This window comes from Stegastes partitus, unplaced genomic scaffold, assembly GCF_000690725.1.
Source record: "Stegastes partitus isolate 25-593 unplaced genomic scaffold, Stegastes_partitus-1.0.2 Scaffold1337, whole genome shotgun sequence".
Classification (NCBI taxonomy): Eukaryota; Metazoa; Chordata; class Actinopteri; family Pomacentridae; genus Stegastes; species Stegastes partitus.
In genome coordinates, this window is record NW_007579068.1 from 3,240 (window position 1) to 74,374 (window position 71,135).

Consider the following 71,135-nt stretch of genomic DNA (forward strand, 5'->3'; position numbering starts at 1 on the left):
TTTTTCATGCGGCCTCAGTTGAAACCAGCCAGGTTATTCTGCTTAAATCTAACGTGCACTGGTGTGTAAATAAAAATAAAACAAATGAAGAATGGTATCCTGATCAAAACTCATAAACAAACGCACTGATTGCCAGTTATTATTCTGGATATGTTTAATATGCGTAAAGGCCCGTGTGTGTGTGTGTGAGTGTGTGAGTGTGTGTGTTTCTCAGGCCAGCTGCTGCTCATAAATAAAGAGACTAAATTAGAGAGAATTACATTTTTGCTATGAACAATTTCTCTCATCATCCAGATTTAAAGGGTAAATAATGCAGCTGCAGCATATGTGAGCAAATACATTTTTATATATATTTTAAAGAAGGAGGGAAATTTCTTTTATTTCCTTCTCGTTCATCTGGTGGCACGCCAGAGTCAGCACGATGCGATTTATAGTCGGGCTATGGCTCTGGTTTCCTGTCTTATAGCTGCGTGTGAGTGTGTGTGTGAGTGAGAGTAACACAAGAGCTCAGGATTTGTTGCATTACACAACTATGACATTACTGTAACTCAATATTCCAATGCGGTCTGTACTGGAGGGAGAAGGGAGGGCAAAAAAAAAAGAAAAAAAAAATAGATTAACATCGCTTTCCGCGGTGCAAAGATACAGTTTGTCTTCTCCTTTTACATTCATACTGCTACCGCCTTTATTTGAGGTTACTGAGAGTCGCCATGTTGCGCAGGAACAATGATGTTACCTCCAGAGTGTCACACTGTGGGCAGAACTAACAGCACCTGCATAGGAGGGTTACGCATCCAATCAGGCCTTTCAAATAAAAAAATAAAATAAAACACAAGCACCAAACTAAATCAAACAAATCCTCCCTAATAAAATAAACTCCAAACTGCGCATCTGTTTAGATTAAAATCCCTTAAAAAACAGAAATCCAGAGAGGCGTGCAGCCCCTGGATGGGTGGGGGTGTGAGTGTTTGGTGCATGGGTGCGATTTAATTGCAGACAGAATAGCGGTGGCAGACTACAGCTGCACCACTGTCAGACACCTACAAGACCAATAAAGTTGTGGCAAACACCAGAGCAGCTCTGCTCGGAGGGGCAGGTCTCTGTGTTTGCACCGTAATCCCTCAAATCCAGCGAGCTTCTCCTCCTCTCTCTCCAACTGGAGACTAGAAGGTGAAATTAGCTTCCTTTCACAACAACAACAAAAAGCAGTCAGATAAAAATCGGCCATCACCCTGTAAAATTAGCTTTTCTACGTGCAGTTAAACGCTGATATCCTGAGGCTTGTTTAGGCTTAAACTGCTGAATTGGAAAATAATAATTATGAAGTGAAACTATACGAGAGCGAATTTTTAACTATCCAAGAAATCTGACGTGCGTAAAAAGAGAGAAACCATATGATACTGTGACTGAATCAATTTAGCCTTTAATACGTGGTTTGTTTTCATCACAGAGCTCATTTGTGCTTCTTCAGTCTCCGGCAATAAACACAAACATACAGAGACAGATATCAAAGAAAAATATAATTCAGTGTGAGTTTTGATCCACATTATGTAGAACGCATTGATAATTCCAGAGCTGCATGTTTGTTGTTTTCCCCCAAACATGTGGATTTAGATGCAGAGGCCAAAATAAAGAAAAGATTAGAATAAATAAATAAAATAGACCCAAGCTTGATATTCGTGCCAACAACACTGATTCTGCGCAAAAACAAATCCTCCCAACACCACCTCTGATCCGCTGGAGGCACCTACGCCAGCGTGATCCAACCGACTCGATCTATATTGTTTCATTCACGTTTGACGCAGTGCCATTCCGTGTTCCTCCGCATCGTCGCCCCGTATTCCTCCGCAGCCTGGTTCTCTCAGTCACAGTTCACCCTGCAATGTAGAAGCCCTGCTGCAAACTGCGTCACACACACACCAAATAGTTGGATAAGAATCTAAATGAAAAGCACACTGCTAGAGACGCATTAAAATATCTGCTGGTTGGATTCATAATCAGTTAAGTGAAGCTTTCTTACAAAGCTGGAGGATGGATTTTCTGATTTACAGCATGCAGCAATTATTTAATATGAAGCTGATGAAATTAAATTAAAAATAAACGTATTGATATTTGGTTTATTGTCTTTGCAAGTTGACAAATAAAAAATATAAACATGCCAAGCAATTAAATGTTGCTGGGAGAGAAAAAAATTGAACTACAGTTTAATAAAATAAATACACTGTGCATATTAATAGCTGTAATTACGCACCATAATGTGGAAATTGATTTTTCAGGGTTTGGGTTTTTTTCCCCCATCCATTTTGTAATTTTTTTAACAGTGCTCTGGAAAGGCCCGAGGATCATTAGCCAGAGTGTGTTTCCAATTTGTGACACTTTTTCACAGCCAGCATCTTGGCCTGCGTGCAGCCTGGACAGAAGAAAAAAAAAAAAACAGCAACACAAAGTGTGAGGAAATGGAGCAACAGCGCATCTACGTGTGTAACGTGACTGCAGCTAATGACGAGAGACTGAAAATAGCTGACCCTGCTTTGGGTTTGCAAGTAAAAGAGGCGCATGACTGTAACGGCGGCAGCGAGGATGACTGCATGGAAATTGGGACATGGAGAGAAATTCCTGATGGCACCTCATCATAAAGAGTCGTGAAAAAATAAATGTCACAGAAGCGCCTGTTTGCTCTTCAGCTACAATAACAACAAGGCTGCTAAACTGCTGCTCTGAGCAAAAAAAAATAAAAAATAAAAATCCCCAATTGTTCCCCACGGTCTTATCACCAGCTTATCTTTCTTTCCTGTGTGCGCGCAAACGGTTTGGAGACGTTTCTCACAAATGAAGAAGCTGAACATTATCCCGGGGATTATGCTTTCAGTCCACTTGTTTATGGGCCGTGAACTCATCACAAATGCAGCATTAATACTTCAGATCAGGAAACAAAAAAATCAATTCAGCAGCATCTCTAATTGTTGAAATAGTTTGGATCCATCTTGTGCGTCGCCGCTGGCTGCCAGTGTTTGGATACTTTGAACAACTGGGGCCCTCATGACAATCATCACTTTTAATAGTGATGACTAAAGTAATGTTCACTTGATCTCCTCAGGACATAAAGCAGCTCACTGCTTCCCACTGCTCACCGTCCCTTCTCTGCAGACTGCAACGGAAACACAAGCAGCGAGAAAAGCACATGCGCCCCAGTCCTGTTCAAAGCTTGTGCAACATCTTTGCAACTAGTTAGCAACGATGGATGTAAAATAAATGCTGCTGGTGTTTTATTTCTGCTCGTGGGAATCAGTTTTGGGGTCACAAAAACCTTAAATGTGGCCTTTTATTTTATTCTATTTGACGGCTTCTTTACCATGTTAGGACTGGTTCTGTGCTGTCTTCTCAGCATCTTTTACAGAAAATCAATGGCATATTTAGCACCACTTCTTTCAATCATTTGGTTACATTTCAGCATCATGGAGCTTGAAATAAAACAAACAAGGCTGCGGAGTGGTTTAAGTTGGTTAACTGCACTTTTGAAAAACTAGTCAGCCGTTTATGCGCAATTAAGAAACCAAAACACAACCGTGCTGGTGAGTACAGAATGCTGATGAAGTCCAGACCAGGGTGCAACCTTTCTAGAATTGTTTCTGTTCTTTTATTGTTTTTTATTTTTTCCTCCTCATACAGTAAATTTACGATGGACCGAAGCTGCTCCTGACTTCACCAAACACTTTTTCCCCCCCCTCTGATGATTAGAAGTGGCTGCTCTGTTTGTGCAAATGTGTGACATATTGCTGAGATTATGGGGCCCTGGAAATCTGTCACAGGAGTTCAAAAACTGCAACAGGCGATTAAAAGACATAAACTCTCAACTCTGCAACTGCTAAATAAAAAAAAGGACTCTTAAACAGACGCGTTTACCAAGACACAATGCCTTTATCAAATAAATCAACGTGGAGAACGGTATGGTCCATGTGTTGTCTGCATGTTCCAAGCTGCTGGAAAGCGGAGACTTAAAGGACAACATCGCCCTCTAGCGCTGCCGAGAAGCTTCCAGGGAAGGTAAACAGAATGTATATAGAATTACTTTTTCCCTCAGTTTCGAATTAACAAGCGCCAGAAGCAAAACATACATGTATAAATTACGCACGACATGCTTCGTGGCAACCTTTAGATTCAGCCCGTGAGGTTTAAAAAACTGGAAGGTTTCAAATAAACTCATCAGAAATACTCCAACAGCTCCACCAGTCAAAGTGAAGTTTTGTTTCCCATCGGTGGGAAGTGCAGTTGATGAATAAACGTGACCATTAAGGTGGGGGGTGATTTCCTCTGAAACAATTCATCGACCAGACACCCTGTGGAAAAGTGTCTACGTTGTGTTTGTCAGCAACAGACGCAAACGCCCCAAAAGAAAAAGGAATTTTCAAAGGAGAGCGTAATTACTGGCCAGGTCCCATAAACTCATTTAGGCCAGACGTCTAGCCATTTCTATAGCTTTATTGGACCGCGCTTCTTCCTGCTTTAAAGCAATTGTTGGTACATGTTGGACAATAAATTGGAAATCCGCCGCAACACCTCTCCCAATCGTAAACACTTTATTACTTGTAATTCTACGTTTTTAAATCCCACCGTTACAAAATAATAAAGGAAAGACAACAGAAAAGCGAAATGTAACAGTGCTAATGAGAAAATGAAACAGGGTTAAATATTTATGTCATACACGGCTCCTAAAGCTGGAGCAGCCTTTGCGTAAAAAGGGGCCTCGGTGGATATTTTTTTGGAATTAAAAAAAAGAAAATTTAAATGAAGCAACCCGCCAATAATCCAGAAACATCTGAATTTTTCCCCACCTGTATTTTCTGTGTTTAGTGGTGCTTAAAATTAAATTTACCATCTTACTTTGGTTTGTTAAACACACGCGTAGTTTCCCAATACACCTCATCGTTAAACGCTTCTTTAAAGTCAGTGAACGAGTGTGTTTGTGATAAGAAAATCCCGTGTGTGTGTCTCTGTGTGTGTGTTTGTGTACTGACACAGACAGCAGTCAATGCAGTTGCTGTGAAAATGTTTTATATACAACTCCAAATCCTTAATAACTAGAAAAGCAAGAGGCACGTTTCTGCTGCGTCAACATCCCAGTTTGCGTAAAATTGTAAAAAATAAAATAAAATTCAGGACACTACTGGACAGAGCTTGTCTTGTGTCACATCAAGGCAAATTCCTCCATGCGTGAGGCATATTTGCCCAATGGCACTGACACTTTATGTTATAGGATATCTAAAAAAAAAAAAAAAAAAAACAATAAAAGTCAAATGGCTACGGAGGCTCCTACCAAAAGAAATTGAATTGTTCACATGGCTTCCTTGGTGCAAACGTCAGAATGCGTAAAATGGCACCAGCAGCGAGCTTATAGCTGCTCCTTGCTGCTCCTCTCTCTGTTCATCTTCTTCATTTTCATCCTCCTGTTCTGGAACCAGATCTTCACTTGTCTCTCCGTTAAACTGAGTATGCGGGCCACTTCATAGCGCCGGTCTCTTGTCAGATACATGTTGTAGAGGAACTCCTTCTCCAGCTCTAAAGTCTGATATTTTGTGTAGGGACACCGCTTCTTTCTCGTTGAGCGTGCATGAATCCAGTTTGCTGCAGGGTTGTCTGTAAATCAGGGGAAGATGTTAACACACATGTGATGGGGATTATTCTAAATTCTATTTTTCATTATGAACATGAATGATGTCAGTAAATGAATCCCAAATGGAGGTTTGCTGAACTGTGAATGTTTACTCTCCACTATTCTCTGTATTGATAAGATTCCCACCAAACAGATGAAAACAAATCAGACTAATATCAGGGATAAAGTCTCCTCAGGTAGAATCTGATCGAAAAAGGAGCAAATGTGTATCTACTTTGGGTGTCCTGTGACATGAAAAACATTAGGATCCCTGCAATAACCCTTGTAGGGCGGGTTTTTCCCCCTTTCAGAGCCACGGTATAGTACGAGACACTTTTATAGGTTAGTAAAACCTCCAGTTTTACACACCCAGCTCATACAGTTCTTCGGGTTGTAAATCAGCACCGGCTATTTCGTTTACTTACTTGGGTCAAGTTGTTGTTGTTTCTCCTCTTTGGGCTCACTGTGGCTCGAAAGCTCGCTTCCACTGTGCTCCTTCGTCGCCTTTTCTGGACACTCCGATACTCCACAAGCGAATTCACCGGCGAGCGGCCGAGCTTCTGCTTCCAGCGAGTCGCACTCTGTTGCCTGTTTCGCCGGCAGGACCTCCGGCTTTGTCCCGTACGGCCGACTGCCGGGGTGGAATCCGGCGAAGGAAACGTGGTTGGAGATGGGGTCCATCCAGGAGCGCACGCCAACATATCTGCCGTCCGACGCGGGCAGATGGGACTGGTGGTGGTGGTGATGGTGCACGTACGGGTGGTAGATCCCCTGAGGGTGAACCGAGGACCAGGACGAGGAGAAAACGGCGGACTTTGGTGCAAAATTACACGAGGAGAAGTCTGCGTTGTCCCCAGCACCTGACGGCCTCGGGGTCATCGTGTGTGGAGCCTGGATAAAGCGCGCACCGTACACATCCTCCGGCTCCTGCCCCATGATAGCGTCCACATAGCAGTTACTGAGAGTGCCACTGGAAGACATTTTTGATCTCTTCCTACTCATATAATATGGGTTGCACTGTTACGGGAAGCTTCCCTCTATGAACAATCATAGTATTTTTGCTGGCCTGCATCTACAGGGATTGGTTACATGGATCACGTGGTCATATTTACCAATACAGCGAGTAAATCAATCCTGCCCTTGCTCTCCTTCTTTTCTTTTTTTTTTCGTCAGGTTTAATTTAGCTTTTCATTTCACAAATAATAAAAAGCTCCCATCTGATGTGACTGGAGGGGGAAAAAAAAACAACCGCTCAAATAATAAAATGCGTTTTTTTTTCTCGCTCTCTCTCTCAGTATGCAGCTGCAACTAAACATCACAAAAGGAATAAGACACTTTCTCTCTCCTCACACACACACACACACACACACACTGAGAAAGTCCACCAACACGGATTCCTTGTATCTTAAAGCTCGAGAAAACTCTTCTAATATCGTCCTGATACCCTCAATGCTAGTAAAATGGTTTATAGACTTACAGAGTCCTCGTAAAATAGATGTAATAACACGCTGTAAAATAACAGACGCCATCGCCGCTCAACAATGCGGTGTGTCCATTGTTAATATTTGGCAAGGAAACATATTTTCTGGGTAGGTTTCTTCTTTTCTTTTTTTTTTAAGTCGGAAAAGGCAGTTGTGAAATTATTGTGTCCATTCAAAGGAGAGCAATAATGTATCAATAAATGTTTTATGAGGTGCGTGTGATTATACATGCCGTCAATAAAATAAAATAAAAATACTTAGAGAGCTCCGTGTGAGTGTGTGTTGCTATCTGATGGGTGTAAATTAAAAGGAATGGCTTCTATATTTTTGGCTTATTTTGGAAAGATATATGTACATTTTTGGGGAGAATTGTGCTTTTTGACGGGATAGCTCCAAACCTCCAGTAAACAACAAAATGAACTTTTTAAAGGAAACCGTCAGGATTGAGGTCAAATCCGCAGCCTCACTTCACATTTATATCATTTTCATCGCAATTCTAACTATGTTTTGTGAGCAAATGTGAAGGTATTCTGCCCAAAAACAGAGGCCGATGTCGCTCGGTAGGATCACAGAGTTGATTATTGGCTGCAAATTTGAGCTTGAACATAACCTCCTCTGTCTTAGAGTCCTAATAGACTATTAGTTTCGTTATAAACAGGCCCGAACATAAAAAAGCAAGACTAGATTTCATGACCTCCGCCTTCTTTGCGTCTCTCTGCTGCACTTTTATTTTCCCACACAAACAAGTTTTGGAAACGATCGACAAAGAAGGTTGACATTTTCTCTCCTTTTTTTTTTCTAATTTCACAGATTTCAGTTTGTAGTTTTGTTTTCAGTGAGCTGGACTGTGTTTAAAAGCAGGAGAATTATTTGAGCAAAACTCCTGGTTGCACATAAACAAAATATTTCAAAGTGTTTTTCTTGCAGCTCGTCGTTGGATGAAAGTTGCAGCACAATTCCAACTATTTAGTGAAATTAGAAACACATTTTTAGGACGGAATACTGAAGCTTTTCTTGTACTCAAATGTAACAAAATGTTCTTTCCCAGCTTTTTTTCTCCTCTCCTCATTTATAACCATTTTACGCAAAAACACCGCGCGCGTCATTGCGCATTAAACACCAAAGGTTTCACCAGTGCGCAAAGCAAATTACTAACAATTGAGAATGATCAACCGCAGCACGAACACATACAAAAACAAAATTCTTTGACAATATATTTATTGCAAGATACATGCCACAAACATGCAATTAATTCACAGATTAAACATCGTTGTGTTTTTTTTTTCCCACCACAGAAACATTTCACTACTGAGCAACATGGGCACTCACTGTAAAAACAAATGTTGCACTATACGACAATAAATGTGCTTTGAAGGCTGAAATGGAGGAACTCTTTTTTTCTTCTTTTTTTTTTTGCACAGCTCGCCAGCTCCACACAATAGAATGTCTCTTGGAGGAGAGAGAGAGAAAAAAAAGTAAGAACTTCTCCAATAATTTAAGACCAAAACAAACAAAAAAATAAAAATAAAAAATAAAAGTGTTACCCTGTGATAAAATAAAACAAATACACGACGCCACACAACGTACTAAAATTGGCACAGGCCTTGGATATAGCTATATATAGTCACAGTTTCGTTGAAGTTTAAGATAAACGTCCAATGCCACTAAAGCATCCAACTGAACATGAGGGAAGAGGAGGAGGAGGAAGGAGGAGGAGGAGGGAGGAGGAGAATTAAAGGCAGCTATGAACCACTGACTGATACATGCGAGCTCACGAAAAGGTGAGATTTGAGGTCAGTTCACGGATGCGGTTTTCCCTGTTCATTTTCTTCAGCTTCATCCTGCGGTTCTGAAACCAGATCTTGACCTGCCTGTCGGTCAGGTTGACGCTCCTGCTGATCTCTAGGCGGCGCTCTCGGGTCAGGTACATATTGAACAGAAACTCCTTCTCCAACTCCAAGGTCTGGTGCTTTGTGTAGGGGCACCTTTTCTTTCTGCCACTTTTCGCTGTTAACCAGTTGTTCGTCAACGAGTCACTCTTGCAGTCTGTGAGGATTCCAAAAGAAATCAGAAATAAAATAAAATATATATATTTAAAAAATAATCAGAGATACACAACAGTATTTCAGCGACGCACTCGACCTTTCCTTCTTGAACACAATCTCATCTGCTGCTTTTGGATTTCACCGCTGGGAAATAACACTCAATATAAATGCCTTCCCCTGCATAAATAAAAATGCAGGAGGGATGCTGTTATGACATGCCACCGCTAATAAAACAAAAATTAAATGTAATCCCAGCTGATCCGAGCGCACGCCAGGAACACATCTTTTACACAAGTTAAAAAATTACCACACTTCTATTAATTTTATAGGCGCTAAAAATGAATCAACGTGTAATTAAATAGTTAAAATCATCATGGAGTAAAGTAGTTTTTTTTGCAGGGACCCAAAACATGCACAAATATTTGAGTGACTTCATTTTAAAGTTTGCAAAAAAATAATTAGGAGAAAGAACTGATTAAATCGTGAGAGCAGCTTGGGGGTAACTTTTCAGTTCCTGGAAACTCTTCAAGCTGCACAAATAAAGCGAGATAATGCTCTAAAAAATGCATATAAATGTAAATATCTTCCAGGAAGGGGACGCAGGCTGCATGCTGCATGGTAAAGCCATTCTCTCTGCTGCCTATTACTGCAACCTGAGAAAGACTCTCATTAAACATTACGACTTTAGGGTTGTTTGTGTTTTATACTTGGTTTTATGATGCTGGAGCCTTCTCAGCGCAGCGCCACAAGATAAAAGCTTTCATTGTAGCCAACCCACCTTTCCCTTCCTTGTGGAGCAGCTCAGGGCTGGACACAGGAGCCTCCACTGAGCAGCTTTTCTCCTCCGAGCCCGACTTGGGATCCGGGCTTTCTTCTGCGGGCACCGGCGTTCTTGTGGTCTCTGGCTTTTGCGGGACGTCCTCGATTTTCTTTTCCACTTCTGCAAAATTAGAAGGCGCCGACGAGGGCTGCGCCTTCGGGGTGACCCGGCTGAGCTGCATCAGTGTCGGGTTTGGACTCGGCGGCTCATGGCAGTAGTTTTCCTGATGCTTCCCGTTCGCATAAGTTTGGCTCAGTCTGAAATAGCCCGGAACCGGGATCTCTGGACCATCGACTGGACAGGATTCGGGGATAACGTTAGAATATGCGGGGACTTCTGTCGAGCTGACTTTTTGTACTCTCTTATCGGAGTACATGCAGCAGTTACTCTCTTCCTTTATGCTCTGTGAAAATGTACAGTTTGACATCTGACTGGGCGGCTCTATTCTGCAGGGTCTACTCGGATCAGTCCAGTTATCTATTTGAGGTATGTACGAGTGGACATTCATGCCCATAGTTTGGTGGTTGACCTCCCCTCTTTTGCCGAAAGACGGCAGGAGTCCACAGGTTTGCATTCCGTAAGTTCCCATTTCTGAGCCAGACGGCATGTACATGTTGCTGTTGGAGTAAAAGCTGTCCGTCCTGCAAGCACCAATTAGAGAGTCCACTAAAAATGTGTTTGCCGCAGGAGAGCTACTGGGAAAGGACATTTTTTGGGGTTAAGCTCTTTAGAGGAGAGAGATGTCCTTTGTAAGCTGACATATCTAAGGAAAAACAATCTGTAAGTCAGGATGCCTCCCGACCACATGACAAGCCCACCAATGAGATTTGAAAATGGCCTTGAGACGCAGCCTCCTCTGCGCACACGCTCGCTCTGCGGATGACGTGGTCAACAGCGACACCTACAACACGGACTTGAAATTGGTTTTGCGGACTCACGCAGAACAGCGGGGGCATCGCGGGACTTCAATAAAGCTGAAGCAATCGCGTTTAAAAGACTGTTTGTAACGCCGTTTGTGTCATTTCGGATCAACAAGCGACGCTCCGTGAAGCGTTTTAATGCGCAAAATCCCAACAGGATAGAAACGCGTCTTTGTGCTGCCAAACCGTGTGTGTGTGTGCGTGTGTGTATGTGTGTGTGTGTGTGTGTGTGGTGCAGCCTTCACGGCGCATTGGCACAACTGCAGACTATTTGGAAAGAAGAAAAAAAACAAAACAACTGACTATAATGTTATTTTTACCCACATGAACCCTTCACATGAATCCAAACCCACCAACGGGAGCGCGCACGTTCACTGTATTTGCATATATTTCACTCTGTCTAATACATTCCATTCAAAACAAAAAAGAATAAAGTTGGGGAAGAAATCTAAATACACAGCTTGCTCTCTTCATTTTTCTTTAATTTAAGGCATGCTAATTGCTTTAATTACGTGGCCTATTTGCACTGGATTTTTGTTGTTTTGGGTTGCGTTTTTATAATTACGCAGCTAAAACATTCGATAAAGAGACAGAGCTCGTTTAAATCTAATGTGAGATACAAGTATTGACAAACCAAAAGGTAAAAAAAAGTGGATCCACCCTTGACTGACTTCATGCATGAAGGTCAACGATTATGGTTCTGCAAAGCTTCCACAGTTAGCAAATAACCCCCCCAAGGTAGAAAAATGCAAAGTATTATTTGCTAAGATCACAAAGAAACAAGCTTTACTTTCATTTGTAGTCACGAGCATATTTTCGACCAAGTTGGAAATAACCTGCTGGAGGCGGAGGCGGTGTGCACACAGTCTGCATGGGGCTTTATTTTTTTTGCTTCATTGTTTTTACTCTGCAAGGAAGGCAAATGTGTGTACGATAGAGAACCCTGTCTGCTAAACTGCAGGAGGAAAAAAAAAAAACATTCCCCCTGGAAAAAAAAAAAAAAAGGCCGCAATGCCTGCAAAAAAAAAGACTCCACAGGTCTTAATAACAAAGAAACAAACAGAATAAATGCAGCTGGGAGTGAGAATATATTCGAGATCAGTGCGAAAAACTCTAAATAATCAATTTTGGAGAGGATGAGGCTCATCTCAAGCATCCTAGAGAATAATCATTGGTTGTAGGTAAACATGATTGCAAATCATCTGAGCATCACAGGATTAAATTAAAGCAAAAATACAGTTTTGCTATTTAAAAGGAAGAAACGCAAAAATCAAACGAGACAACTTGGACATCACTTTGTTTTTAATGATCATGTTTCTATGATAATAATAATGACAACTGCGCAAAGATAACACTGCTATTATTCCATATACCGGGAAAACAAACCTATTAATGTGGGAGTATATCCATCAGGGTGAAATCAACAATTCAGACACGCATACAAAATATACACAAGACTCGACTCAAGGAATATTTTTAACTAAAAATAAAAATAAAGAGAGAACTAAAACGATGCGCGGACTACGCAGTATTATTGCTGATCGTTATTATTACCACCTGTAATGATATTAATAACAATGTCAAAGCAAATTCCAGCAGATTCGATGATATTTAAAGCATAACAATAGAGCATATACAAATAAAGCATACAAGGGTTAAATTAAAAAACAGAGAGAGAGAGCGACAAATGGTTTCAAACAAAACCCGAAAACTTGGAATTGTAGCATCTATGTGTTTTTTGGGCGGAATATCTGTGAGTTTTCTGTCAGTTATATGCGGGTTATACAGCAGCGAATTAAAATGAAATGAATTCGAAGCATATGTATTTGAATATTAACAACGCAATAATATTTGGAGCCTGCAGAGAGAGATATCAGAGGCCTGCAGGTGAACATCTGAGGCTTTACGACGAGGATGACACGAAGCAGAATTATATTTCTTTTGTTTCCAAACGCACGAACATGATATGTAAATGTGATTGCTGCTTGGAAGAAAGAGGAATTACATCCCCTTGGAGTGGATGTGGAGAGGGGGGAAAAAAGGTGTGTTAAGATTAGATATGTTCTTATTTCTTTGTCTCCAGAGGAACTATGAGCTGTACGAGTGAATGTATAGATTTGGAAAAAACACACACACACAAGTGCCTTTGGGGTTTTCTCCTTAATTAAAAAAAAAAGAAAGAAATTCTGCTGAAAAGGCAACAATAATTCAGTCGACTGGAAGAAGTAATGATTAAAATAAAAAATTGAAGCAACCCCGTGTGCTGGACTGATTATTCTCTCCACTGACTGATTATCATGCAGGGTGCATGTTAAATTGCTTGAACTGTGCATTTCCACTGGTGGCCCAAAAGCTGAAAGTCTGCCCTCATGTGGATACACCGAGAATCAGAGCGAAATACCCCACACAGTTGGTAACGCAATTTCACTGTAGGACAACATGACAACCAGCTGAACGCTTAATGAAATTTGCTTTCTAACAGCCTTTGTGGGAAATAACTGCAGCTAAATATGATACATCACGAATGACATTAACGTTAATCTCTCTCCAAACGCCAAACTTTAGTTTTTCCGAACAAAGGGCGCAGAAACGGGAGGGTTTTAACTGTTGCTAAAGTGAAAATAACGACCTCCTGCATCACATAAAACACCAATAAAGCGCTTGTTAGTGAGGAATCGATGCATTTATTTAGTCTGATCCTCTACTAGTTGCACAAAAAATAACAATAATTTACACTATTTATGGCATCCAGGTGCTTTTCTCTGCTTTGCGGAGCCGCTGCGTAATGATGGAACCGTTTCACCTGCATCACACAGAAACGCGCAATCTCCTCTTGAGCAAACACCTATTTCCAATACGACACACAAAAAAACAAAACAAAAAGGAGATAAACTTGAAAAGCTACTTATCCTTCCAGATGGCGGTCCTGCCCAAAGTATTTTCCACTGTTTTCCAGTAAACTCTGGTGGGATTACAAGTGCGCCAAGAGGCCAAAACGAGCTAAATATGGGACGTGGTGTGCAGCAATCTCTTGTATTCTCCGAGCTTTTTTTTTTCTAGCCTGGAGTTAAAGTACTTAAAAGTCAGGAAGGAGAATCAGTCCTCATGTGGTCTGGGGGTTGGGACACCAAAGTCCAATAGCCCCCTATTTAGACATTTACAGCTACTTTTTATTATACTGTCTAGACGGTTCAAGGTTTAGTAAACAATCCAGTGTTTCAAAGCAAAGGAAATAACGGGACCATACAAGCCTGCAAGCGCCAAACTTCCAAACCATTGATGAATCTGTAGGAAATTTCCCCAACGTCTTGTGTTATTTTGTTTTTTTATTTTTTTCTTTGTAAAACTTTGCTCATGTGACCGGTTTCGTGAATAGGATGCATTTGTCTTTGCCTACTTTATTTCACACCACAAGGTACATTACATGCGTCTTACAAACGTACATACACAAGGAAGGAAGCCTACATAGATTTTTTTATATAAATAATTTCAAAGCACAGCTCGCAATTTGCTGAAATATTCGTTGCCAATACCGCGGAAGAAAGAGAGATGTGAATACAAATAAATAAATGCAGGAATTGTCGCAAAAAAAGGAGGAAAAAAAATACCAGCAGCTTGGTTTTGCAAATGCAAGATATTTGTAAAATCAGCTGTTTAAATGTGATAGTTCAGATATGGGACCAGTCTTTAAAGCATGTGTGTGTGTGTAGCTGCTATTTACTCCGTGTGTGTGTGTGTGTGTGTGTGGCTCTGGCTATGTGATGTATCAGAATAAAGGATTCCCAGTGAAATACTGTAGGCGGTCGCGGTTCAGCTTTTTCTCTTTCATTCTTCTATTCTGAAACCAGATCTTCACCTGCCGATCTGTCAGGTTTAACATCCTGGACAGCTGGAGCCGCTTCTCTTTGTTAATGTACACGTTGAAGAAAAACTCTCGTTCAAGTTCTCGGATTTGGTATTTGGTGTAAGGACACCTCTTCTTCCTGGACTTGGTTGATGAACCTGTACAAGACAAAAAAAAAATAAGAATAATAATAAAAGGCGCTGCTTTGAAAATCAGGAAAACTGGAGATCAGGTCAGAAAAAAAAGAGTTAACAGGTTTAACAGATGGATTTATTTATTTATTTATCCATGCACGAAGGCCTACTTCTCCCACACACACACACACACACACACACACACACACACACAGTAAGAGAGACAACAGAGGAATTTGCATGAAAATGAACTTAAACTGCACTGATTTTTACGCATGCGTTAGTGCTTGGAGACACACTGTCCCGCTGCAGTGTGTGTTGTTCTTATATGTGCACAGCTCTGCCTCCAACAGATCAAATATAGATTTATAAAAACGATTTCTAATTCACTTTAATGCTCCATCAATACAAATCAAATCCAGCAATATAGCACTGTTATTGGACACAAGGAAACCTTTTAAGTACGGTAACTTAACAGTTTCCCATTGTAAATACCTTTACAACCGTAAAGTGAATCTTATTGGGATATAAAAGCTTTTGCATGCTTATAAAGACGCACATAACCCTGGACGGTCAAGGCGGTGGACACAGCGCAGCCCAGACACTCTAATCTGGAGATTGCACACTTTACATCCAAGACAAATAGTGGAAAATACTGACTTACTTTGTTGGTTTGTCCTGTCGCCGCAGTTGGAGGATGAGTCCTCGTCGACGCTCCCGGTCGGCTCAGCTTTGTGCTGTTCCAGTTTGGTTAAAGCCTGATTGTTATTCGCAGCATCACCGGGGACGGCAGAGTCTGTCTTTTGTTTAGGGAGCTCCGCGTTGGGCTTGTCCGAGTTAGGCGTGTCAAGAAACTGGTCGAAGCCCTGGGGAAGCACCCCATTTCGGCCGACACCGGTGAAGAAATTGCACGGCGAGCTCGTCCCCCCGTGGTGGCCGTACAAGGACTCGTTTTTGAATATCACATCCGCCCTGCTGCTCGAGGACTGGATCAAGTCCCGGTGCATTATCTCGTCCGTAGAGTAGTAGGACGCGTAATTGCCCCTGTAGTGCCATTTGGGATGGTCCAGTCCATAATCCCTATAAGCGACTTCTCGAACAGGTTGGACTTGGGCTATGTTGGGAGAATAGGGGAAATTAATCTGACACGAAGTGGTCTGCGGTAAAAAGGAGGAGACTGAAGTAAAATCGGGCGTCGAAACGTAATAAGTGCAGCTCGGTAAAAACATATTTGACGCACAGCTGCGATCATCGTATTCCGTCATATCTCTTCTTCCCTTTTCCTCTTTGCAACAGAGGAAAGGAATTGGCAGCTTCACTGTGTTAAACTTTGTCCATCTATAGCACCACAGGCGTGTGGAAAGACCCCGCCAGGGAGAAAAAATCGGAAACGTAGGCAGACCTGCAATACATCTTGATCGATTCTTGAGGTAATTGTGTCATGTGATCCAGCTAAGAAATTACCATACATCAATATCAGTCATTAAAAACTGTCCGGAGAAACTCATGTGAGCGCATGCAAGAGACTCCATTGGCTCCCTGGCTGCAGAGGAAACTCCTCTCCAGCCTTCTTGCCCTATAGCTCACGGAAAAAGAAATTTGTGAACCATCGCTGGAATATTTAATTGAAAGCTTTACAGCAACATCATCCTCATCGTGTAATGATATGTAATGGCAGGCCACACACGCTGACTGCGTCGGTAAATTTGCGCAATTTGGAGCAGCGTGTTTGTAGCAACAGTTAGTTAAACAGAAATATGGAAGTTGACCCCCGCACATGATGCAGGAGAGGAAAAAAAGAAAAAGAAAAAGAAAAGCTCAAGAGAATAGCAATGCGCCTGAACACGCTGCACAAATTAAAACCTGCGGAATTATGAGTCATCAAGTCCGTTTTTATGCAAATAAATGCTAAGGTTCATTGCGCGTAATCACTGTGCACCATGATGGTTGGAGCACAGTAAATACGCAAAAGCACGCCAGAAGGAAATAATTGGAATTCATTGTCACATGCAAGCCTCTGGGCCTGCAGTATGGTGCAAGAAAAAAAAAAAAAAACAGCTCAGGCGCCACAAAAGCTCACAAAACTACTGCGCTGATGCACATTCTTTTATATATTCTGCTGCAAAATACACACGTGTTTCTACTTTAAAGGCGCTTTGCATTAAAAAAAAAGAAGTGAAAACACATATTTTTCTGCAGCTTTTTAAGAAACAAAAACAGAGCCTAATATTTAGTGCAGATGACTACGTTTGAAAACAGCCAAAGAAAACAGGCCACGGCATGCTTACTGCAAAGGCAGAAAAGTGGATTTCCACTAACACAGAAGTCATTTGCAAGTATGAATCACTAAGCACCATTCAGCATTGCCAAGTCCAAAACAACTGGCTTTGACCGTCTGTGGTCTAGGTGATGTCCACCAAGCATTCACCAACAAGCCTCTGCAGCCAAATCATTTTATTGCACGAAGGCGGCCATGCCAGCAGTGCTCGACTCCTTGTCGGTGGAGAAAACCAAGTTAAAACGCCAGTGAACGGATACCTGCTAAAATCAAGCCTCCATCAAAATTTTCTGTGCATGTGAGTATATTTTTTATTTATTTTTTTTAAATTCACAGACAATAGAAAAACAGGAGTTCCTTAGAAGAACCCAGTAGTTTATAGTTTGTGCTGCAGCATAAAGAATAAGCATGAAGTTAATATAAAAACTGAAATTACTGTGCAAAAAAAATGTGCAATTGTGAAGTGCAGCTCTGATATCAACGCCAGCTCGTTGTGGTTAAAGATTAGTAGCTCCTTCACTGCTTCCCACGCAATGTGGACTCACAGCTTACAGGCGACTCGGTTTATTGTTATTGGGGGTAAAATCAAGCTCACTGCTCGGCCTCTCTGTCCTAAACTTCAGCATACTTCACACTGAAAGCCCCTCAGGCGGCTAACGGTGTGGGATAAAGTTTGCATTTATTTACAGAAATTAGACTAAAAAAGAAAAAAAAAAAGTGTGGATTTCAAAACAAACCACTTTTAATTCACGCTGGCGAGCAAATAAAAACAACGTCATTCATCAGCAACCATCACGAATTGTGCAATAAAATGTTGTAGAATGTTTTGGAGGCTGAATTAGTTTCAGTTGTTAGATGGACAAAGTTAAGGCGACTTGTTGCTCGTCTTTTGTTGTGATTGTTGTAGGTTGTGGATTTGGTTTTATTGTCTTAAATTATCTGTTTGTTGTGGAGCATTTTAAAATGTAGAATTTAAACATTATTTAATTCTTCTCCTCATCATTATTATTACTTTACTGTTATTGTTGTGATTTTTAATACAACCTATTATTATTTTTTAATCATAATTAATGCATTTATTCAGTTTTGCACTTGAAATATTTCGTCATATCCACTGTTGGAGGCTTTTATTGTAGAATTTGTGTTGCGCTTTTTCGTTGCGCGCGTCATATTAACTCAGGCCTGTTTGCTAAAAACCCACCAAATCCTCATAAAATCCTATTTTGAAACTGTTCATAGATTACTGGTTCGAACCTACAGGGAAGCACATTTCCATATCCTCACAAACGAGTAGCTTTGTACGCATATTGTGAGAGCAATGCACAGCCTACTAACTTGACCTTAACTTTGTTTTGGCACCCCCACTATCTTAAGGAGCCTGTGCAACGCTGTCTGGCAGTAAACCAATAAAGCAACAAATACTATGGGAAAAGCGCTGCGAATCGGACGCAGAGAGAACCTATTGTAGGTTTCCAAAATAGCCTCCAGAGCAGTTAAAGTTAATAGCAGTGAAACATGTTGCCTGTAAGGATTTTACGCTTTACAAAAAAAATAAAAATAAAATAAAAAAAATAATCCAGACCAACTCGAGGTGGAACACAGGAGGCCCTCAGTGTGTGAGACAACAAAATGAAATAATGTTTTAAATATAGAAAGAAATCACCAAAGTAAAGGACACATTTAGGCCCTACAAAATAAAAGACCAAAAGTGAAGGAGAAAACTTCTGTAACAGCGGCTAATGGAGAAACCATCCCTTCACGTTTCATTACAGATTACTAGCTTTAAAATGTTGCTCAGACGTTCATATCCGTGCATTGTGGCTGCACTGGTACAGAAACCTGTGCACTGCGGGGATGCAGTGATGATGACGTGATAATGATGTAATGAGAGGGATCATTAATAGATCCACTCTGTTGTAACGTTTCATGCGTCCTGGCTTGCTGCTGCTAGCTGCTCATACCTTCATAGTTTGACTTCTCTTATTTAAAAAAAAAAAACTACACAGAGCAACTGGTGACCAAGCAGGCATAAACTTGGTCAGATTCTCAGCCACAATGAGGAAACTAAGATTAAATGTTCTGAGGAAACACAAACAACGACCAATTTAGTTTTTGCCCACAACGCATACATTACCAAAATAGGCGCAGAGCAACCTGTTTTTTTGGCCTGGAAAGTGCGCACAGTATCGCTGAGATATGCAAGGCAGTGTATCACTTTTGAAATGACACCAGATCCATTTGGTCACAGCCACAGTGACCTCCAACATGTGGAGATTCTCCTGTGGGTGAGAGCTAATGCTGCTGCTGCTGCTGCTGTGTTAAGTACTGTGAGGAGGAATTACGCAGATAAAGGATAGAGGGATAACTGAAAGCAGACTGAGGCGTTTGATTCCAAAGAGAGTCACAAAGAGGGGAGGCATTAACAGTCTGAGTACAAAAGTATCAAATACTCTGCTTCCATGCGCAAAAGGCATTTGAAAGTGAAGAGTAGTTGATTTTTACGCACACGCTGATCCATCCATCCATGGTTCTTTCACCTCAGCAGGTAGAACTATGGAGGTTCCCCACAAAAAAACATCTTTTTATTTTTCAATATTATAAAATAATATGTTGCAAAGAGTATTTAGAGTATTGTCCCCTTTCAATATTTCATCAGATTCATATTGTGATCCAATAGCGAGACACTATTTCACTGCGTAAGCGCGAAACCTTGAGATTATTTTTCCTCTTCAATATGATTTCTAAATATACAAAATATCTCAAATGATACACAACAAGTTGTTTGCAGGTGGTTTTAAAAGAATCTTTATTTACAAATGCATTCATCTTCATGTTACGTCCACTTTACAAAACCTTCGTCCGTGGATAAAAACGACGGCTGGTGTACTTTTCATTCTTATGCTTACCAATAACATGCTCTCTGGAATTAGTTTCAAACGAGTCAAAACTGAAATATACATTAATTATGTATTTATAGAAACTGAATCCGTAAATGAAGAGTGATTCTGATGCAACCACTGGATGTGCGTCATATCCACGGGCTTGTGTGGCAATGCAGAGGTACAGCAATAACAATTCACGCTTGGTTTACAACAAATATAATGTAGTTTAAAATAAACACCATCAGAATGTGTCACATCCACAAACTCACTTGTTTGGCAGGCTTTACAAGTAAAATACCTCTCAGCACTAAATGAGGCGCAAATCTCTTCCTCCACAGACAAAAACCTCCAACAGGACGCGACCACACAGAATATGAGCAATGTGACTTTTTTTTTTTCTTCCTTTTTTAAAAACAGAATTACAATAATATTGGCAAAATCAGACATTTAATTAAATAACAGCAATTAGGAAAAGGGCATGCATTTAGAATATACTTTGCAATACTGACTTTTAATAACGTTCGCATCCGTAAACATGAACTTGACTGCTTGCTTCCATATCAAGCCTACACAACACTTGCGGGCTGTAAGACAAAATGCACACAAAAAATAAACTTATCGATCCGCATTCCAGTTTAAATACGTGTCACATTTGTGGTGGATGAGGAAGAAATTAAAGATTAATTAATATCCGCAGCTACAGGCCAGACGGGGGCGGGGGGGAGTTTGGCCTACTGCGCATTTGGCACATCTGAAAGCCAGAAAAAAAAATGCGCTGCATCTTGAGCTGTAACGCAATTATCTGTTCCTATCACTGTAAATTGTCAAATATTTTTGGACTGGTTGAAACTGTGGCCTACAATGTGACACGAGGCGATTATTTACATCCAACCCAAACCTCTGTCTTTCCCAAATCTTAACCAAAGTGCTTCCATTACCAATTGTGCGCTTTATTTTTTCTTACGCCAGCTATCCAGTCCAGCCACCTTCCTGCGCCTCTGGTGCAGTTCATAAAAGCAGAGCTTCATTCACTGAAAGATTTAAAAAAATGCATCTGAACACAATCCAGTCAGTGATTGTAATTTGAACGTAATTGAGGAAACAATTTAGAAACATGAGAAGTAATTTTCTATCAGACAGAGCTAACAGCAGATTCAGTTGTGGTATTGATGCGCTGCTGCTGCTGCTGCTGCTGGTCATGATCAAGTCCAAAGGTCATCAGTATGCGGAGAAAGCCTGTTCGCGCATCATCAGTCGTTTCTTCTTCATCCTCCGGTTCTGAAACCAGATTTTCACTTGTTGGTCGCTCAGGTCGAGTCTGTCTGACAGCTCCTTACGTTTCTGTCTGTTGATGAATTCATTCATCATAAATTCATTCTCAAGTTCAGCGAGCTGTGGCTTCGAGTAAGGCTTCCTCTTCTTTCTTGTTTTCACTTGTGACGAGCACCACGGGGCACCTGGAGGCAGCAGATGTAGAAACAAGTTTAATACCTTCACACCAACTTTCTGCTACAGTGATATAAAGTGAAAGGAAAGATCTGGTCCCAAATGCGCAGCTTATACCTACACTGAGATCTTATATCTTAGGAAAAATATATGGGCTAATAATGAGAGAAGTCACACTTACTGTACATATAGTGAAATACAGGACTGGGATTACTATGGCTCCCACACACAGCGGCCTTTATAAGGATATTATGGCAAATTTAAATAATACTGGAGCCGCAAGAGATATGAAAGGACCATAAAAACCATCTTAGTCACATGAAGCCATTATATAACACCAAAGACAACCTATAGGTCTCCATATAACTCTCAGATAAGAACATTAGTCAGTGGAAATGCACTAGTCTTCTATAATGCTGCAGATCAATTAGAACAAGACACACTGACTGTTCCCAGATCCAGTCCCTGTTGTGGCATCATTCTAGATTTATCATTAAACAGCAATAAAGTGTAGAAATAGAATGAAATAAGTGCAGAAACTTAACCTTGAGCAAAACTCGTCCTGGAGCATGTGTTACTTGATGATGTGTGAATGGGATTCTGCTCCTGTTTGGGACCGTCCACACTGACTGGACCTGCTGAATCCGGATCAAGCTGCGCCGCAGAACCGTGAGAGCGGCTGTCCAGGTCTGAATAAGCGCGGACCCCGTGCTCCCCGGCGTAAACTTCATCTTGCCTGGCAGCCTCCTCCGTCTTGTGGTTGGCGTCCTGGAAGCACCGAGCGGACTCCTCCAAATGCGCCTTGACGTGGCCGCTGGAGGAGTTCGTATTTATAGACACCGAATTGGACAGAAACGGCGGACAGTAGCCACCGAAGGCGCGGCTCTGTGGTGGCGGTGCCGCCGGCCCAGACGCGCACGAACTTGAGGAAGTCCACGGGAGCGTGCACACCTCTCTCCTATTGTAAGGGAGCTGATGCAGCCCGGGTATGTGGGCTCCATTACCGCGCAAGTTGGAGAAATACAGCGAGTCAGGGGGAGCGAAATTCAACAGAGAACCAACATAGCCGGGATTTAAAGGATTCCGCTCACACATTTCCATGGAGCTTTCCTCAAACGCTTCTTGCAAGCCTTTTAGCAACTCCTGAAGAATAAAGGGAAGGTAATTGTTGATTTGTTAATACGGAGTCACGTGATATGCAAAATATGTTGTTCCGCCCCACCCTTGCTCCCAATACTGCAAAGCAAAAATACTCCATGAGGTAATATTTGGGTACTGGGGTGGGTGGGAGAGTGAAATTATTCCAACCAACCGTTCTTTTTTTTTTAGTCTCTGGAATTATATAAATATAAAATTTTAAAAATGTCAGAAAATAGCTTGAGAATATCTGACATGTTGGTTTCAGTGTTGTGCGCTCTTTAATAAGGCGCATGCAGGGTTTGTGACATAAGAAGGTGACCCATGCGGTGCAAACGCAGGGCCTGAAAACGCAACACAGGGGCAGTGCATATCCACGTCCACTGGATTCATGACAGACAAATACACAAATGGATCCATATAAGTTTAAAAAAAAATCCCCTTTTCTCACATGCAGCCTCAACAATGCAACACAAGCCTCGTGCAGATGACACCGAGCAGCAGCAGCAGCAGCAGCAGCATTGTGTTGGTTAACATTAGTACACTGCAGCCCTGGAGGTGCTGCTGCTTTCCTTGTGGTCATCCCCTTTTTTCTGTACAATGTCGCCTTTATTTCTCGGCCCCTTGAAGTCATGGACATGTGAGTAAGGAAGCTGTAATGACATACATCTGCCTGTCGAGAAGCCACATCAACTTTGTTTTTTTTTTTTTTAGAGGATCATCTTGTTCCACTTGGGTTCTGTTCCAATCTCCTTCTGGAGAGCTTTGAAAACGGTGTTTCAAGCCCCTGCATGCCACCTGCAAACCTGATCTCCTCTGTAAATCTCAAGCTAAACTTTAACACAGATGATAGTGTCTGTATATAAAAGAAAAGAGAGAGGTTTACTGTTTTCCGCAGGGAAGAAAAGGGGGAACATTACAGCCGTCATCTGTCTATAAATGCTTGTGCATGGCTTCCCTACTGTACTGTAATAACGACCGGGAGTCTCTTGTCAAATGTTAGTACTTTCAAATAAACCACAAAATAACCTCCTGCCTTCTAATCCCCATTCAGCAAACGCATTACCATCGTTAAAGCCCAAATAGTAATTAGAAATAAATGTAGAAAAAGCGCACATGTAGTAATCCAGGTGTTTATTTTTTCTAAAATACTGTCATGCGCACATTTTTATTTTTTGTGCCTGTATTGTCATTAACTTGCTGCTACAGACACCGAACAACGCACATCTGGTCAACTATATAATCGTCGCAGCTATAATACTCATATAATGTCACTATTACAGCCTATAATATTATATGAGAGGAGACTGAAGGAGATTAGAAGGCCTACTTTATCCATTAGAGTATTTTTATGTTTTTTTTTCCCTCTGTCGGCCCAATTAAATCTTAAATTGTTGGATATATGTGTGTAGATGGAGTTCAAAATTACGCAAAGTCTCAAGACTGGGATCAGCTGGTGTTTCGGGACAAATGAAGTGATGGTTGATCCCAGTATTTTGAAAAATCCTCCTCAGTCAGTAAATGAATAAACAAAATCATCTCCCATGAACACAAACAATAAAATAACTCTGATTTCTTTTCTCACAGTTTAAACAAGCTTGTTCCGTTTGTTTCCTGTGAGGAGAGATGTCTGTCCACAGAACCCATCAGCTGAACGAGATCACACCGAGGTTTGAATCAGAAAACGGAGGAAATCTTTACTAACACTGTAATGTTTTATCAGCTCAGTTATTGCGACTGTAACCCAATAGGTGGCAGTGCGAGTTTAAGCCAAATGTGGCTTTTCGATTGTGCCATATTTCCTTTAATCTTCCCATTCTAATAGTTCATTTATAATTTGAGCAGCTTAATTTATCTCTTAATTGTCATTTCACTCTTGTTTGAGCTCGTTAACAAAAGTGACATAAAGACCAAAAGTGATGAATTCAAACTATGACATCATGGACATAACGCAAAGCGAATATGGAGCTCACAATAGAAACATGTGCGTTTTATATAAAGCAGGATTAAATACGTAAACAAACACATGCAACAGCTTCCAAAACAAACAATAAACAAAACTAAGAATGATTTGTTCTCGGCAGGGAACATTACAGTCACAGAAATGATCCAAAAAGCACTTTTAAAAAGCTTATTTTAAGAAATCAGTAATATTTCTGGTTTGAAATGGAACTGATTTGTTTAAAACGTTTCTTATATTTGAACCTGTTTGAAAGTTTCTGTCGCTCCGATGTGTTTCCAGCTTTCACTTCAACTACCGAGAAAAAAAAATACAAATTTGCCAACGAAAAAAATGCAACAACAACTAGAAAATGTGTGAATTTCTGTTTCCAGCATTTTAAAATAATAACAGATATAATAAAACTAAAAGAAGGGACGATAAATAAGCGTTCTATTATTGTGAAAATTAAAAATTAATGGTTCCTGGTTGGCAGCTAAAGGGTTTAATCGTGTGTTTCCAATAACCTACTTGTTTTATCACGAACTCATCCAGGAGACAAATGGACATTAATTCACAGGCATGCGTCCCAAACAGAGACTAATTATTATTTTTTCTCTTTTCATTGATGGTGTACACATCCAATGCGCACATTCGTGTTATATTTAGGACAGACGTGTTTCGGTTTGTCCACCTCCAGACTGCTGCCTTCCCCACAATTAGAAAATCAGGAGAAGTTTTAGTGTTCACTTTTAGTGTCATTTACTGCTCTTCGTCCTTCATGTTTAGGGTGTCAGGAGCCAAATTGAGGAGCTTCAGTCTGGTTGTTTTCCAGCCCTTTGAAGGAAGCTATCCGCCGTCTATTGTCCTTGGTAATAAACTTGCTGCTTCCCTCGTTCAAGTTCTCTGGGCTGAGAAAAGCTGCCCTGAATCTGCAAGTGTTGGGATCTCAGCTGCGTTTTCACACAGTGGAATATATCTATATCTATCTATTATTATTATTATTGCTTAATTCCTTTTAATATAATCCATAGAGACTGTACAACAAAGTTCATTTAAAATATAAAAAACTTTAGGTCACAACATGATAAATCCCGTTCAGTGGGAGGTGGAGGATAAAATATCTGTTATTTCTGGTGCTGTCCATTTGGGAACAGTTTCAAGTCCAGCCTGAATTATCCAAAGCAACAGTCCAGAACCAAGAGTCCCTCAGAGGGTCTGACTGACTACAGGTAGGCTGACACTGCTGCCGTGGGTGGATTATTCACCGGATATGTTCCTCAGTGGGATTTCATTATTGTGACGCTCCAAACTTAGTTTGTCTGCAGGACGCGATGAATCTCACAAGAGCAACGAAACAGAATCAGTTTCAATGGAAATCTGATGTACACACAACTTGATTATGATTTTCCGTAAATGGCCTACATTTTTCCCAATTAGAGATTCAAACTGGAGCCACAGAGATAAGTGCAGCGACTGGTTTGATCTGCGCAGTGGAAAATTAAACATCTGAAAGATTATAAACACTGGTTATATTCCTAGAATACAGACTGTTGCCCTGCATGTGTTTATTAACTTTACCGAGGCTGCGCAATCGGATAATCCGTTACTTTGTGATTAAAACTGCGCTGAAAACGTTATCACCAAGCTAAAAAACATTTTAAAAAATAATCACAATGCAATGTTAATATTTTAAAAGAAAAGTCGACAGTGGATTTTAATGAATGTTGATTAAAAACACCCCGAATAAGTCTGAATCTATCAGCCTGGTTTATAAAACATGTTCAGAAGTTATTTGTTAAACCTTCAAAAAGCTTCTAAGTGGCACAAAATTATAAAAACTATTACTTCTGTGCCTCCTTTAAAAAAAGCTGCACATAAGCAGCTCCTATCGTGTGAACGAACATTTACCTGTTACTTTCTGTACATTCACACTTTTTGTTTTATTTTTTTCTCAATGTATTTATTTTTATTCAGAAGATCTCCAACTATCTCAGCAACTAAAAACAACCATTCTTAAAGACTTTAGTAACTTGAGAACATCTATTTTGGCACTACTTTTTTTTGCCTTGAAAAAAGAACAGCATTTTATTTCTAACATTAATGTACATCCTGTGCATTGTTTCTGATTTGTATTAGTGAAGCAATGAGGCTGGAACACTTCAGTTTTTATCACTCTGCCATGTCGGACAGGAAAATTCATTTTATTCCTTCCTGACAGCCTCCAACAATCACTTCCTCTTAAACGTACAAAAAGAAAAATCCAACCAGCTGCATCAGGGATATCTGACATGTCTGGGAGTCTTACTTATCCATGCAGGGATAACTGCTTGGTCCTCCTCTGGCCTAGGAGAGGCTCTGCTTGTCACACATGGTTGGTCAAGGCAACAATTAGGTTTGACTCCCTGTTCTGTTGTTGGGGACGTCTGCATTCACAGGAATGTGCCACTAGATGGCCCTCTCACTTAAGGAAAGAAACCCACAAAACACAAAGGCCCAGCTGCTTTGACAACACATGAAGGTTGAATAAAACAACAGCTTCATTCACTGGTTCGACTCTAAGAAAAAGTATCTGAAACCTTCTGTTCTACACAAACAGGAGAAGGATCATTCATCAGCATCACATTACTGAACTAGTCTCAGTCCCAGCTTTGTGTTAATGTGCTTTAGCCCGACCAGTCCTCTGGTGCTCTTGATGAAAACTCACATGTACATGATAGTCTGGCCTCACACAGAACCCCACCGGTTCAGTGATCTGACAGCAGTGAAGCGTTACTGTTTACCTCATTATGTGCATTAGTGAACACGAAGCAGAGCCGAGCTGAACAACTACATCTATAATGTCTCAGATAAAAGTTTAATCATGCAAGACCACAACACACAGACGGCTTTTGAACTTTGTGTCCTCTGTGCATTTTATTTTAAAATGTATAAATGTGAGAGGCCTGAGATGTCATTCTACTTCACAAGTTGAATATATAGAAAATGCAAACCCTCTCAACATGTGCAATTTAACTCTGACTTAAGTCCATTTCCATGTTTATTCTTCAAATGTTTAGTTAATATTTAATCGCTGGTTTCCTGAATACAAGTGGTCCATATCAAAAGCCTCTAAACCCTCTGATCTCTACCCATCACTTAAACCATTTCATCCTATTAAATATTAAAACATTTAACAATATAAACCTGTAACGCACATAAACAGACACACACAATAATAGAGACTGCATGACACAGCTGCTTTTTCTCCATTTTCAGCTACTACAACATATTTCTAACAGCGTCCATCAGTTGCAGACGTCTACTTTGTCAAAACAACAACGTCCTGTTGGAGTTTTGAGGGTGGAGCCGTCGTTAGTCGGCTCCAATTATGAAGTCAAGTTCAAGGAGTCTAGGATTCAGTCTGCACTTTAACTGAATGAGCACAGAGCAGAGAAAAAACAAAAGCAGCTGAACAAACCAGACGTTCACTGTGATGGATTACTGCTCCTATTCAAGTAAGTTTCATATTTCTGCCACTTTATTTGTTGATGGAGTGGTGTTACACTCCGCTCTGGTCTTGCAGTGACAGCAGGAGACTTCGGCTTGTGCACGAGATTGTGCACATTGTGACATTGTCTTAGCTGTCATCACTGTCTCACAGGTTTGCTCTTTATGTTAACTCAAGTTAGTTATTTATTGCAATATAACTCAAGGTGTGCAATTTAACTCTTGCACTGTTTTGCACACTTGTTTAGCCTATTATATGCTTAGATTGTATATTTTTTAGCCTATTGTATGCTTAAATTTTATATTTTGCATCTTATTATATGTTTATCTTAAATATTTTTTAGTATGTTTACTTTTTCAACTGTTTTTTTTAAATGAAGGTTCGAGAGAAACTCAATTTCCATTCTCTGTATGTGTACACGTGTAGCAGAACTGACAATAAAGTAACTCTGACTACTTTTGTAAACTCTGTCTCCACTTTATGTTGATACTAGCTTGTTGTTGTGACATACCACAAACATATAAAGCACTAGACCATGCTTGGAACAGTATTGTCAAGTGAATTAATCAGGATTGAATGTGCACGAATAATATTCTTTGACTCCTTTAAGCACTTCTTTGCTCTCTCTCTCTATATATATATATAAAGCTACTCTCTTTATATAGCTGATAATGTAGATATTTTCAGCTGTAGCCATCACAGCAGCACAGGTGCAACTCAGCCCGGCTCAGGTTTTATTGCCACTCATACCAACTTCACAACTGCTGCTAAATACTTCTGAGAAGACTTCATATGATTTGTCTGGCCTGCACTTACAGCTGTGAACAAGAGATAACATGCAGTTGTAATGACTGTAAATCATGGCAGCCTTTAGTCTCCACTGACTCCTATAACTCTGCATTGTCTGGGATGGAATGATTGAAACACATGTGTCTCTGTCACAAAAAATATTCGTGTATTCTGATTCATTCATGGATTTCTTATAGGTCTTCCAGAAATATGAGAAAATCCAGGAGTTATAGGAGTCATTGGAAACACTTGTGTTCACATGTTGTCGAAGCTGCTATTACACATTACAGTTTGACACTGCTTCCTGTGTTCCACCACTAAAATAATAATACCTGCATTTATATAATATCTCTCATATCAACTTCTCTAAGCGATGCTGTCCTTCATATTTATGAATATTATTACATCCAACAACTGCACAAATGACTGAAAGTAATAAACTGCTTTGTACCAACAAATGAAAAACAATTACTAGAACAAGTGATTGTTCATATTTAGAAGAAACTGAGACGTAATTCACATGTTCTTGCTTCGCATAATAAAACAATTCAGTGTTTTACTACAGATCAGCAGAGTCTAATTATAGTTAGTTGGTTGTTTTAATATTCGACAAGTCACTTTAGATCAGATTAACTCAGTGTGGCTGTTGCACATCTGACTGAACATTCATTATTTTTGATATAACATATATTAATTGATCAACGGTTACTAGTAACCTATTACAATGTAGGCAAGAGTTTTGAGACTTCTTAATCTGGATCATATTTTTGTTTATATCAGTTTTTACTACTTTACTAGCACTTGTGACATTCCTAATCATCTATGTGCCTTCATGAATTCATCTTAAAGTTTTCTTTAAATAAAGTCCTCACATACCAGTAGGCTTTCCATATTAAAAAACATATCAGGGAACAGATCTAGCAGAGTGAAAACAGGCTTTCAGAGAGGCTAAAGTTCCACCTGTCAGGGAGTCACAGTGAAGCCTTCAGGTGCAGTTCCACCAGCGGCCACTAGAGGAAGACTGAGTCCAGCAAAAGTGCTTGAACTGGGAAACATCCCAGACTCCTCACTACCACTACAGTCCTTCAGCTCCTATCATGTGGGAGTTACAGGAGAATTTGAAAGTTATTATTCCACAAAAAAACATTAAAGAGGACAACAACAGCTATGTCCAACCTCGGGTCCATCAGGCTTCCTTCTCTTTGTCATCCATTAGCTGGCTTATTAACACTGAGAAGCCCCCTGAGTTTCTCAATTCTTGCCTCAAATTAAAAGGCAGTGATAATTTTGTTCTTTAAATATAATGTAATCTATGTTGGCCTATATTTGTGAGGTTTTTTAGCTTCTTCAACTCACTGCAGCTCTTTGCCTGGTAAGATTTCTCTACTTGTGGGTTGTTTAGCTCACTTTGAATGTGATGCTGAATTCTCTGAGAGGCCTCATCTGATGGATATTTAATCAAATCTCTCACCAGGACAGATATTTTATTCAGTTTCAGTTTAACTGTTTGGATTTTGGTCAATCTGATCTCACTGTTTACCTCTGTCTCTGTGCTGTGTTGCTCAATTGTGCTTTTTTTACTGCTTTGCATTGGCCTGCAGTATTACTTATACTTCATAATGCATGCTGGGGTTTTTGGGTTTTTTTTTGTTACATCAGTGTTTTCTCTTCTTTCTGGTATTATTGTTGCTACTTTGGAGTCTTACAGTCATGTTTCTTTATTGGTTTTAGAGCATACTGCAACTAAAGATCAGATATCTGAACTGGCACATTTATGTTGAATCATGTATATTGTTTTTATAAAGAAAATAAAATGAAGCTAAATAAAAGGCATGGCTATGTTTCTGTATTTACGCGCTTCTGTGCTTTACACTTAGATTTATAGACATCAATGAAGAATCTTAAGGTACATATGTCGTGTATTGTTTTTGCTTGTTTATTTGTACAGGAACAAAAATAAATGAACTTGAATTGCTTGAGTCTTGTTTCCCCATAGTGTCAACTCCAGAATACACAGGAACAAATGACAACTTCACTACCACAGTGAAATATCCAGAGGGAGCAGTGACAGGTCACTGACAATGACCTCAACACCTCTGACTATGTCTCTTTTCTTCCTATCTTCACCTTTGTATCTTAAATCTGTGGCCTTAATCACCTATGAATGAGGAGAGTAGTCAACTGAGAACACGTCAAGAAGCTGTTCGCCCAACCCCGCTGCACTTCTCCCAAGTGAACATCTCATTTGCAGACACTAGCAGCATTTTGTGAAGGCTTAACAGCAAACTTTGCAGATGGTGGCTTCACATGACAGAGAAGGATAACTGTGGGATACAGAAAAAGAAATTCTTAGTATTAGTGCTGAGAAACCGTGTAATCTTTCATCAGCACGACTGCTCTTCACCTCGGCAGACCCTGCACAAAAAAAAGGCAGCTTTCTATTTATAAATCCCAAATGTTTTGAACACGTGTATAGGTAAAGTCAGCGTGATTGACTTGTGTTCTCGGTGCAGCTGCACGCTTTAACTGAAGAGCATAACATATGCATCTGTGCCTTGAATCTGCCTCTGACGAACAGCTTGAGAGCCACTTCAAGTCATCCATGAAACACTTCTTGTCCAAGTATAAATGTAGCAGAAGAGTGAGGGAGAGACTCCCCCACTAAAATGCTGTGTCACGGTTGGATAATAGTAATAATAACAGAAACATATACTTGTCTCAGGAAAGGAAATCATGAAGTTGACAAGTGGGTATGCTAGCTGGAACTTTAAAGCAGAATTCTGCTTATTTAAAGACCCATTATTCAACCAGTAAAGACAATGATGCCTATATTGTACTCCTATGATAAGATGACATTATATTAAAACCTGAACTTAACAACATGACTGGATACGTTTAATCAAACAAGAACAAGATGAGCAGCAGTGATATGTTTATTTCCTATGGCAGGCCACAAAAAGAGCAATATTTGGCCTGTTTTTCTCAAAAATAATAACACATTATACATTTTCTCACTGTTTGCAGACTATCTTTTAAGATGAAGCTCTATTTTCATCTGATGAAAGATCAAAACAAAATGCAATCAAGCCTACAAACATTTTTACTTTACAAAACATAGTGTCCATGAACAAAATATTGGATGTGCTTCACCTATATTTTATTTAATTCTGTGCACATTTAATTAAATGGTCTTCTCCTGCAAGCTGCAAAACATTTTTTAAAAACAAATTTACACTGATTTACAAAAACCGTCTTCTAAACAAATTATTAAGTGGGTTAAAATATATCTAAATTAGCTGCACATTGCTTTGTTAATAAGGAAAAATCTAACTTTATAATTACTCAATTGCTTAATAATTCTGCATCTCAGGCCTTTTGCAGTGCAGCATGTCACTATTCAGTCTCACATTGTATGTTACCCCACAGGGCACTGCAGCACATCACTGTGTTCTCAGTTAACTCCATTATATCCATCAGGATTGCAAAAGCAGCACAAACACTGCGAGGTTGGAGATGTTGGATTTACAGCTGCCACCAGTTCCTCCAAACTGGCTTTCGAAGTCCACTCATTAACATCATCAATTCCACCACCATGCTACCATGAAATGCTGCTGAAGTGGAGGACAAACACATGTGAGTCCATCAGGTAAACCACAGCTCCAGCCTCCTATTCAACAGCTTAGCATGAAGCTCAGCAATACATAAGAAAAACCTGCAGGAGGCGCCAGAGGACGCACAGAGGAAAAAAAATCTGATGCTGCCCCTCCAAGTCTTCTCACATGGAGAAACTGGGAGTCCATGCATGGCTGTTTTGTCTTTACATATCGAGTTAATGTGTGAGATGCATGTCATTTTTCTTAGAAACAGCAAACACTACCATGCATGTAGTGGAAGGTTTTGTTCAGGGACTGACGCTCAAATGAGACCAAAATGACCAGATTCTATGAAAAAAAGCCAAATATTCATGTACAAAATATTAAATCTGAGTAATTCAGTTAAATGCAGCATAAAAGCAAATTGAAAGAAAACGCAAAAAATAAGCTGCAACGAAATTCCAATGAGTGAAAGTGTGATCATCAAAATCTAAAATAACACAAAGATATTTAAATATGTTAAAAGTGGCCTTCCTTTATATATACATAAGCTTTATTCTGCGTATTAATAAATATATGCATGTCTGTGTGGTGTTATATGATGTCGGCAAATGTGTGATAATGTGCGTAATATGTGCAAATCAAAATAAGCCATTAAAGAATCAAAAAAAGAAGAAAAAACAAAAGAAGGAAAAAAGCTCATCATGGTCTCGATAAGTGAAAAATAATACTGTTAATCTCTTGTCACAGTCGTGTACCTTAATCTCATTGCACTTCATATACTGATTAAGTCGCAGAAATGGCACCAAAAAAAAAGAAGAAAAAAAAAGAGAAAGAGAGGGGAAATAAGAGGGATAAATAAAAGAACAACGATTACAGAGGGGGAGGGCGAAGAGAGAGGAGGCAAACAATAGAGAATCAAAGCATAATAATATTCCTAAATGAAGAGGGAAATGTTGCTCCGCTCATTTTATTAATCAGACTGTCAATTTCACCCAAGAGGCCAAACCCAAGAGCAATCTAAAACAGACTCAGAGATCAACCCAGGGACAAGCACCTCGCTCCTCACTCCTCTCTTCCTCTCCACTTGGATATTATTCGTCTGACCGAAGGCCGCCTCCATCATCAAGTGACAGCCCTCTCCTATTTATTTGCTTATAAACCTGTTACAATAAATGATCATTGGAGCAACGTCAGCCGAGCATTTTAACAACGAACAGCAACCACTTTTTGATGAATGACATTTTCTGCTGCTGCCGGGGAGGATGCACGGCTCGTTCTGAGCAGTCGCTCGTCGATTGCATTCAGATTCTTTTCATTTTTGCGTCTTGCTTATAAAAAGCTTTACAGACAGTTATTTAGACACAGTCGCTGAGTTGCATGCGGATTTAAGCTCCGACACAACTCATTGGTGCTCCAGCCCCCCTGGACAAGCGTGGTGGTGCTGCTGCTGCTGGTGCTGCTGCTGCTTGGTGCTGTGTTTTTATTTTTTTATTTATTTATTTTTTTTATTTTCCACCCCTCTCTTTTTTTTTCGCGCGGCTTAATGATGGAGAGGATAAGAAAAGAGATGATATTGATGGAGAGAGGTCTGCACAGTCCTGTCGCCGGGAAGAGGCTCTCAGACGCGCCTGGAAATTCCGTGCTGGAGGCCCTGGAAAACTCTCAGCACGGCGGACGGCTAAGCCCGAGAATAACTTCGGCTTCTCTCCATGGAAACCTTGGGGACATCCCGACCAAAAGCAAATTTGAAATTGACAGTCTTTTCGGTACGCACCACAACAGCGAGAACACTTCGTCGGCGGAGATTTCCTCGTCGGAGAGCAGGAAGAAAATGAGCATTTACTCCGAAGTTTCGCAAGAATCAGATATTAACAGTGATGTGGAGGTGGGATGCCCTGCGCATCGCTCCCCGAGCCAGCACAAGGAAAACAACAAAGGTAGGATTCGGGTTTTATCCTCCAGATTTCTCTTTGGTGTTGATCTGTGCTTTAGATTTCATGAGGGATTATTTTTATTATTATCACAGCCGACTGCTTTTCCATTGAAAAACAAAATAAAAATCATTTCAATTATTATTATAATTATTATTACAATTATTATTATTAGAATAAATATAATATTGTATTTTTTCCACTCGCATTTTCTCACATTTTACGCAAACCTTTTTACTGATACTATTAATCTCTGAGCTGTCAAATAAAGCGCAGGCCCACATCAGTAAGTACAAACGCATTATTTTAATTTTATCAGCATCAATAACAAATCTGGTTCCGCTCGTTTTTCCAGGTTTTTCAGACAGTTCTGGATCTTCCAACTCGAGCTCCAACTCCCTCCCGAACATGAACGGTAATTCATCGGGAGGATCAAACAATTCCAACTCCGACCAGGTCAGAAGGTATCGGACTGCTTTCACCAGAGAACAAATCGGTCGACTGGAAAAGGAGTTTTACAGGGAAAATTACGTTTCGAGACCGAGACGGTGTGAGCTGGCCGCTGCGCTAAACCTGCCCGAAACTACAATAAAGGTAAGGCTCACATTCCTGTGTGTGTGTGTGTGTGTGTGTGTGTGTGTGTGTGTGTGTGTGTGTGGGGTGCATGTGTTCGTGCAGAGACAGCAGTGATGTGGCTATGCAAAGATAATTATTATAATGCACAAATAGAGGACAGGCTAGGTGATGATAAAACGTTGCAGGATGTTTGGCTATTTTTGTTTTGCGCATGAAATCACGCTGCTGTTTGTGGAGAGCCCTGATGATGCAGCCTGACAACCCACTCACAGACTAATCCGTGGAAATTCACCTGCAAAAACCAAAAACACTTTAAGGAATTTATTTGAGTTAATTTGTGGGTTTTTAATTTCTCCAGTTCAGGAGCATTTTTTTTGTAAAGCAGCATTTCCAACAGTGCAGGTTTCAGTGTCTCTCCTGAACCACACTCTCCAGAGGTCTAAATTTAGAGGCTGAAAACAACATGGCAGCTTCAATATGGGCCTTGTTTTGACTCTGTGTGCAGGTGTGGTTCCAGAACAGGCGGATGAAGGATAAAAGGCAGCGTTTGGCGATGTCCTGGCCCCATCCTGCAGACCCCAGCTTCTACACTTACATGATGACGCATGCGGCAGCTACAGGGAGCCTACCTTACCCTTTCCACTCGCACATGCCTCTGCATTACTACCCGCACGTCGGTGTCACCGCAGCAGCAGCGGCCGCCGCCGCCACCGGTGCCGCCTCGTCACCTTTCGCCACCTCCATCCGGCCCCTCGATACCTTCCGAGCGCTCTCCCACCCCTACTCACGGCCGGAGCTCCTGTGCAGCTTCAGGCACCCGGGACTCTACCAGTCGCCCGCAGGCCTGAACAGCTCGGCGGCGGCGTCAGCGGCGGCGGCGGCTGCGGCCGCGGCGGCGGCGGTGAGCGCGCCGTCGGCCACCGGGCCTTGTTCGTGTCTGAGCTGCCACAGCAGCCAGGCGGCGAGCGCGCTGGGCTCCAGGAGCGCCAGCGCTGACTTTACCTGCACAGCTTCCGGGCAAAGATCCGAGAGTGGATTTTTGCCGTATTCTGCCGCTGTTCTCAGCAAGACCTCAGTCCCGTCACCAGACCAACGAGAAGAAAGTTCACTTAACAGATAACTCGTCACGCAGCCTCCGTTTCCTATTTTGCTCTAGTCCTACTTTAGGGGATGATAGGCCTACTTTAAAGATCACACCTGGGTGAAGAAGCAGCAGCACTGTAAACACACACCAACACACACGGAGATTCATTTCTAAAAGTCTGATCCAATTTAACAAAAAAAACAAAAAGACTCTTTATAACGAAAAACACAACAAACAGAACCATCGGAAATTTTGCAACTTGTAAACAACTTTTGTAAAGGCTCGTGCCCTCGTGTTGGACCCAATTTTATGTGTAATTAACTGACATATTTGGGGGGTTAAAAAAAAAAATTACAAACCATCTATTTAATTCATTCTGTCCTCATGCCTCAGTCAGTGTGCCATTTTAAATTCATTTCTAGAAACAGTCTTGTTCACATTTCTGCGGCTCACATGTCCAGCATCCAACGTGACCAACCAGCCATGCTGTCCTTCTGGTTTTAAAATACAAACGTGGGCTAATTGTGCCATCTAAATTTAGATAGCAGCAGCTCTACTGTATATTTTTTTCTTTTCTTTTCCTTTTTACCCAGCAGCATATCTTTCTTCACTAGGCCTAATAAACTCAGATTTTTTTTTATTTTTTTGTTGGCAGCAATATCTTCTCCAACACCCAGCCTGTGCTCTGTGGGGACAGCCCTAATCAGCTAGAAGGTGCATCTAATTTTGCAGCGCGTCTTTTTGGTGTCAATTTTTATGTTAATAATGAGAGGATCATGACAAAAATTGCCAATCATGTACCTAGATGGAGCTCCTTTGAATACGTGACTGTAAGAAAGTTCCTCGTTTTGAGACCCGCTGTCAAGTGCTAACAACCCGCGGAGGGAAGTCATTAGACATACAAAAGAGCTGGAACAAAGCGACAGTGCTGCTGGTACACAGAATGCACTGTGTGAGGATCCTGTGTGACACATGGAGGCTTGGAAATATCAGCTTTCCAAGAGCCCCTGATTTTATTGTTTTTTTATTTTTTTATATTTTCTTGCTGTGTGTTGATGATGAAGGGAAATACCTCGATATATCCTCTCTTTTATTTACATTGCTGAACCTCATTATAACAAGCCAGTATTTTCATAGGTGTGTAATCCCTATAGGACCTCTTCACTCAGCACACACACACACACACTGACGGGACTGAGCAAAGGCGAAAAGTTCAGGCAAAAATAACCGGCTTCTACAATCTGTCTGCGCCTGTAAAAATGGCTTTTTTTTCTCTTTTCTTTTCCTCCTTTTCTTTAAAGTCGTTCCTATTGGGACATCACCAATATGTTAATTATAAAACATGTGAAGTGTAAATCGTTAAATATTTTTGCAAATATCACGGACAGTCCTACTGATACAAGCTGATTTGGGAGGGGGGGAAAAATGCACCAAGAAAAATGTGGATGGTAGGCTATTTTATTTTTTTCCAAACACATTTTAATTCCTTTCTTTTTATTATTATTATTATTTATTTTTGTGTGACTTGCTGAATGTTTTTTAATGTTAAAAACACTGGATGTACTCTCCAATATGACCATCACATAGCCTACAAAAAGAAATAAATTGGCGTGTAAATTCACCAATAATCCAAAATTCACGATCTGCTCTGTTTTTTTTGAATTGACAACTAATTATGGAGATTTTTTTTTTCTTTCCGGTCCACTCAAAAGAAGAAGAAGAAAAAAAAACAAACAGAGGCTTTGAAAGGGCTGATAAACAGGCACTGAAATTAAATGAAAATGTACTGGCCTTTTGTCCCTAGGGTCTCTGTTATAACTCTATATCTCTGTATTTAAAATATCAATGACTGTATGAATTTAAATATTTTAACTTGAAAAAAAAATGTGCAATATGAAATGTAAATCATGTTATTTATTGATCGTGTTTGTTCTTGGGAAAATAAATAATAAAATAAAAAAAAAAATCATCTTTACACATTTCTGCTTCTTTTACATTAATGACATGACAAAGAAATTTAAAAAAATAAAAAATAATAAAAAATTGGACGCCAAAAGTGAAGTCTGTCACGTGCAACAGCAGGGTAGGAGATCATCAAATTGGATTTTTTTTATTTTAAAGAAGGTAAATATATTTTAAAACAACACTGGAGACATTTTTTTAGAGGCTTGTTTAGGCGCCGTGGCAGCATATCTATAGAAAGCCAGTGTAACATTAATTAAAAAACTACGTGCAAAGCTACAGGGAATATGAGGCCTGCCATCACGGGTCATTCCGGCCCTATAATTTACCATTATTTTTACATTACCTCTAAATGATACAAGCTGATACTGTCGTTAATTGCGCTTGGTTAAAATATAGCCTACACCAGAATGGCCCCGAGGGACTTTAAGATAAGTTGCTTTTTTGAACGTCCCCCATTAAAGAAATAGGATTAGGGGAGCAAATATGGGCGTGATATATCACCAGGTTTCCTTGCTCTTTACTAAAGCGAAGGTGCTGCAACCCCATACAACAAAGGCACCGAGATAGATGGAGGTGTAGAAAGGAAAAGACAAGAGGCCAGAAAAACACTGCCCACAATAACACGATTAGTTTTGTATCCAATGTGCAAGACAAGAGAGAGGAGGGAAGGAAAAAAAAAAAGAAGAATTCATCATAATGCAGAAGACTGTCTGTCACCTTCACTGAATGGTTTTTGACAAGAAAATAAATCTTTGGGCTTGTTTAATATATTTTATATTTTCTTTATTTCGGTGCTAATAGAAAAACCAAATTAAATGTCCAGCAGCGAGATAGAAATGCAAAGATCGATGATCCTGCCCCTACTGTCCAATCACCCCTATTTAATTGACTGTATTTTCAGGGTAATTGAACTGCTTGTTGTAAATTGAGGATTTTATAGAAACGACATGAAAACTACATTTACTGACATTCATCGCATCTTTGACATTGATTATCTGATCAGCGCCGTGTCATGCTAACCTCCAATTCTTCATTACACACTGTTTATGAGCTGTTACAGAACAACTTGCTTGTTCCAGAGTGATTGATTGCCTTATTAACGCGTGTTCTTGTAAGTGTGACCGGACTGATTACGATGCATATGTTTAGAATAATGTTTCATTTAGCTGACTGCGAGTAATGCAGGGTGACAGCTGCTGCGGGAGGACAAAAAACCTAAACTACAGGGAGCAAGCGGGGCCAAAACGCATTTAAGGTGGAACTAGGAGACGAGCGCGGAGCCCTGGTTTGGTCCAAAAACGCAGCCGCTCAGCACCCAGATGAGGGAAAAAACTGGCAGCTCCAGTGTGCGCCACCAAAACAGGACATTATTCCAACTAAATGCAGTCGCTTTTTAATATTTTTTTCCCCTTTTTGCTGCTATAAATGGTTTTTAAAAAGCTGGGTTGCACTTTTTGCGGCTGTTATTCAAAATCAATCAAATCTCATCCAACGCATCATATTGCCAAAATTTTTTTTATAATTTTTTAAAAAGAAATCTGAAGTTTCCACATCCAGCCTCACCAAAACACGAGCCAAAACGCGCCACATGAACTGCGCCCTGATGAGATTTATGCCACCATTATGCTTCTAAAGTAGTCTCTGCTCTGTTTGTCTCAAATCATTGCCTCTGTTCAAATGTTACTTTCATATATTACATGACATTAATTCAACTATAGCTCATTAAGACAGAATGAAATGGTTAAATTAACTTATCAACTCATAATGATGATGAATGAGGTATTAATTCACATACAAGCTGGCCAATTTGCAATTTTGCGCGTTTTGATGGTTCTCAAATAACATTTAATATAGCGGGTCATCCCCTCAATCAATTACATGAGCGTATGAGTCAGTCGCACGGAAAATCCTTTTTTCATGCATATGTATTGAAACGTGTTCTCAATTAGTTTTTTTGGGAAATTGCTTTTATTGGTTTAAGAGCAATTCTTTCTGTGGTCCTGCGATCTGGATGTGGTTAAGGTGGTACTGTAGGTCCACAAAGAGTTTCATTTGTTTTTGTAGATTTTTTATAGCATGTTTGGGGAAATTTAAACTGGCAGCTTCCTGTAGAAATACACTGTAAATGAATTATTATTATTATCATGTATGTCCCATTTCCTGACACTGTAAAATGTATTACATCTGGTCAATCAGTAACAAACTCTTTCTGGAATATTTATTTATTTGGATAAAGAATGGAGTTTTGCTTGTATAAATGCCAACTGAACTGAACATTTAGAGCTAAAAATACAATAATTTAAAATAGTTAAAGAAGCAAAGTCATTAGGTTTCCCAACCAAGACCATGAGCGCTTATACCAGCCTCAAAATTACAAAAATAATAAAACATGCTTCTAAGGGGAAATGTGCAGGTCATTTTTCTTGCATTATTTACATGATTTCCATTCTGTCCTATTGCCTTTGTAGAATTTGGGGTCCTTGGTTGTGGTCTCACTGCTCTCCTCTGTCACTGGAATTAGCATCGCCCTTGGGGAACCCGTCACAGGTTTAAGTATAGGAGGCCAAACAACTGAACCCTGCTGGAAACTGCTGTAATCTTCAAATATCAGTAATGGTCATCTCTTTAAATCACATTATATTGATTTTGGGTACATTTTTTGTTCATTATATGTGGTTAACTGGTTTAAAAGTCACTTCTTTCAGCGACCTTTTGGAGAAAGCATTTACCAGCACAACCCATTTTCAATACGGTGGTTTAGTAAATATGCTATGTACCTCTCCTTGCGGCACTTCCTGAAATAATCTGAGTCTCAAAGGATTTCCTCTTTTACATTTTGGACAAAACACACATAAGTGAAAGCACTAAAATATTTAAAGTCTATGGAACAAACCCACATTATTTCTCCAGCGACAAAAATATCCTTAAGTACATTTACATCAGTGTCTCAAACCAAAAGCACATTCATGGAGGTTGATGGACTCAAAGTTTGCATCTACTGTTTTTAAAATTTCCACAACACATTATGAGAATAGTTTTCTGCTGGGACTTACCTGAAAATGTTAAAGTCAGAGAGAACGCTTAAAAAAAAAGCCATCTACAAGCATGTATGCAGAACAGTTTCTAATCTTTGGACTTGATGGCAGCCTGACCAGCCCCTGAATACTTCCACAACGGTAGAAATACAAAGCAGACAGACAGACAGATAAATGTAATAATAATATGGACTTATAGAAGTGTTTGGACTGGGAGCAAGCAGGCGTTGACCTTTAGATTTGCATATTAAAAACCTAAACTGACTGATGGTGGCAGATTGTCAATTACGCACCACCTTAAAATTCAGTCAGTTAACAAAAGCAATGGTGAAAATGTTTCCCCATAAAAGACAGTATACGCTGTTGGTTTGAACATAAAACAATCTATAGGCTTACACTCAAAGCATAAAGACTTAAGCTTTCATGACATTTAAACAACGCAGTACGGGTAGACAACCAGAGGAAGCCAAAGACTTTACCAAGCATGGTTCTGATGTCTTAGGTGTGAAAAATAAAACTTATGTGCTGTATATCCATATGCTCCGTATGTTCCACACAGTAATCATTTCTGCAGGATATAGTGAAATAAAGTGTCTATCAGGCCTTCAAAGAGAGTGAGAGTACGACATGGAGGCAGTGCAGCCATATTTTGACAAAACAACATATGGTGATTTTTCCACATTTTGGTCCAGAGACCGAGATATCTCAGCAAGTGCTGGTAGATGGGCACAAAATATAGAACAGACATTCAGGGTTGGTATATGGTAATGTCATGGCTTCAACTCATGCTGCCACAAGGCTGAATATATAGTCATCAGCACAGTGTATGTATTGGAAGCATTGCCATGAAGTTTGGACGGATACTTTTCTGTCCTAAAATATAATAATTTACTAGATAGTTAAATTGTACCATCCTCCTATGCTGTATTTTGCGTGCACTTAATTGCTAGTATGTTAACAAGCTAATCTCAGACGGCGAGATCAGAGAAAATTCAGTAAAAGCAGAACCAGTGAAATATCAGCATATTGTCCTCTTAGAGTTCGTACACTGTTTTTGAAACATTCTATGCTGTAAAATAAACTTTAAAAAAAACAACAACCCACATATATAATTATTATGTCGCAGTTGAAAATAACATGTCACCCATCGAATGTCTTTCATATTTGTAAAAGAAAACAGAGCAAATGGAGATGAATATAATAACCAGAACGATACATTTATGGAAGCATTAGTGTAGACTTTTCAGTACTAAAAAGCTTCAGGAGAGATTATGGACACAATGACACCCTATTAGGTGTCTCACATATCTAGATGAAAACCCATATACAACATATATATATATATATGTCTATGATGACCAGGTCACAAATCTGATTACATAAGTCTTCCTTGAGTTACATTGGTAACAGTTCTGCAGTGATCACACGAAAATAAATTACTGGAATCACCAAAGCACACTGAAGTCAGGGGTAGGCGATACGGATGGGTTTTTTTTTAAGATGGTAGCGTAGGTTTATACTGTGGTAGATATGCTGTGATCAAGTAAATTGAAATTGTGCTTTATGAAATTAAGCAGCTGTATGAGAATTAAATATGTCATTTGTTATAAAAAGAACTTCAGTCCTCGTCAAAACGTTTTGATTTTAATAATACATGAACTTACCTTCAAAAGAAAGCCAACCTGATATGATTAGCTTTTTTTTTTTTTTTTTTTTTTTAAGTTTTTAGTCACTAGTCCCTAACTTGGGTATTGCAGCTTTATTGTACAGGTCTTTACCACTTGGCTACCAAATGTCCTGCATCTACAGTTACCATGAGTTGCACAGAATACACCATTTGGGTCATCACAAGTGGGAGAAAGCTTCAAAAAGCGACACTTTTTTTTTTGACCAGTTATGACCCAACTTCAAATACAGAGTTTGAAAGACACAGTACCTGAACAGGGAGGCCGCCGTTCCTTTTTAGAGTACTCACGTGCTGCCATTTGAGAGTCTTGGTGCGTTCGGTTCCATTTCATCACATTGCCCTTCCTTAATGTCTGCTGCTTAGTGAGCCCCAGCGGTGAACTTGATGCAAAAGATGTGAGTCCTTAATGTCGTCAGCATGTAACCCGGGGCAATGGATCAGCTGAAGATGAAATCATCCAGCCTGCACAGCCACTAAATGGAAGAAACCTTCAGATCGAGGAGATGGACGCACGTATTCCTGAAAGTGAACAAAAGAGTGTTTTTAAAAAAGGGACTCACAGTGTTGAGCTTGCAATGAAGCAACAACAAGGTTACACTATGGAGCTACTGTATCCTATGCTGCAGTCATTTACAGTAGAAGTAAGTACACCCCTGTGCAAAGTCATTTAAATGTCAAGTGATTTTCTCAATAATTGCATTATTTCTAAGTTGACAAGTAGAACAGTTCATCTTCTGATCAATCAAAAACAGATACTTTAGACAGACTATGATGGGAATGTAGCCCCAAAGTAGAAAATCAATGCAACAAAGTGAAAACACGTGTGATCACTTATATCTAATTTAGGAAACCTTTGATCACTGAAACAAAACAGAGTACATTTTTGATATCCAATTAGCCTAATTACATTACAACATTCCTACATTCAACCTATGGACTGTGTCTATCTGCATGTCTGCATCCAGGCTCCACATGGAAAACAGTTGTAAGATTAATTTATAAATCTGATTGTAAGATTCCTAAAAATGGAAAATGTTTCAGGAAGATTGGTGAATCACTAAAAATCAATCAAAATACAGTTACAGCAGTAATCAGGAGATACTGAATGAGCCATAGAACCAATAATCAGAGCTGCAGTAGTTGTCCTCCTAAAATGACACTACAGACAGTGAGTGACTATCACAGTCGAGCTCTGAAAAACGACAGGTGCTTCAGACTTGGCACAGTGGTTATCAGTGGAAAACTGAGCTTCTGTGACAGTTCAGACAGCGCAAAGGACATTGCATAACATGAACCCCTGTATAGACGGCATTCAAGAAAGAAAACCTTGCTTGTTCTTTGGCACTCAAGTGCAAGATTAAAGTTTGCTAAAGTAAGTGAAAAGAAGCCCAATGAATACTGGGAGCACATTCTTTGGTCAAATGAGACAGATTTGTTGGACTCAGACGGGGTCCAGCATGTTTGACATGAAAATAAGCAACCAGCACTGTGAATGCATAGTCCTAACAGTAAAGCACAAAGGTGGGAGTGTGATTACATGGGGCTGTTAAAATACATGTTGTCTGTAATTTACCAAAACATGGAAACTAAAGTAACAGTGAAAAAAAATATTAAATCTCTAATATATGTGTCTTTTTCAAATAACAGCAAATATCTGTAAGAAAACGAAAATAGAAAAAAAATAATTATTATGGTAAAAACACAGATATTTTTATCCTAACAGTATTGATAGTTACTAACATGTAAATGATACATTTTTCTTCTGGGATTTGATTAGATATTATCTGTGATTTAATAAAACACAAAGTCCAAAAATCAGCAATTTAAACTGTCAAAAAACATTCAGTTTCTACAGCTGGCAGTACCTTAAATCAGGGGTGTCGAAATCCGGTCCTCGAGGGCCGCAATCCTGCATGTTGTAGATGTTTCCCTCTTCCAACACACCTGATTCAAATGATCAGGATCGTTATCAGGCTTCTGCAGAGCTTGATGATGAGCTGATCATTTGAATCAGGTGTGTTGGAAGAGGGAAACAGGATTGGCCCTCGAGGACCGCAGTTCGACACCCCTGCCTTAAATAGTATCCAACACTGGCCAGGAAGAAACATCCAACCTTACCATTAGAATTAACGCATACCATCTAATTTTGCATCCATTGAAAATGAGTGCAGCAGTTTAGATTTTAATAATATCCACCACACTACAACCACTGGAGACTAAATCCCTGCTGGGCCACTGACAAAGCTACAACAGCAGTAATGCACTTGTGTACTTTCTGTAAAAGCAACAATACACTGAACAGCAAATATCCATAAAAACAAAGTCAAAGTAGTGCCAAACAGACTTGCTAATGAAACTACTACTAAAGTTTTCACTAAATTATCAAGCTAACGATAACGTTTTCAAACAAAACTTTCTTACGTTTTCATGAGCGTGGACAGTTCACACAACTCTGAACTCAGCAAAGTGTCCTCACAGCAAGCGGCTGCACCTGCTACAATATCAAACTGTCTAAAAACAGCCGCGCCAAAATTTCCCCTCCAGTTATGTTTGGATCAAACAGCGAAGTTCTCTTCCGGGATTGAAAAACCCGCCGCCTGTGACGTGCGCAGAGCTCACCGGCATTGAACTTTGACCCGCCAAATCACGATGAACCAATCAGAAGCCATTGTGAGACAGGGGGCGTGGCTAACCTGCACGGTAAAACGCTACACACCAACAGAAATATACACCGATCTGCCACAACATTAAAACCACTGACAGGTTACGTGAGCAACATTGATTATCTCGTTACAATCATGGTTGCTATGGCGCATGTAGAGGAGTGGGGTATCTAGGCCTATGCTGCATTCACAGGTAACTGGGATTATCTATCTTTTCCTGTCATTCCACAAAATTGCAGCCTACAGATTAAAAATATAGTAGGTTCTCTTCTTAGTGAGTTTAATGGCATTCAAAGTCCCATGACTGACATTATTTAAAACCTACTGTATAAACAATCACGCAAAAAAATCTCAGTGTGGATCAGTTTGTTTTCATTCTGATTTAAAATCATCAAAATGGTCAATGGGCACCAAGTCATTTGCCCATTTGGCCAATGCGCTGTAAGCTGAGTATCACTGTCGGTTAAATGCTAGATAATATACCGTTTGCACCTTCATCACTCTTCTGTTTCTTTAGTAAAGTGAATTTTGTGTCTGCTGATGAATGCTTGTTGTAGAAAAGCAGCAAACCAAACGTATTTTTTTCCCACTTGATGCATCAAACAGACAGAATTATGGAAAATTAGGCAATTTAGACATCTGATTTCCGACTTCCATGGCACAGCCAATGCAGCATCTGGAACCAAGTTAACAATCAGTTCTAAAAATGTATGTGTTGGTAGCAGGAAAAATGGGAAGACTAAGGGTTTTCGTTACTTTGACAAAGTCCTAATTGTGATGGCTGGCTGATTGGCTCAGAGCATCTCCAAAACAGCAGGTCTTGTGGGGTTATCCAGGTATGTAGTGGTTAGTACCTACCAATAGTGGGCCAAGGAAGGACAACCAGTGAACCAGCAACAGGTTCATATTGAACCATTGATGGCACCAAGACACACTATGGGAAGAAAGCATGCTAGAGGAGGCAGAGTGATGCTCTAAACAACATTCTGCTTGGAAACCTTGGATCCTGGTCTTCATGTAGACGTTACTCTACCAACTCCCTAAACATTGTCACAGATCAAGCACACTTCTTCATTGCAGCACTGTGTCCTGATGGCAGTGGCCTCCATCAGCAAGATATTGCGCTTGTTCAGGATTGGTTTGAGGAACATGGTGAAGAGCTTAAGGAGTTGTCTTGGCCTCTACATTACCTACATCTCAGTCTGCTGGAGCAACTATGGGATGTGGTAGGAAAATAAGTCCAATCCATGGTGGCCTTACAGTACATTAGCCAAGTGTTCCTATAATGTTTCTAGTGATGTTTGGTGGGTCCACTACACTACAAGAAATGAAAACTCTTGGTTCCATTAAGGTAGGTGTCTCAAGACTGAATTTGTTATCATGTGTAGTGTTTTGATCTTTAAGTACTATTGTTTCCAATTCCCTTTCTCTTTTTTTTTTTATGATTCTGAGAACTATGCTTTACATAACAGCTTCTGTATTTCTTAGATGGTACAAACCAAAGGAAAATCTCTCTCAATAAATGTTTATTTTCTTTCTTTTGGTAGAACCTGTGGTTGGTCAGCACAGTGAACCAAAGCAGAAAACAATACCGCTGCTCATGCTACTGTTAAAGTGCAATACTACTCAGCTGCAACAAACATTTTACAATTACATTTGTATGCCAGCCTCTACTGTCCCTGTGAAAATATATGGCAGGGGAGGTAATATCAAAAGAGTATCAACGCAGTAAGAAAAGTAAGCTTCTCAATAAAACTCAAGAGAAGGCCTTCCCTCCCCATGCTTCTAAATTATACAAACACTCTTAATTCCTAATCACACACTGTAACCTCTTGGGGCTTTCCAAAGGAACTCTTTTTTTCCAGCCTTTCCTCCGAACCTGAGAGTCAGGTCAAGAGATCCTTGTTAGATTCAGCAGTCGCACAAAGTGAAGATGGCAAGGCAAGGATTAGACCAGGAGTGGGAATCTTCAACACTTCAGCTTTTTTATTGGTGGATGACAACCTACGGTAAATTGCATTAGTAGGTAGGTGGTAGCAATATATGTTTAATAACACTCCAAAATGTCTGCAGTCACTCCTTATTATTCACTGATGAGCCACAATACTGACAGATGAAGTGAATAGCATTGATTATTTTTGTTGCAATGCACTGGTCTGCCTGGATTGTTGGGTTCTGGCAATTATGTGCACTTACTCTTACATGATCCCCCCACCCAAACATCACTGCAGACCAAACTCCCCCACTGATGACAACAGTACTCCCTAAACACCAGCAGCCTCGCCTAGCAGGACAATGCCCCCTGAAAATCACCTCAAAAACTGCTCAGTAGCAGCTCGCAAGGAACACAAACAAGACCCCAAAGGTTTGACCCGGACTCCAAACTCTTCAGTTTCCAATCCAATTGGGTATCCATGGGACACAAAGGATCCGCTGCCAGCCTCCCAGTGCCAGAAACCACAGGACATCATCAGGGGTCCTGCCTCCATGATCCCATGGGTCACAGCTGTTTTGGCACCATGACAGGAACCTACACAATATTAGGCAAATGGTTTTAATGTTGTGGGTTGGTACCAAATTAGAACTGGACCAAATCAATAGTGGGGAAGCTCACTATAGACGTACATATGAACAGACAATCTAATCAATACATTTACAGTATATATAGTTCTGCTCAAATATGACAAAGCAAATACAGAGACAAACCTCATTGTAACCACCAATGACTCCTTGGTGGAAACACGGTGGAACTTAGGAACTATAAACACACATTATATCCTAATGTAGATCCTCTGGCCAAAGAAAGTGCAAAAGTAAATAACGAGTGAAGACAAATGCTTAGCTTACCATCAAACAGCACTGTGAGACGGCAAAACAAGGCTTTCTGGAGCAGTGAGGCTTCGCACCCAGTTGTTTTGCCACAGGACTCATTGCACACAGCCTCGTTTAACACAGTGTTCCCTAGTGACACCTACTGGTAAAAATAATTAGGACCATCTAAGTCCTTATCATACATACACTGATATGTTACAGCACCTTGTGCTGAAGGCTGTACAGATTCTTACATCCATGCATTTTCTATACACCGCTTTATGTTCTGTATAGGGGGGCTGGAACCTATCCCAGCTGACTTAGAGCAAAGGCAGGGGACACCCTGGACAGGTCACCTCTCCATCACAGGGCTATACAGAGAGACAAACAACAAAGCACACTCACATTCACACCTGCGGACATTTTGGAATCACCAGCTAACCTCAGCATGTCTTTGGACTGTGGAAGGAAGCCAGAGAACCCAGTGAGAACCCACGCAGCACAGGGAGAACATGCAAACTCCATACAGAAAGACCCCAGGCCAAGATTCAAACCCAGGACCTTCTAGCTGTACCCACTGCTCCACCATACATGTCTTTTATTAACTTTTTATATGTTATCATCATCGCGAGTGTTTCTTTGTATACAGTATAAGCAGCTACTCAGTGCAAACTTCGGAACCTTGCATGATATGCAACAGCATAACATTAAACAATACATTGTCTGCACGCCTGCTTATGATGACTGGCCAAACAACTCTTGTATGTTTTCTTTGTAATCTGACTAACCGGATATTTACACAGCTCTTTCCTTTCCTTAGAACGTCCGTATGTTACCATTTTTAAAGTAGCACGGGAAACAACTACGACAATCTCCATCCAGCAACCTACATGCTGAAAATGATACGTTTTGATGGAGTCTTTGATCATGCAATTGGACGGGTCAGCTTCTTTTGATTGGTTTTTTGTGAATTTGCTTGACTAAAACAATTACCCCATCATACAGGGGCACCATTGCTGCATCCTGGGCTGAGCATGGCCCAAGATGATTGTGACTGGTTTAAAGAAATGCAAACATGCCAGAGCACCATTATCGTACAGCAGAATGATAATATGATGCAGCCAGACAGGCTTCCATCGCTGTCTCAGTGCTGTGGAGATAGGTCTGGCTATGTAAGATTATCTCTGGAGCCATGTTGCTAGATTGATTCTGGTACTGTGAAGTTTTGCATGGATTTAGTTTGCACTACTGTTGGTAACCCATAATTAAAAAGAAAAGAAAAGAAAAGCTGAAGGCAGAAATCACCAAAGCTCACATTAAATTGGAAAAATTATGTATATACTTGGCTGATAAACAAGTCAGAAAACTTAATCTCACAAGCTGCATCTTTGCAAGTCTTCACAAGGACTGAACAGTTCCAACAGGCACGCCACAAAAACACTGGCCATTGGTTGACCACAAAGACCAAACAATGGCCAAATGGTGCTCGAAGGCTGTCAGCTTGGTGTTATGGAGCCCGTAGTCTTTTCTCTGCAGAAGCCTCATTAGTTGGCAGAGTTGTGGTATTCACTCGATGTCCTGTCCTTTTCACCATTCTGATATCTGTGATAAAAAAAAAGTATATGTGCTTTGATGAACATGAGGTAGTTGATAAGTACAAAACTGTTTTTAAATCAGCCTGTCAAACTGTCCTTTCAAAGAGTGTTTGGGACACATAATAATGGTGCTGCATGTAAATGAGCTCCAAAATGACTGAAATTAAATCTAAATGGCTCACGTTTTCCATTAACTGTGCTCTAATTAAAGTTTGATGTGATGCACTGGGTCCCAACAAAATGTGACCTGCCAGCTCTGTATACACTCGTACGCCTACTATCAGATAAAGGGATTACGTGCAGGACTCGGTCGGCTGTGGGCAATCATATTTGTTCTGTCTTGTTCAATAAACAAGAACATTGCCTTGTTTGCATACACAACAGAATTTAAGCATTTAGTTAACTTGCCAGTTTTTAATAAAAGTCATGACACCCAGACATTGACAACTGTCGTTTTCTTTTTAGGCTTTTCAGCCTTTATTGACAGATGACTGTCAAAGACAGACAGGAAACACGGGGGTGAGATGGATGACATGCAACAAAAGTTCCAGTCTGGAATCAAAGCAGACTCAGTGCAATTATAAGGTGTCTCCGTATCCACTAGGATTTTTTATAAGAACTATATTTACCAGTTCACCTCATTAAGGTCAAAATCTGTTTTGCAAAAGAGTAAAGATGTTGTTTATATACTGTATTATTTTCAGCAATCTAAGGTAGTATAAATAAATGGGTATAATCTAAAATTCAAGTTAAAAATCCACATAAAGTTGGTAATACAGTCCTTAAATTGTGATTAAAGATACTAAATTAATGCAGTTGGTGAAAAGATGGGCAGCATCTGCTATATCTTCCAAAAGCGCTGGAACATCTGTAGCTCCTGAAAACAAGCTGCAAAACACTTTTGGTTTTAAGTTTTTTATTCTTATGTTCTTTCCCAGGAGCTGTACAAAGAAACCAAGAGCAAATTAATGAAAATCATAAATATTCTTACCTGCAGATGAAGCATTGCTCTTTTATCACCTCCAGTGAATTAATTACAATTTGATGTCCAAGCGTTTTTTTTGTTCAAGAATTAAACTGTAAATGCAAGATAGGTAACTGAAGCAGTTAAATCAAATTATTTCATTCTCATTGCAGTTATGGCAACATGTTTCCATTGTTTAGTCCATTTTTACATCCATGTTTCCAGTAAATAATGGGCATTTTGTGAGCTTTTATGAGCACCCTCAGGCCAGTGCTGTGCTGTGCTCACATACTCACAAATCTTTAAGAGTTTTATTTCTAATTTTATGTGTTCCACCTGAAAATTAAAACATCTGCATGGGAAATGTAACCACTGAAATGATCAGTGCTAGTTGGATTAGAGGAAGGACTTTTTGTGCAAACTGAATGAAACTAATCTTTACTTTGCATTTGCAACTTAATGCATTGTACAGTGTATGCTGTTTTTCTGAAATCTGCATTTTGTAAAAGTGTGACTTCTACATTATATTCATTTGGCAGATACTTTTGTCCAAAGTGTCATTCATTTCTGTCAAACAAATGCAACAGATTTGGGTTCAGTGTCTTGCAAAGTGATCTTCCAACATGGGGACAGAGAAAAAACATCAGATTGAACTCTTGCATTTACTTGCCAGCCAATACTGCTCGTAGGGCTGGCAGACATGAACAAATATCACAGTCAGGAGACACCAACAACATCTCTTGTTGCATATCCTGCATGACAGGTTGCCACGTTGGCTGCTCCATCCTGCTTTCACTCATTAATCTGTCAATGATTTCATTTCCCTGTGCCATGTGCGCATTATTTTGGACATTTAAAAGTTTAATCACTGCAGCCATGGAGTGTATATGAGCGGGCCCCACCAGACCCAGACCAGACTCCCGTGGAGGCCCAGGAGCGCTCAGGTTCCACGCTGTTCTCTCCACTGGACACTCCCCCATCTTGGCGCACACACACACACACACACACACACACCCTCCGCGTAAAGACAGCAGGACGGCCGCCCTGCCACAGGCTGCTCACACCGGACAAGTCGACTGCCAAGGTAAATATAACCACCCTGCTATTTCCAGCCACAGAGCTGTCATTCATTCACTTTTCAGCCGCATTATTCGGCTTCGCTTGTTTTCTACAAAGTCCGGGTAAACTTTAGCGACGCTAGCTGCTCTGTTATCACGATGGACGGCGGGCTGCAGCGGGGTTAGCCGCGCTAGCTAGCGGCTACATAAAGTTAGCTCGTATTACGAGGGCGCTAATGTTGTGCATGTATTAGAGGTTGGGAAGTTATTCGGGAAAGTCTGGTTTCTGACAGCGACATGACGAGCCTTCAGGGTGCGACAACCGGTACCGTTAGTTTAGCAGCGAGTTTGGCTAACGGCGCCGAAAACACAGTGAAGTTGTTGAGGTTTGCTAATGTGAGTTAGCAAGGGGCGACCTACTTCAGCCTGGGCGCTGTTAAACTTTAAAAAACACTGATTGAATGTATACCACAGATAGCCCATGAAGACTGCTTTAAATGAGGTGTAGCCGTCAAAAAGAGAGTTGCTAAAGGTTTGCTTGGGAGTGTTATATAATTCATGTGGGTGTTTGGATGTAACTAAGCCAGCTACTCTGTTTTTTTTCACTGCTCTCCATCATGCTGAAATATGTTCCAGCTATTTTGTCCACCCCGTTTACTGTTAACAAGTGTATAAATAAGGCTTGAATAAAAGCATATCAGTATCATTGCAGTGCAGTAAAAGTCAACTGCACCATAAACAGCAGCCTCCAAAGTGACTTTGTTGATGTGTCACTATCTCTGTAACGGTTTTATCAAAAGGTGAGCATTATAAAAAAAAATTTATGAAGCCAGAGTTTTATTTTAAGAAGCCCGCACCAGTTGTCACTCCATGCATCTAATATATTGGCAGTGGAGTGCGTATTCACAGCCCATCACTGCTGTCAACAGGTGAAGAGATAATCTGCGAGAGAAAACCAGAGGAAGGTCCCAGTAAGAGAATATCCTGCAGTCCCTCTTCGTCAACATGGGGGCTGTGTTCTCACGGTGGAGGGTTGGTATTCAAACCTTTGCTGATTACGCCTTTCTGCTGTAGTTTGTCAAAATTACAAAGCTTTAAGCGTGAAAGTACACATTGTACCACTTTCCAATTCACCAAGACCATCACCACATGTTTAGGCATTTCAGATGTTTGTTCTCTTCATGGCAACACATATCAACACATTGGCATGCACAGGTTTGCTAAGTTATGCCACCAACAACAACAGATGAAAACAACACATAGAGAAGTGTGCAAAAGTAGGAAGAAGAAAAAGGAACTTTCCAGATCCTTTTGCTTGCACAGTTGTTTTGCAAAGTGTCATCATTTTGTCTCTATAATTTTTAATGTTTGTCTTGCAGGCTAAAGCGTCCACTGTAGATATTTTGGAAGGAATTGACAAGGTACGCCAAACTTCACCATACATTTGTCAGACTAAAAAATTGCCAGAAGAAGTGTGTTTCTTTTTTCTCTTTGCATGCGGTGTGAAATATGCTACAGAATGACCAAAGCCCAACAAATCCATGCTTTAATGCTTTTGGAGCATTTACTGCCTAATGTGCACTGTGGGACTTGTACACAGCATCGGAAGCCATAAAGTGGGACAATTTTCTTGTGTCAAGGTTTTAAAAAAACCCCACATGAACAAGAAACTGTTACCGTAAGAACTGGTGCATATAGACGTAAATAAATAAATAATTTAGTGATGCACGCCAAGTCAATCAGATAGAGGTATTTTAGAATAAGGTTTAATTTGGGTGCGTTCGAGCTCGAAGACACAAATGAGGCATTATGAGTGAAACTGACTGAAGTCATCTAATGATGCCCGGTGATCTTTGTAAAGCCCACACAGTCCAGGAACACCCACTTCTTCTGATCAGACCACTCACTCAGCTCAGACTTATTCTCACAATTATTCCCACTTTGGCACCACACTAAGTGGGACAGATCAAAGGAAGGTTACTGGTAAATTGGACATTTGCGTTTGCAGCACATACAAGATACAAGTAAAGTTCATTACAACTTTTGTTTCTGTTTTGCTGGAAGAAGTAAAGCGTTAGAAAGTTTTGTAGGTTGTAAACAAGAAAAAAGTTTTGCTATATTATATAAAGTTTTATTCTAATTCTAAACCACTTCTTTTGGAGATCAAATATGTTTTTGTAAATGTATGCATCTTTGCTTTTTAAAGAAAACCAACAACATACCAGTAGAAAATGTTGTACATAAATGGTATTCCTCCTGCATGGCAATATGTAGAATTAAGTACAGCTGCATAGTTAGCTGACATAGTATATGTGACCACTTAAGCCTGACATTTGATGCAGACAAAATGTTACGTAAGCAGGCATCTTTTGACCACAACATATGTGTCAATGAATGCTAAATTTGCTCCTCATTTGCAGAGTGAAAGGGCTTTACTGATCTTCTGCAGTTAAGCTAGTGTTAGGCTATTTCCAGCAGCCGTCCTTGGAGCACAGACCACATGACTTCTTCCTGTCAGGAAGCTGTCATGTGGCATTGAAGTTATAAAGGCACGAGTGTTGGATCTGTTTGTTTTGTCTGCAAAAATCCTGTCATCTTTCTATAGATGAATGTTTTTCTCATGCAGCGTTACTGCACACCTGCAACCACGAACGTGCACGATGTTCTCGCTGTAAGGCTGAATGTGAGATCAGCTCCTCCAGTGCTCAGACTGTCACACACACATGTTGCAGGCGAACCATAGTAACCAAGAGTGGGTCCCGTTTTGTGCAGCTATTTTTGGATGGGGGTAGTCAGCTCTCCAAAGCAGTGGTGTAACATTTCCATTTAAAAAAAAAAAAATCTGAAGAGAAATGACCTTTTTGTTATTTGTAGAAATAATGACACGGGTAGGTTTGTCTTTTGGTAGGAAGGATATCCAATCATGGTTAGACCAAAAAATTCACTTTAACTCTAATAACAAACAGGTTGGATTGCACTTGTGTTGATCTGTGATGTGGTGTCAGTCTTGCTAAAGACATTTGGGTTGTTTGTCAAAAGTTGAACCCTTAACCTCAATAGAATTTGCATCCATTTACACCTGTGTAAAAACATGACACCCGTGTGCAGGACTGAGACACATGACATTAGGGCCATGGCAAGAACACAGAATTCACTGGATGAAATGCTACGTTCAAAGTTCTGAGTGTTCTCTCGTGTACAGTATCCCTAAGCAGCATAGGTAGGTATGTTTCTCTTGGGCTTTTGCTGCATTTTAAGTACATTCTATTAAAACTATTTAACCCTCTAGTTACCTTCAAATTTACTGACATCTTTTATCCTTGGGTTCAGTTTGACCCCAGCAGTTTAAACCTCCAGAAAATATCAGAATTTAAATTGTTACCCAGGTTTATGTGTAAATAGCCCTTTAAATAGAACTGAAAAAAATATGTCAATGACTTATTTAGAGAAGTTAAACATTGAATGGAGCCAACTTGACCCCAAAGATAATAATAATAATAATACAGGAGGGTGGAAAAGTGCTGTGAAACTTAACTTTCATTTTGATGATCTCGCCCTGAGAGCACCAACAGGAACACGTCACTACAAAAGATGTTAATAAAGATAGAAAACCAGCATGTTTCCTATCAGTGGAAGATGGAACTTGGTTAATCATTTCTTTGTCTTGCTTGTAGAAAAACCCTCAGAGTGTTGAAAATGTTCTTTATTAAATTAATTTTTATTAATGATTCATTTCTTTTAATAATGTGAAGAAGGTTTTGGGGATATTTCATTACAACATAAATAAAGTACTGATACTTATATAAATGCAGAACTGCCATTCACAGGTATTTACTACATGAGACCAAAGTCCAAATATATGTAAAACAGTTCTGGTGATTCTCAGGAAACTTGTGTTGATTACAGTTTGAGAGAAAACCAGTTTTACCAGTCACTGTCACATTAATAGGATCACATTTCTCTTCTCATGCAGTTCATTTGTCCTCACAGGATATACAGATTCTTGAAGACTACAGTGAGAAGTATCAAAGGCAGCTGAAGATATGGGTTGGACGGCTGCTTCTGTACTCGTCTCTTCTCTACTTGATCACTTGTATGATCGTGTATTTCTGGTACCTGCCGGAACAGTTCATGGGACGCCTCATATTGTCTCTTCCCTTTGTAGTATTTCCAATTTTGTAAGTATGCAAGGTTGTCATTGTATTTTTACTAAACTGAAGCTATTATGTAAAACATGTTTTTTATTTTTTATTTTTTTCAGAGTGTGGTTGCTTCGAAAAATGCTCATAATTCTTTTTTCGCGAAGAACTGAAAAAAACAGTAAGATCCTTGTTCCTGTTCAGAACCAAGTTACTTCATAATGGTTATGTTTGCATTTTTTTATGTGAATTTTATTTTTTCCAGATGAAAAATTAGAGGATCTTAAAGCACAAAAAAGGAAAATAGTAAGTGGCATTTTTGTACTTATCCATTTTCATACATTTCATTCAAATAGTTTCACATACAGCAACATGGCAGTAAAAATAAAAAGTCTAGGTTTGGTGTGGCCACTGTTTGCCTTGATATTTTTGGGCACAGTATCTTTAGGTACTCAGAAGGTATTCTTAGTATCTTGGAGAACTTGGCCACAGTCTGAAAATGATTTAAGCTGCCTCAGTTGCTGCTCTCACTTCATGTATTTCCAGACTGACTAATATTTAGATCAGGACTCTCTTCATAGCTTTTACTGTTTCAAGTAGTTATAGGGCCATTATGAAAATTCAGTTGACATTTAAAAAATAAATTGTCGTCCACTTTTTATGCATCAATGTCAGAAAAGTGAGAAAAACATCTTGTATAGCTCTTTATCTGTAGAACACATAGTTATTTAGATTTTTAGTTGTCCTCCATTAAAGTAAAAGCTCTCACTTCACTCTGAAGTTGTGTGGAAAGCCATGCGGTGCTGTTTCCTGGATCTTCTCAGCAGTTTGCAGCAAGATACTTGCTAATCTAGGATTTGTGCATCCAGCATTTGATTGGTACAATGACTTAATCCTGTAAACCACTCCGCTAATGTCATTTTAATTAATAGCATTTAGTACGGGAAAGAAATAAATCTGAGAAATTGCTTGTCATCCTCTGTCAAGTCTAATAACTTTCAATAATTAGGGCTGATGGATTTTCACACTCTCCATTATCGAAGTAGTGAATGTAATTATTCTTCATATTATATGTAAACATTTAGAAACGTTCTGTATTTATTTTAAATGAAGATGTACAATTTAGTGAAGAAACTTTGTGCTGCCCTTCCTCAGTCACTTCTACTTGTGATGTTATTGGAGATGATTTAAAGATATTCATTTATAAATCCTTATTAATTACACCAGATGATAATCAAGTAATTACTCAGGGATATTGCAGGAATACTTTCTCTGTGCAGTTCATTGAAAAAACAATTCAAGCGTTTGTCCTTGTAATACCCTTTTAATGTTTTTTTTTCCCAGCTTGAAGAAGTCATGGAAACTGAGACGTATAAAAATGCTAAAATGATTTTGGAGAGATTTGATCCTGATTCCAGGAGAAAAAATGTGAGTTTGTTTTTAACTTGTTATGCGACTCAAACTATTTACCTGTGTTGGTTTTATGCATTTCATATTAAATCATGTTCTCGTACCCTCTTGTTATCTGCTTGAAGGAACTTGAATCCACTCCAGCTGGACCTCATATGACTCCAAAACCAGGACAAGGTAGCCACGAGTTCCAAGCTTCTCAAGAAGACTGCACCATTTGCCGTACTTCTGCTCTGGCATTTCTTCCTATTGTTTAGCATCCTGCAATGTTTTTTTTGTGTTAGAGCTTCGCCAGCGTAATGTCATCCCAAAGACCCCCCCAGTGATGGTGAATCTTGCAAACGCTGCTGCTGCCCGCCCTCCTCTTGCCTCTGGGCCCACCTATCCTGGACGATCTTCCCACTCTGCTCCAGGTGGACCCCCAGAGAGGAGCCTGTCAGCTATAGCTGCTCAGCAGAGCTTGATGAGGAAGCCTGTGACCCCTGGAACACCTGTTCCAGGAGTCGGTGAGTTACCTGCACACAGGGGGACCGGATCATAATGTGGTCGATTAAGGTGTGATTTACTCTTCCCTGGCTCTGTGTCCCTTGTTGCTCAAAGCTCTGTGGTGTGTGTTGTCAGCAGGGCTGTGGTGTGTTATGCCGTAGATGTAATGGGTAATTGTAGGAATGTATGATTAAAATATCTTACTAAAAGGCCCAACCTTTCTTGAAAAGGTGCACAATTGTGAACTAATAGAAACTGCCGACAACTTTTACATACAGTAAGAATTTATATTTGCGTATTATTTCCCTCAAGGAGACATGATGCATACATACCTGCTTATAAAGATTTAAAACTGATGGGCAACAAAATAGAAACGTGTATATAGAAGACATCTGTGGCGTGTAGAGGTACTGAATATTCAGTATGAATTATTTCTGGACTATGACCACTCAATAGAAAAAATGCAAATAAGTGCAAACAGTAAAGGAAATGTGCTCGTAGACTAGAGAAGCTGCATGCTGTAATTGCCATGTGGAATGCCAACTGTGAGGTATGCACGATGCAAGATTACATTAACTATGATTAATTAGCCAGACCTGCGTTTGTTCTCTGGGCAATGGTGGTGGAATCTCACTAAATGTCTTTTAATGCTTAGTGAAATTGCCTTTGGCATTGGGAACACCTCACAAATGGTTTACATGACTTGATGTTATCACCTGCTTCTGTTGAAAATTGAAAGTGAAAAGCAATTTGATACAAAGAGTCACCACAGAGTTTCCATATGTTGGTAAATTAATAACCAGCAGGATACTGAGACTCTGCCAAGTCTCACAGAAATGACCAGTCATCTTCCTATGATTGCTCTTGATGTTAGATTATATTAATTACTACTCACCCACACAGCAGGGATTCGAGACGTGCTTAGCAAGTGAGATCCAGCGTGAAGTCATTAAGAAAAAGGGGCAGGTTTTTGTAAAATTCATCATGGTTTGTGCAACAAACTATTTCATAGAGCTGCTGCTGCTGCTGCTGCAAGCAGCGCCTGTTTATTGAAGTTTGCATTCAGGACTGCAGACTGTGTCTAACGGGCATTGATGTTGTGCAGGGATGCACCCCCCAGGCCCGCCCCTGGCCAGACCCATCATCCCAAGGGATCGAGGTGCTATGGACAGAGTCATTGAGTATCTTGTTGGAGACGGCCCTGGAAACAGGTACACAATCCTGTATCAGTAAAACGATGCATAAAAATGTGTTAATGAATCACTTGATTTTCTACATGTTATACACTAGACATGTGCCAGATGCGTTGCTTGTGAGATTAGTGTTACAGTGCAGATAACCTTCCAAAAGTAACACTGAATTACTTCCACTCGTGCTGTGGCTACTCTCCTCGTTTTTATCAATAAATTTCTTTTATGTCATCTAATGCTGCTCCACGTACTGTTGGCTGTCTTCACTGAATTGTCTTTCCTTTCTCGTAGATATGCTCTCATATGTCAGCAGTGTCTGTCCCATAACGGCATGGCATTAAAAGAAGAATTCGAATACATTGGTAAGACTTTGAGAATCGCAGCACTCTTTGTCAGTCTCCATCAAACACTGTGCCTTCATTTGCCCTCTAGCATTTGGCAGCACAGTATATCATATGGCTCTTAAATGCCTCTGCCACGACCAACTCCTATAAGCAAAAACAGAACAAGATTGAATATGCAAAGTGGTGCTACACATCAATCTGAAATGTTTATGCATCTCAGGCATTTTTTGTCATCGGTTCATATTCATATATATTAATCTATGTCTGCTTCTGAATATATTAGCGAGGTTACATAAACTATGTTTTATTTGTGTTGCAGCCTTCCGGTGTGCGTATTGTTATTTCTTGAACCCTGCAAGAAAGACCAGGCCTCAGGCACCGAGACTCCCCGAGGTCACGGGCGAGCTGAAGATGTCATCTGAGGGCCCCTTACTGTCGTCTGACGCTGATGTGGATGACGTCCAAGATGTTTTAGGTGACGATGACTAAAGCAGCTTTTGTCCACGCAAGGCGGACGATTCTAAAATGTCAAAGTAGATTTCTGAATAACATTTTAAAATTATATAAAAGAAAGTAGACATTTTTTTCCTCTCATCCCTTTTTTTTTTTTTTTTTGAATGCTTGTTCAAAGTGCGTCCAAAGCTAAACTGTGAAAACTATCTCTAATTATCAGGGAAAACCAAGCTTGCTGATGTCCCTGCTGGAACAGATACCCAGGAGCCAGGCACACCAGTAACCACAGAGCCCAGTTCTGCGTCAGACAGCCAAAACACCCCAGAGTCACAAGACCTGCCCTCTGAGAGATCTGACGAAGAGCACGATTCGTCTGCCATGGAAGTGGAATAAAACACAAGAGTGGTGCTTTCAACACAAACCGGGCTGGATCTTTATTCTTTTGTCGTAATAACGGTTAGCTTATAAGTAAATGCCGTAAGTTTAAACAGCACAATAACAACCCAGCTGTTAATGTGAGGTTCAACTTACAGAGTGTCCTTTGTTTGCTTTTATAGTTCTGGCAATAGGAATGAACTGAAAATTAAATTGCTTATCGCTAGCGTTTGATAGCAGCTGCCAAACACCTCCTTTATTCAGTGTGATTTTATGTTCATAACAGATTAGACTGAATTCATTTTGTTGTTTTTGATATATAGAAAAAAGTCTGTGTTTTCTTTCCTTTCCTTTCTCTATTTTATTTGTCTTTGACTGAATTTCTGACTATCTAGATTAGTAGTGAGTAAAAAGATTGTGGGGAAAGTTTTATTTATGGGAAATTATTTATAAATATTTTTCTATAATGCTGCACCTTTCATGACAGTGTTAACTGGGTACTCTGCAGCTGCTAACATGTTTACACAAATACGGTACCGTAATAGGAATGCACATACAGGATGTATTTATTGCTACATAAGAGGAAAGCAAATGTATGTGAGTACTGTGCACCTGCCATAAGTGCCTTTTATATTTTAAATCTCTGCTTCAGAGGGTTGTTGCTAAAAAAACAACATTTTTACATATAGACAATAAAGTCATTCAACTGTTTTCAGTCTTAAATGACTATTTGTTGACTGAATGTATGAATTCCGATGCTGTAAAGAATATTACTAAATAAACTTATGAGAGAACATCTGTGTGCATGTGTGATACATGTGTCCAGATAAATTTTTCTCTCTCTCTATATATATATATATATAACAGCAGAGTTTATTACTGCTGCATTTTAAGAGCGATTTCACTTTTACTTTCAAAATAATGCGAGCAGCCGCGCTAACAGCCTCCATTTATTTCTGTTACCTGTATTGTGTCGTCTTGTATTTGTTGCGTTTTAAACCGGTGCCCATTTTCTTCTCTGTCCAGCTTCTCGTCCGGGCCCATATTTAAACGGTCCATTTTCATTAGCGGGCCAATTTTAGCTTGTGATCATTTTATTTTAGCTCATTGATCATTTCAGACAGTGTAAGATAATGGTGCTGACACAGAGCCTGACCAGTCTTGATTGCTTGACCCTCTTCATTTGCAACAAGAAAGTCATTGTGGCTGCAAAGTTGCTCTCTGCCATCACATGACCCTTTTCCCCAGAAGATACACCCTAAACTATTGGTGAGGTCAACATCCCACATCTTCTATGGGTTTTGATAATGTATGTTTACAGAGACGTGACCTCCTGGGCCTTGTAATGCATCAATGTGACACCGACAGTAACGCCTGATTCCACCGCATGCTGTTTGAGGTTGACCTCTGACAAGAGCCAAACAGGGAAAAAAATGGGACATCAATAGGACAACGTTTGGATGTTTTCACACCACTGGGGAGGTTGTTCAGTATACATAGCCTGCACATATGTGCATCATCATAAGTAATATATCACAACAGATCTCTGTGCTATGTGGCTTGAAGATGTGTGTTTGAGTAATATTTGGGAATGTACGGCACTGAATCATTTCTTGACAGTTTATACTTCACAGTCAGTAAAATTATTATCTGTGTGCAAGGTTCTCAGCTCAATGTGGCGACGTTCAGCTTTGTGTTTGGCTTGTCTTGTTTAATACATGTAGACTCTCAGACAGATGAATGATAACAGAACAGTGAGATTGTGTTCTCGACTGCAGTTAAACAGCTTTGCCTTTAAAGGTATTACAGTTACACTGGTACTAGCATTTGTATGGTGTGATGATTTTTATCGGGTGGCAAATAGAAGGGCTATTTAGGCACAATCAATATTTGGGATGGCCCTTGAGCTATCTGATTTTTTACTGTGGTTATCACAGTCGGCACTTAATTGACCACCATCTCAACCTATTACGCAAACAATTCAAAGAAATGGTGTTTATATAATGTCATATTTAAAGACACACTCTCGGTTTTTAGTGTCCAGCCGCCCAAATGTTGGCAGGATTACATGTGGATTGCTATCGTGGAAAGACTAATTGATTTTCAAGGATGACAAATGACACACAAAGCCCCAGTGCCAAGGTAATTTTGAGCAAGCGATGAAAATGTACAGTGGGGCTGTCCCAAGGTTCATAGTTCTTTTCATACTCATCTCTCACATGTGCATTCGAGGCCACTTGACTTAAATTTATACTGATCTTTTATTTATACCCAGAAAAAATGGCAGATAAGAAACATAAGTGTTCTTGATATTGTGTTTTGTCATATCTAGCAGCCAAAGATTGAAATCCTGCGAAACAATTTTCTGAAGAAATGAAAGAGCGTGCCCTCCTGAACCCTGGAGGAAAATAACCCCGCGGTGCGAGGCAGAATATGAAACAGAGGCACAGAATAAGTAAAATAGACAAGTGCACCAGGCTTGTCACTTTTCCATTTGCTGCCCCCGAGTGTGAGCACTTCAAAATTCTCCTCATCTCAGCTTAGACCTTCATCGTTATGCTCTATCTACTGTACTGAATACGAAAAAAGTACCATATCAGACAAAGGTAATAAGGAAGGGAGTTTTAAAAGATTTACTGTGTTTCTGTCAGTCACCAAGCAAAAAAAAATGCAACAGGAAGAACAACAAAGTCATAAATGTACAGCGCGAGCCATTGTGCGCTGGAGACAATGTGGAAAATGCTGAGAAGAGTGTCACAGAAGTAGTTAACATGGTTGTGATATTAGACATCACCACTGGCTCTTGACAACAGCATCATTACACAGTAATAAGAGCACAATCTCCTTCAGAGAAGCATTAAAATCAAATTAGATTATACAAGCGCTTGGCTTGATGAGCTGCGAGGGGTGATGCTTCCCGAGCAGTGGATCTCTGGTTATTACTGTAAAGCTCTTTAGGTGCTTGAGCTTGAATTGCCACTTGACAAAGCTTTCCACAAAAGGTCATCAGCTTTCAAGAAATTAGTTTTTTTGTTTCAAAAAATATAATAAAAAATTCAACTCATTTGAAACCTACACACACAGACGGATGGGTTTCTGTCTTTTTTTCCCTCCCTCCACATTCTATCTGTCAAATCATCGCATGCCGCTGAATACATGATGCTGGCAATAAAGCGCTGTGTTGTGGTTTATACCAGAGTGACATTCAGGGATCAGAGAGCATTGTCATTCTCTGTCCTATCTTGAACTCATTATGCCACTGAGCGATGGCATCTGTTTGAGCGCTGATACAGTTGGACAGTTATTACTGCAAACAATCTAAAATATATACCATGCTGGAGGAGGAGGACGCACTTTTAGAGAGACAGCATGCAAACACATAGTCCTCATCGTCCCAACAACTTACAACGGAGCAACAAAGATCCCAGCACTGTACTGGAATTTTTCTTTTTGGAGTTCTTTGTGGTTTTAATGTTCCTATATTTTTTTTCTGCTTGACAACTGATATATTGATTAATTTAATTTAGTGTGAGGAGGTAACATACTTTGGTAATCAATAACATAAAAACAACCTAAATTTACAAGTGCTGTCACATGCAGGATAATAATTTAAAGCACAATCAAATCACACAAAAAAAAATCTATTTAAATACTCTAATATGACATATTTTTGAACGAGGACATAACCAAAAAGAGGATAGAGAATAAATGGAAGGCTAAGACAACAGAGCCCCTTCCACTACCTCATGTGGAAATCATACAAAGCATCCTGCAGGCAGCAGGTTCATTTTATAGCTTCATCTATTACCACACTGTCATTGTTAATTGTCTTCTTTTTACCTCTGCAGGATTCTCCAAATTGGTCCTATCGAATGTGACAGGAGGAAGAGCATTAAGCATCTGACAAGATGATATCTAAGTTCAATTTCCTACTCCTCACCTGATTTATACCTGCAGCAGATCATTTTCCTTTCTGTCATAAAGACCTCTATAAATCAGTGGTGCTTATGGAAGCACTACAGAACAGGGTCCCTGGATTTGTATCCCCTGTGTTTGCTATTAGGAAACCATTACAGCCACATTTTCCTCCTTCAAACAAAAATGATCAAATCTAATACTGGCAAGATTAGAGAGATAAAGAGAGAAAGGGCTGGCGGAGCCGTTCAACACAGTCCCCTATCTAAACAATATGCTCTAAACTCAATAAAAACAGGGCTTTTTGCTGGTGACACCATTATCCATCTGTTTGGACAAAATTGCTGTATCATGGTATAAATCTGCGATACAAGTGACATATCCTCTAAAATAAAAGGGAACATTAACTGCTCTATCTTCTAGAGGCCATGGGACTAGCTGGCTATAAGCTCAGTCAAGTGTGATGGCAGTTATACTGTGTTTTACTAGACTGCAGACAATTATACTTTGCTCCTCTCCGCTAAGAAGACAAACTGCCATGGCTTCAACTGAAATGATTTCAAATAGATTTTCCAAAATGTCTGTCGCCAGATTGCTTCCATACATTATTTCACTTAAATGGAGAGAAAAAAAGAGGGAGCAAATCCACAAATCAATCACAACAGCCCACTTTACCAGATGGAAAGACGAGAGCTTTCAGTATGTGCGTGCCTGTGCATGCGTGTGTGTGTGTGTGTGTGTGTTTTGTAGACCTGCAGAGAAGGACAGTTATAGGATGTGCACGGTCCTGTCTCTGTTATGTGTCTCACTCATATTGAAGGATGACATAGTGCGTCTATTTTCAGTGGTGAGCTGCCAGTGCTGTAAGAGTGGAATCATGTATAATGAACTGACCCGTAGACTTCTGCCTACTTGGACAACTGGTTAATTAAAGGACCAATCATGTTAAATCCATTAAGAGAACACGATTATTTCACATGTTTGATGCACAACACGCTGTTCAAAGGAAAAAGGTGGCTTGTATCTTGAGTCGAAATGTATTGCTTATGACAAAACAGGAATATGATTACGACGAGGTAACGAAGCATATAAAAGCCTGTATGTATGTTTTTCTCTTTTACAAAAAAAGCACGAAAAGTGGAAACATGCATGGGCCACAAACCTTTAAACTAATCTGCAGCCTTTGCATATGCAGAATTCTTACAGGATAGCACGTTTACTACATGTATTATCTGTTTGTCAGCATCCACACAGAGATAATTTTGCGACATTTACGTTCATCTGATAGGAATACTGGATTTCAGCCAGGTGCACTCAACACTGACTCAGGGCACGCCTTTCTAGGCCGGTGGAAAATGCTGGTTGCCTCAGCAATGTGTTATTATCTTAATGGCATTGGACAAGTTAGGATTTGTCCGCGACTGACGGCGTAATAAAATGAAAGCTATGCTGGTGATGCAGGTGAAGGGAAGGTGGGATTGGATCATAGTCTATAGAGTCAACTGGAGGAAAGCAAGTGAGCTTTAAAACTCATGTTTGACACGTGTCCATATGGTGTTTAGTATGTTCTAAAAGACACATTATGAGTAAAACAAGTGGACATTTCTACCTTGAACCTGCAGGGAACAATGACAGTCTCAAAACCACAGATTTAGGAACCAATCCTCTCAATTTAGAGGTGGTTGCTTTTGGTGTCTTTAGAATTGGTTTCCGGCTCAAACACATATGGCTAAACTACTCCAGTGTTACAACTTACCATTGTGTAGGATGGTGTAGTTGTAAGCAGGACTCCAGACTAACTTTTTCTACTGGTATCACTGGTTCTACCTACTTTCCTAGTCGGCTGCACCAGCGAGTGATTCGTTTGATCATTTTGGTTCAGCATCTCCACACTTTGACTTTCAGTGACACAAAACTAGATACTTGTGGGATGTTTCAATCTGAACATCTATTTATTGTGTCACTGGTCCTCTTCTGACATCCCTCATACACTGGGCACTGGCTAAACACTAGCAGGACATCTGCTTATCGGTAAATCCTGCTATGTTCCCTGAACGCCTCCCATGCTGGCTACGGTGGACTAACCAGGAGGCTGCAGCTCAGACAGGTGTGCGACCAAACATTAGTTGGAAGCAGTGAAAAGAGGGTTCTACACAGATTCACCCACACCGAAGCCGAGTGATTTTATCAGTCTGTTTTCTTTTAGCGGAGTTTTCTATGCATTGTAAATGTCAAGACCACAGTTGATCTTGTTTATTTAGTCAAAACTGGGATCGCTGTTAAAATTTAAGCCATCGATATTGAGGGTGAAGACTACCTTTTCCTCCTAATTGACTCAGGTGAGATCTGTCTGCCTCCACCTGAACAGTTTCATCATCAGGTGTGTCGGGCCTCCTCCTCTCTGCTCACTGTGTTAATCGGCTGTAGATCGTTTCCTCATGACAACAAGCTAACAGTGAATTTGACTGTTTTACACGCAGAGACAAACTGAGTCAATGCGGAAGAAAAAGGACTATTTTCAACTAGAATAACGTAGCCAGTAGCTCCCTGTGCCGACAGAGGGGCCACCAGATCAGCCTGGTCCTCGTCAGTGAGCTGGTGTGACCCAGCTGCAGCTCAGTTGGAGGATGTGGAGATGGAGGCGGGGACTTGACGCATCTGCTCATCCCAGACTGTAGAGTGACATGTTGGCCATTTAAAGGCAGACAGGGGTTAGTTTAATAGAAAACAGCTTCTAAATATGTAACTTTGATATGCAGAGGTCTTTTTCAAGGGGTTTAATCAATGACTGGAGGATAACTTTATGCGCTAGCTAGTTATTGCTAATGTTGCTAGCTAACTGAGCTAACCATTGAAGCAGAGTTGCCAATGCTTTTTACTAGGGATACATGCTATACCGGTGACCACATTGGTATCGTCCAATGTTCGTGTTTTTTTTCCTCGATATAAATTAAGAAAAACCGATGATTGTCTAACATTAGCGCCTTTGTCTCTACATTTGATATTGCTGCTGTTTCACAGAATGTTTTTACTGAAATGGTCCTGGACTTGAATATTTAATATGTTAAAATGTGTTTAAATAGGTTTTACTTTTGTTACGTAATAAAGAAGACTATGTGGTGTAATTTGATATGGGTTTCTTTTGAATAGTTTTCATGTTCTCACAGTGCTTACTTATACTCACTCTTCGGTGTGAGCAAAAATTGAATATCGACATCGATAATATTGGTTATCGGCAATATCAGAAATCTTGATATTGGATATCAGTATCGGCCAGAAATTTTAATATCATGCAACACTACTTTTTACCTGGAAAGAATATTAAAAAGTAGGTGAATTTAAGCTAATGTAATTTATGTGATAATGACTGTGGATGTATTTGAACTTAACTTGTTTCTCTTTCCAACTTTAGGAGCAGCGGGCCGCTACAACATGATGCCATGGTGCTGACTCCACATCTGAGACCTGTACTCCAGTCCAGGGCAAAGGCAGATGTGAGTAAACACAGTATTTTAAAAGTTGTTGCCAGAGTGAATACTGTAGATTTAATGCTATCTATGAATAATATATTTTAGACAACAAATGTAGCATGTAGTTCTCTGTTCAGACTGGAGTGCCTGAAAAAATGCATCTTTCATTCATTACATAAAAGTCATTTTCTATTTATAAAGAGAATCACTGACATGGAGACCTCTGTAATCACTTTCTACAGTTGTATAATTCAACACACCAACATAAAAGATCCAACCTTTACCCCACTGCCAGGTCAGTGTGGGACACAACATGGTCTGGGTTGGTTTGACCCAACCAACTGGTCTGTTGCTAAATAAATATAACCTATTTGCTGGTGTATTTCCTTCATCATACAGGAATAACATCAATTTAAAAAAAACAAAAACAAAACCCTGACACCCTGATATTAACGGATTTGGCTCTACAGAAAATAAAAAGTGTAATTTGCAATCAGTGGAACCACCTGATGGGGAGTCCCTATAAAGAAATCTAAAAATAACTTTACCATGTAAATATAAATGGACCTACATAAACAACAGTATGCTACCAATAGAAACAAATACAATCAGACAACATCATTATTTCCTCTATGTTACCGCATTCTATATTGAAGGTCACAATAATTAAATGTAATGAACGGCCTCCCACAGATGATGAATAGATTTCATTTGTGAACTCTAAAAGCAGCAGGTGGACAGTGGGTCTGTCTTTATAAGCTGCCATTCAGGAAACTTCTCCTCTAACAAAACTGTCTATCAGTGTCAGCTGCAAACTCACTCACATACCTGGAATGAAATCAAGGAATTTCACAGAACTGTGGGGAGAGTTATGGTGACAACATTCTCAGTAACTTTATCCACCAGTTTATGGCGTCCTCCTGTCTTAACTCAGCGTTATTATGATATTCTACTATTCACAGCTCACTTCTGCTTGCTGTTGATTTTTGCTCCACTTTAATATATATGTTTTTACAGAAAAGTAAAAACTCCATTCGACCTTTGTAACTTTACATCACGAGAGATTCCTGCATCTCTGCAATGTTAGTTGACTAGCTATCATTAGCTAGCTTGCTAATGGTCGCTAGCTAGGTAATGTTACATAAAAAATAATAATATTAAAGTGTGCATTTAAAGTAAGGTGAATTCTGAAGTAACAAGACACAAATTAAATGATAATTTAAAAGAAGATATAATGATAATAGGCTAATTATACCGTCTGTTAAGGTTAGCTAGCAGGCCGCTAGTCTCTAGTTAGCCATGATCGCCATCATCCCAGACAGTGAAATTAGCTTAAAATTAGCCACCTGTGTGTTGTTTAAACCTCAGAACACAAGAGAACGATATCAGTCATTTACAAAAACCCTGCCTGGTATTCGTGTCGCTCATTTTGTCGTTCTGGACAACACCGTTTTTAGCCGTGTACAGCAGATTAAATCTAACCAAGCGTGTTGCTTCTAGTTTCATCTGTGTTTTTTAATTTAGGAAATAACAACGAAATGAGGACCCAATAAAGTAAATGCTGGTTTGTTTATTTTCACTCGCGTGTGCGCTCACTCTTGTGTGCTCCATTCATTTGCCAATTTAATTCAATTCGGATACTTTGTCCGTCCCCTGGGTGGCAATTTGAAGCGAGCTAATCTGAAAACATAAGAGCAAGAAGATTCTTTTTAAGATATAAAATATGTTCATCGACTACAGTATAAGTTTAAAGACAAAAATATCCAATAATACAGAGACACATTTGAAAATTGGAGCTGGGATTTCCAGTAAAGGAAACAACACCTGCAATAAGACTAAAGCAGTAGATGGTGTATTCCTGACACTGACTAAAAATCAGCCTCAATTTTTAATATTTGTTCCAGTGTGATCGTTTCAAGTGACGCTCTATAAATGGATGATATTTTCTGATAGGCATTATTAAATGTTGAATCTTGCTTAATTTGCATTGTGTAGAAATTGTGTGCACTATGGCGACAGAAATACTGAGGATGGTTTGGACTGTGGCCAAAATTTGAATCTTTTTCCCTGATAATCGCAAGAAAATGTCGCAATCCTGATGTTGTGTGTTAAGAATGCTCTGCCGTTCTGTTCCCTGAGTCACTGACATTTTGTTTAATACAATACTGATGTCATATGAAAAAATATAAAACTATCATTGAGTAATATACTGAGTATGTTTAAAAATCCCAGCGTCCCAATATTATTTGTAGAGCTAGTCTGCGCTGTTATTCTACAATGACGTAATGTACAAAATAAAGATTACAAAATAAGCAATACATTTTAGTAAAATTACAATTTCCCTCCATAAATACTGCGATTGTAACTTAACTATGTAGTTTGCGCCTGTTAGTTTTATGCCGAGTACAAAGGGACTCATCAGTACACTGTGGCATTGATTCCTCCGCCTCGTGACCCTGGAAAAAAAAAAGCATATGCAAAGAAAATGAATGACACAATGAAAACAAATCCCAAAGGACATGCTGCAAATTCAGTTTTTGTGTGGTGATGGTCTATTCAAAACAGAAAGAGAAAGAAACACAGGTTTTGAATGAACTAATATGCACGCAGAGGTTCACCCAAAATCTTTATTGCACACACTGAATTGTATTCAGGCCAACAGTTCAAATGGGTGCATGTCTAAATCTCAATTACATCGTTCTGACACAAGCCACAGAACACAAGGCCATGCACCCACAATAAGTAACCTTAAACTCAATTAAGAGACATGCAGAAATCCTGTAGGATCTGTTAACACGTACAGAAGCAGCACACATTAAGACGCTGCTGCAATTCAGCATTACAGTCATGTACATTTATTACATTTACTCTGGATGGCTCAAACAGCCATGCATGACTCAATCCATCTCTCTTTTGTGCAGATAGAGTTGTGTGTAAGATGAATATATGCAAAAAAAAAAAAAAAAAGAGAAAGAAAGAAATGCCACAAATGTGCAGAAATTTGTGCTGAATTGAAACAGCAGATAAATTAAAGAGCTGCTTCGCTGATTTCCATTTTCTAAATTGACAGAATTACAGCCTCTCATAGTTCTTTATCATCATTCTGACTTTCTTTGTGTCTCTTTCATTATGTGTCTGTTTTGTTGTAATGTCTGGAGGAAGATGTACAATAATCTACTTTCATTTTCACCAATCTGAGTTTGACCCGTGGTTATTGGAAAGATACTGTAACTGAAATGAGCCTTGAAAAGAATTAGTTCAAGACAGCACAATTACAGCGATGTGACGACGTAATGCTTTGTATAAATGAGACGAAATTGCGGTGATGGAGAAAATGCCAAATGTTTTGTTTATGGGATTCATAGCAGTGAGGAATGTAATAATACTCATTAACAGTATCAGCACAGGAGCCATCAATAATGTGCAAGTGACAGTTTACAAGGTTTATTTTGTGTGTATGTGGCACACCTCAGACAAAGAAACAGCCACTTGCTTTTACAACTGAATTATTTAAGTGTTCTCTGATATTTTTT

The 71,135-nt window shown here is 39.8% G+C and overlaps 6 protein-coding genes across 7 annotated transcripts; 2 read left to right on the forward strand and 4 right to left on the reverse strand.

The window, feature by feature from the left end:
• Positions 1-4,560: 4,560 nt before the first annotated feature.
• Positions 4,561-6,802, reverse strand: hoxd9a (homeobox D9a). The gene is made up of 2 exons (XM_008298660.1): positions 6,076-6,802; positions 4,561-5,634 (listed from the first exon to the last, which is right to left on the reverse strand). Exons 1-2 carry the CDS (start codon positions 6,650-6,652, stop codon positions 5,390-5,392), a joined length of 822 nt encoding a protein of 273 aa, XP_008296882.1. The 5' UTR covers positions 6,653-6,802; the 3' UTR covers positions 4,561-5,389.
• A 1,530-nt stretch (positions 6,803-8,332) lies between these two features.
• On the reverse strand, positions 8,333-11,363 carry hoxd10a (homeobox D10a). 2 transcript variants are annotated; one of them, XM_008298661.1, is made up of 3 exons: positions 9,955-11,363; positions 8,907-9,177; positions 8,333-8,580 (listed from the first exon to the last, which is right to left on the reverse strand). In XM_008298661.1, the coding sequence occupies exons 1-3, from the start codon at positions 10,703-10,705 to the stop codon at positions 8,457-8,459; spliced, it is 1,146 nt and encodes a 381-aa protein (XP_008296883.1). In that variant the 5' UTR covers positions 10,706-11,363; the 3' UTR covers positions 8,333-8,456. The 2 variants fall into 2 exon arrangements, with proteins under 2 accessions (XP_008296883.1, XP_008296884.1); XM_008298662.1 differs by having other exon boundaries at positions 8,493-9,177.
• An 833-nt stretch (positions 11,364-12,196) lies between these two features.
• On the reverse strand, positions 12,197-16,170 carry hoxd11a (homeobox D11a). The gene is made up of 2 exons (XM_008298663.1): positions 15,559-16,170; positions 12,197-14,918 (listed from the first exon to the last, which is right to left on the reverse strand). Exons 1-2 carry the CDS (start codon positions 16,157-16,159, stop codon positions 14,683-14,685), a joined length of 837 nt encoding a protein of 278 aa, XP_008296885.1. The 5' UTR covers positions 16,160-16,170; the 3' UTR covers positions 12,197-14,682.
• Positions 16,171-19,960: 3,790 nt separating this feature from the next.
• hoxd12a (homeobox D12a) lies at positions 19,961-22,601 on the reverse strand. Its single transcript, XM_008298664.1, has 2 exons — positions 22,046-22,601; positions 19,961-21,511 (listed from the first exon to the last, which is right to left on the reverse strand). The coding sequence occupies exons 1-2, from the start codon at positions 22,599-22,601 to the stop codon at positions 21,273-21,275; spliced, it is 795 nt and encodes a 264-aa protein (XP_008296886.1). The 3' UTR covers positions 19,961-21,272.
• An 11,393-nt stretch (positions 22,602-33,994) lies between these two features.
• evx2 (even-skipped homeobox 2) lies at positions 33,995-36,078 on the forward strand. The gene is made up of 3 exons (XM_008298665.1): positions 33,995-34,388; positions 34,738-34,976; positions 35,464-36,078. The coding sequence occupies exons 1-3, from the start codon at positions 33,995-33,997 to the stop codon at positions 36,076-36,078; spliced, it is 1,248 nt and encodes a 415-aa protein (XP_008296887.1).
• A 15,688-nt stretch (positions 36,079-51,766) lies between these two features.
• On the forward strand, positions 51,767-61,011 carry lnpa (limb and neural patterns a). Its single transcript, XM_008298666.1, has 13 exons — positions 51,767-51,846; positions 52,750-52,852; positions 53,200-53,241; positions 55,811-55,998; positions 56,082-56,140; positions 56,225-56,265; positions 57,304-57,387; positions 57,495-57,546; positions 57,654-57,875; positions 58,961-59,066; positions 59,337-59,407; positions 59,709-59,864; positions 60,063-61,011. The coding sequence occupies exons 2-13, from the start codon at positions 52,826-52,828 to the stop codon at positions 60,233-60,235; spliced, it is 1,221 nt and encodes a 406-aa protein (XP_008296888.1). The 5' UTR covers positions 51,767-51,846; positions 52,750-52,825; the 3' UTR covers positions 60,236-61,011.
• Positions 61,012-71,135: the final 10,124 nt, after the last annotated feature.

Excerpts from the sequence above, each read along its gene's own strand:
- hoxd9a (XM_008298660.1), bottom strand. The coding sequence starts at position 6,652 with ATGAGTAGGAAGAGATCAAAAATGTCTTCCAGTGGCACTCTCAGTAAC. Across the intron at positions 5,635-6,075 it reads ACAACAACAACTTGACCCAA|ACAACCCTGCAGCAAACTGG; the intron begins GTAAGTAAACGA and ends CCTGATTTACAG.
- hoxd10a (XM_008298661.1), bottom strand. The coding sequence starts at position 10,705 with ATGTCCTTTCCCAGTAGCTCTCCTGCGGCAAACACATTTTTAGTGGAC. Across the intron at positions 9,178-9,954 it reads GCTCCACAAGGAAGGGAAAG|ACTGCAAGAGTGACTCGTTG; the intron begins GTGGGTTGGCTA and ends GAATCCTCACAG. Across the intron at positions 8,581-8,906 it reads ACCTCAAATCTCACCTTTTC|AGACATTCTATTGTGTGGAG; the intron begins GTGAGCTCGCAT and ends CTCTCCTCCAAG.
- hoxd11a (XM_008298663.1), bottom strand. The coding sequence starts at position 16,159 with ATGACGGAATACGATGATCGCAGCTGTGCGTCAAATATGTTTTTACCG. Across the intron at positions 14,919-15,558 it reads CGACAGGACAAACCAACAAA|GTTCATCAACCAAGTCCAGG; the intron begins GTAAGTCAGTAT and ends TGTCTTGTACAG.
- hoxd12a (XM_008298664.1), bottom strand. The coding sequence starts at position 22,601 with ATGGAAATGTGTGAGCGGAATCCTTTAAATCCCGGCTATGTTGGTTCT. Across the intron at positions 21,512-22,045 it reads CAGGACGAGTTTTGCTCAAG|GTGCCCCGTGGTGCTCGTCA; the intron begins GTTAAGTTTCTG and ends TGCTGCCTCCAG.
- evx2 (XM_008298665.1), top strand. The coding sequence starts at position 33,995 with ATGATGGAGAGGATAAGAAAAGAGATGATATTGATGGAGAGAGGTCTG. Across the intron at positions 34,389-34,737 it reads GCACAAGGAAAACAACAAAG|GTTTTTCAGACAGTTCTGGA; the intron begins GTAGGATTCGGG and ends TCGTTTTTCCAG. Across the intron at positions 34,977-35,463 it reads TGCCCGAAACTACAATAAAG|GTGTGGTTCCAGAACAGGCG; the intron begins GTAAGGCTCACA and ends CTCTGTGTGCAG.
- lnpa (XM_008298666.1), top strand. The coding sequence starts at position 52,826 with ATGGGGGCTGTGTTCTCACGGTGGAGG. Across the intron at positions 52,853-53,199 it reads CTGTGTTCTCACGGTGGAGG|GCTAAAGCGTCCACTGTAGA; the intron begins GTTGGTATTCAA and ends TTTGTCTTGCAG. Across the intron at positions 57,876-58,960 it reads AACACCTGTTCCAGGAGTCG|GGATGCACCCCCCAGGCCCG; the intron begins GTGAGTTACCTG and ends GATGTTGTGCAG.